The sequence below is a fragment of the Gracilinanus agilis genome, chromosome 2 (assembly GCF_016433145.1).
Source record: "Gracilinanus agilis isolate LMUSP501 chromosome 2, AgileGrace, whole genome shotgun sequence".
NCBI classification, from domain to species: Eukaryota; Metazoa; Chordata; class Mammalia; order Didelphimorphia; family Didelphidae; genus Gracilinanus; species Gracilinanus agilis.
The window spans coordinates 51,284,014-51,349,278 of record NC_058131.1 but is presented as its reverse complement, the minus strand read 5'-3'; the positions used below and the strand labels follow the sequence as shown (position 1 = coordinate 51,349,278).

Sequence of the window (65,265 nt, the reverse complement as noted above, 5' to 3'; positions counted from 1 at the left end):
TCTCTCTCTCTCTCTCTCTCTCTCTCTCTCTCTCTCTCTCTCTCTCTCTCTCTCTCTCTCTCTCTCTCCTCCCCTCTCTCTTTCTTCTCTGTCTCGGTCTCTCTCCTTTTCTCTCTCGGTTTCTCTCTCTCTCTCTGTCTCTGTCTTTTCTCCTCTCCTCTCTTCTCTCTCTCCCCTCTCTCTCTTCTCTCTCTCTTCTCTCTGTGTCTGTTTATCTGTCTGTCTGTCTTCTCTCTCTTATCTGTCTGTCTGTCTCTCCCCTCTGTCTCTGTTTCTTTCTATGTCTCCCTCTGTCTCTGTCTGTCACACACACACACACACACACACACACACACACACACACACACACACACACACACACACACCCTCCTCCTGTCCAGCTTAGACCTTTGAATGTTAGCCCCAGTCCACCTACTCAGACTCCAAACCTTGTTCCAGTCCTCAGTCTGGTTCCAGCTCCCTGGTCGCTGCACTGCCCTGCTGACCTGGCTGCCAGGGTCTCCTACTCTTTCCTGGTCTGGCTTGACCATGACATAATGTTGCTAATATTAAGATACTGTGGGGACAGTCACAAGAGTGATTATTTTTGGACTTAGGACTTTTATTCCAAGAGAATTTCCAGGATGAAATCTAGAATTTATGATTAAAAAAGAAAGAGGTCTTGGGTTTATTTCTATAGAGGGCATTGTAGGGTAGAAAGTGTAAAGAGCAAAAGGGAGGCTAAAGACCTGGGTTCAGATTATACCTCTCTTTTTGAAAATCTCTGGAACCCTGGGAAAGTCACTTTATTATATATATTTTTTGAAGCCCTTGCCTTCTGTCTTAGAATCAACAAATGTTCCAAAGTAGAAAAGTGGTAAGAGCTAGGCAATGGGGGTTAAGTGACTTGCCCCGCTAGGAAGAGTCTGAGATCACATTTGAACCCAGGACCTCCCATCTCCAGACCTGGCTCTCAATTTACTGAGCTACCCAGCTGCCCCCAGAAAGTCACTTTATAAGATTCAGTCTCCATCTTCTCATTTGTAAAATGGAGGTATGGGATTTACATGATCACTGCCTACCTAATAAGGATTTTTGAAGTGCTATTAAATGTGGATTGTTTTTATTTTAGAGGGGCACGTGGGAAAAAATGAGAGTAAAAAAATGTTGAGAAAAGCCTCAGGCTAAGAAATCATCATTTGTCTTTAAGTTATGGTTTTTAAATGTGACATTGAAAAATGAAATGACACTAGATAGTATCCCATGCAGTCAGGTATTAAGACAGATAATGCTGAGAGAATGAAGAATACTTGTAAAAATGTCTGTGGATGATGTCCTGGGAGCAATTGTTCAAATTTAAAAAATGCCAAAATCATGAGATAATGAAGGGGATTTGAGAGGGAAACTGGAATTATAGATTGGTTTGGGACTTGGATTAAGGAGGACCTGAGTTCAAATCCTACCTTTTTTACATGTGTGTGTGTGTGTGTGTGAGACCAGGATCAAGTCCCTCACCTTCTCTGAGCCTCAGCTTCCTCATCTGGAAAATAGGGATACGATACCAATAGAATCAACCTCATAACTTGTTGTGAGGATCAAGTAAGACAGTTCAGGGAAAGAGCTTTGCAAGCCTTAAAGTGTTGCATAAATGTCAGCTCTTATTAATAACAGGAATGCATTTTTATTTCTTTTGATCTTTACAATATCCCTAGGAGGTAGGTTATCATTATTGCTATCCTCATTCTGTAAATGAAGAAACTGAGGCTGATAAGTGCCCGAGGCAAGATAAACTCAGGTACTCCTCACTCAAAGTCTAGTATATATTATATAAGTATATATATACATATACGCATTATATATAAATGTGTGCATGCGTGGGTATATATTATATATAATATGGTTATGTACGATTTTATATATTATTATATATTTACACACACACACACCACCTAGTTATGCTTGAGTTTCCCTGGGAAGTGTTAGAATGACTGGATCCTCCCAAAAGTTACTCTCTGTATCATAGCTATTGTGAAAACCAGAATGAATCATTGTGCTAAGATTCCAATGCAAGGGGCAGCTAGGATCCAAGCCTGGAGAGGGAGGTCTTGGGTTTAAATCTGGCCTCAGGCACTTCCTACTTGAATGACCCTGGGCAAGTCACTTGACTCCCATTGCCTAGCCCTTACCAATCTTCTGCCTGGAGCCAATACTTAGTATTGATTCTAAGACAGAAGGTAAGAATTTTTTTTTTTAAGATCCCCATGCAAAGACAATCTATGACCAAAAAAAAATATTAGAACCAATGGGCTCAGGTAACACTTTTTTTAAGTCATTAAGATCTTTGGTTCTGATTTTAGATAAAACCAGATGAGTCAATTCTTGCCTGAATAGGAATCAGCACCACTATTCTCTGACTTCATAAAAGTCAAGAATATCTCATGGCTTTCTCAAAGCCTGAATGTTTCACAAGAACTTTCTGGTATAGACAACACATCGCCTTCAGAAAGGCCCTGGATTTCAAATAAGTGGGCCTTGGTGTAAGTCTAGACTCTGCTATGTCCTTTGATAAATCACTTGACCTGCTTAAATTAAGCCTCCTTCCTCTCCTTCCTCTCTCTTTCTTTTCTTTTCTTTTCTTTTCTTTTCTTTTCTTTTCTTTTCTTTTCTTTTCTTTTCTTTTCTTTCTTTCTTTCTTTCTTTCTTTCTTTCTTTCTTTCTTTCTTTCTTTCTTTCTTTCTTTCTTTCTTTCTTTCTTTCTCCTCTTCTTCTTCTTCCTCCTCCTCTTCTTCTCCTCCTTCTCCTTCTCCTTCTCCTTCTTCTCCTCCTCCTCCTCTTCCTCCTCCTCCTCCTCCTCCTCCTCCTATCTATGGCTTAGTAGATCATCTTCATTACTTGTTATTGAGGGTGGGATAGGAAAATTTACCACCTAGTGACCAATCTTTGGGTAATAAACCTTTCCACACTTAGCTGGTCCTCAGACAACAGATATGCAGTCATCACTGGGCCTCTAATCAAAGCTTTTCCAATTTGGTGAGGACCTGCTATAACATGTGCCCTACTGGCATAACCCATGAGATTGGGGATTTAGTGGAGAGTTATTATTATTGTTGAACTTTATTATAAGTATAAAGATTTTAGTTCTTATTAAGAGAAATGTGAATCAAAATGGCCCTGAGGTTTCACCCCATACCTAACAAATAGGGAAGATGACCTGTTAGGGTCCGTTTTTGGGTGAGCCAAAGGAAACAAGACAGACGATGCAAGATACACAGAGAGCAGAGCTTTATTAAACTACACACATTCACACGTGGGGGAGAGACTGGAAAGAATGGTCTCCCCCCTGAATAGGTTCGCAACACCCTTTATATAGTTCATAGCAAACTTAGAGCAAAGGTGTTTATCACTCAAAGGGCATGGTCCACAGGCCTAGAGACAGGAGATCCTAGGTTCAAACCCGGCCTCAGCCACTTCCCAGCTGTGTGACCCTGGGCAAGTCACTTGACCCCCATTGCCCACCCTTACCACTCTTCCACCTATGAGACAATACACCGAAGTACAAGGGTTTAAAAAAAAAAAAAGGGCATGGTCCATCGGCTCGCGCAGGGGCCTGTTGGGTGGGTTGTGTACAAGGTCTTATCTAGGATACACACTTCAGCTTGGTAGGGGTCTTATCTAAAAATACACACAGGCCTATAGATTTGGGCAAGGGTCAGTTTGGCCATCCACTACATTCCACACTTTTTTTTTTTTCAGTCTAGGGGTCAGGGGGAATCGCCTGGTGCTGGCGCTGAAGAACTAGTACCTGTATGGTATTTAGGCGGTTCTTCACAAATCTAACTAGGGCATTTAGGATGCAGGGTCCAAAGGTCAGAAGGAGGATTACAATAGCCAAGGGTCCTAGCAAAGACGGGACCAGGGGGAGGTTGGGAACAGGTTGGCAAACCAGGGGTTATAGCTGTCATGGTCTTTCTTCCTTTGTTCGAGATCCCTTCGGAGCTGGTCAAGGGTGTCCCTAATGATACTGGAATGGTTGGCATAAAAGCAACATTCTTCTCCTAGGGCTGCACAGAGTCCCCCCTCTTTAAGGAAGAGCAAGTCTAAGCCTCTTCTATTCTGCAGGATCACTTCAGCTCGGGAGTTGTGGGATTTCTCTAAGTACCTCAGAGTGGTTTCGAGTTTCTCGAGGTCCTAGTTCACGGCCTCCTTAAGGTGTCTCAGGCCCTGCGTTTGAGTGGTGAGGGCGGTTATTCCAGGGCTGCCCCCAGAAGGGCGGCAATGGTTAATGCAATGGTTCCAGGCTCCCTCTTTTCCCTAAGGATCCAAGGTCTTTCCCACAAGGCCATGAAGGCTGGATGTGACCGCACAGTAACTCGCGGGGTGACAGCTACTAAGTGGCAAATCTCCCTGGGCCCTGCCGAGGAGATGCAAGGTTGCAGCCCTGTCACTGAGCACAAGAACCGGGTCCCGTTGGGAGAGGTCACATACTTAGTACCTGTAGTGCCATTGAAGGTAGCGATGTTATTGCAGTTCGGGGCTTGTTTCGCCCATGTCTCAACCTCAGCAGTCGAAATTGCAGAGGAATTCCCGAGGATGCAAGTACCCTTGACTCCCACTAGGGGAACAGTCAGGCCCATACCTGTCTCGGTCCAATTGCAAGGCAATTGTTGGACGTCGTGGGTGGTAGAGAGGGTGCCATTGATAGCAAAAGCTTCAAGGGAAGGGGGCGATGCCACGAGGCACAGCCAGCAGCTGGTGGTCAGATTAGGGGCGGAGGAGTTGAGTGTTGCAAAGGCCGCCTCTAGCAGGCATTAAGTGTTCAGGTGTAGGAATGCTTGGTCTGGGGGCTGCAGGTCTGGGGGCTGCAGCTGTCATAGCTCCGGCGGTTGCAGTGGGGGTTGGGACACTAGCTGGATTGTTAACAGTCGGAGCAAGAGTTGTCGTGGTCTTAGGCTTGGGCAGCGGCTGAGGTTTCTAGGGTCAGGGCTTCAGGGCGTGGTTGGGCCCCACGAGTATTGCAGGGGCGGTCACCATTGGTAACTTTTGGATGCAAAAGAAATCTCCTTCATCCGCTCCTGACATATACTGCCTAATTCCCCAAGTCCTACCGGATAGCCATCCGACGTCTTCGGGCCGTAGTACCGTGAGGTTGAGGTTCTGGCCATTGCTATGTCTTTTCATTTGCAAATATCGATCGGGTTCCTGTGTCTGCCAGTCAGTGGCCAGGGTTTCACAACCCCAGGAGGAACAATAGTACTGGCCAGGTGAGTTACAGTACAGCTTCCCGGGGTTCGAAGACAGGCAGGCATAGTATTGTCGGGTCCTGGGGTCACAGTCAGTCCCTGTTCGAGTATAGCAGTCTGCACTGGCGCGTTGAGCCGTGTCACAGCGACAGGGGGAGGTATTGGCCAAGTCGCAGGGATACACGATAAAGAAGGGAGACCCTGCGGTGCTCGTCTCTTTCACGGGTCGTGTAGACTGTCCGCTGGTTAATATCCATTTCCATGGCTGGTGCGGGCTACTGCCGGCAAGTGGTGCGGGTAAACTTCGCGGAATCCAGGGCAGTGAAGGGGCATTGGTTGGGGAAAAGGCTTTGGCTGAGGTAGGAACCTCAGGGGTCAAGGTGGTGTTGGCGGCAGTCGTGGTGGTTAGGATGGCACCATCGCTGGTGCTGGTTACTGGTTCTGTGACATAGTCGGCTGGAGTGGGCGTCGTCGATGTGCTCAGGGTCGTCGTGGGTGGGGAACAAGTTGAAGAGCCAGGGATGAGTTCAAGAGTGTTACCTCTCGCACACCACAAAAAGGGAGTCCCAGCGCACAGACCGCTGTTCAGTACCACCATTGCCAAAAGGATGGGGGTAAGGGGCTGGGAGTGGTTAGCCATTAAGGTTTGCTTAATGTCAGCTTCAAGGGGTTGTTCGGATGGGCCTTAACTTCCCACCCTGGGTTTGGAGCTGTGGCTAGCCTGACGTGAGAATGATGGATCCAGGAGCCAATGCCGTCCACCTTTACTGCGGATGGAGTGGTCAGCAGGACGACGTATGGCCCTTTCCACCTGGGTTGCAAGGTTTCCTTCCCGTGTCTCTTAGCCCAGACCCAGTCACCCGGCTTGAATTGGTGAGGCTCGTGGGGTGGTGGTTGAAACCCGGCTTGAAGACGTGGCCACAATTCAGCATGCACCTGGGAAAGAGAAAGAACAAAATCTCGCAGATGGGGGGGGGTGTGTTTTTTCGGTGGAAGGAAAGGATGATAGAATAGGGGATAAGGAGCCATAAAGGATCTCATAGGGGGTAAGGGATAGCTGGCCCGGGGTATTTCGGGCTTTAAAAAGAGCGAGGGGAAGGAGGGTCACCCAGTCCTTGCCAGTCTCCAGGGTGAGTTTAGTAAGAAACTCTTTTAGGGTCCAATTCATCCTCTCTACCTGACCTGAACTCTGAGGTTTGTATTCGCAATGGTGCTTCCAAGTTACCCCTAGGCCCTTTACCAGCAGCTGGACAGTGTGGCTAATGAAGGCTGGTCCATTATCCGACCCCAAGGAGGTGGGGAGGCCATAGCGAGGGATGATGTCTTCCAGGAGATGTTTGACTGCTACCTGTGCTGTTTCAGCCTTGGTAGGAAAGGCTTCTGGCCATCCCATGAACGTGTCCACCATAACCAGAAGGTACCGGAACCCAAATTTACCCGGCTTTACCTCAGTGAAGTCGAGTTCCCAGTGTTCACAGGGTCTGGTTCCCCTTAACCGGGCCCCCAGGGCGGGGGTGGGGTTGGCTGGCCGCACTGCTTGGCAGGTAGTGCATTTGCGGGTGAGTTCCTCAAGAAAGGAGGTCATGCCCCAGAATCGAATCCGCCCCTTCCGTAGAATCTCCCGAAGTTTGTCGGCGCCAAGGTGGGTAAGATGGTGGAGGTGAGTAGCCAGCAGACAGCCTGCCACATGGGGCAGGAGTATGTTGCCCTGGCGGTCTTGGAAAACTGCCTCGTAGCCGGCTAAGGGCTCACCTTCCTGTTTAGTGACCCATACTCGGTCTTCTTCCGAGTATTGGGGTGGCTCTGAGGGAGGGGCTGGGAGCAGGAGGCCTTGGGGTGGGTATGCAAGGGTAAGCACCCGTGGGCCAGGCTTGTGAGTTGCTGCTTCCCAAGCCGCTTCATCTGCCCACCTATTCCCCAGTGCTGGGTGGGCTAGGTGGGCAATTGGCTTTCCCGTGGAATCTAACATGCAGGGAGGCAAATGCGTAGCGGCTGTCTGTATCCCTTCTGATGGCCTGGTGTGTGGATAACGGCCACCAGGTGGGGTTCCCAGACCGCATCCAGGAGCCCCTGAATATGTTCTAGGTGGGCAATTGGCTTCCCCATGGAGGTTATGTATCCCCGCTCACGGTAGATGGGAGCATGAATATGCAGGGAGGCAAATGCGTAGCGGCTGTCTGTATAGATATTCACTCACTTCCCTTTTGCCACCCTAAGGGCTGCTTCCAGAGTAAGCAATTCAGCCTGCTGGGCTGAGGTTCCTTCAGGAAGTTGGGCTGCCCAAACAATGGAACCTGAATGGTCAACTACTGCTGCTCCTGCTGCTCTGGGCCCCGAGGGGGTGATGAAACTGCTACCATTAGTGAAGTAGATGAGGTCCGGGTTTGGGATGGGGGTGTCCTTGAGGTCAGGTCTTGCTGAGGTGGCTTCCACTAAAATGTCCTGACAAGAGTGGGATGCTGTTGGGTCCCCTATAGGGAGCAGGGTGGCAGGATTGAGGGCTGAGATCACCTTAAAAGTGAGTCGCAGTTCATTGAGGAGCAGGGACTGATAGTGTGTCAGCCTAGAGTGTGAGAGCCATCTGACTGGTGGTTGCCGAAGGACACTTTCAATGGCGTGAGAGGTGGCAATGGTCAGTGCTTGGCCATGGGTGAGCTTGTCTGCATCCTTGACTAAGAGAGCTACAGCGGCAATAATGTGGAGGCATGCTGGCCACCCTGCTGCCACAGGGTCCATCCTTTTGGACAAATATGCCACTGGCCTGTCCCAGGGTCCCAACTTTTGGGTGAGGACTCCCTTTGCTACTCCATGTTTTTCATCCATGAAGAGCAAAAATGCCTTTTCGGGATCAGGCAGGGCCAAGGCCAGGGCTCTCAGCAAGGAGGTGCGCAGTTCCTGAAAGGCCAAGTCCATGTCTGTTGTCCATGACCAAGCCTTGGACTCCCTAGCCCCTAAATAGAGGGGCTTCGCGATTTCAGCAAAATTAGGGATCCACAACCGACAGTAGCCCACCGTTCTGAGAAACTCTCGGACCTGCCTAGGTGATGATGGGGTAGGGATTGTCAAGACGGTCTGGGTCATGGCCTTAGTGAGCCATCGAAAACCCTCTTTCAAGCGATAGCCTAGAAATATTACCTCCGTGCGGGCAATGCGTGCTTTCTTCGTGCTGATGTGATACCCCGATTCCTGAAGGCAGGTCAGAAGTGCTCGAGTAGCATCTTTACAGGAATCTTCGGAGGGGGAGGCGATGAGGAGGTCGTTGATGTACTGCAGGAGGGTCACTTCAGGACGTGCAGCGCGGAACTCCTCCAGATCCCGAGCCAGAGCATCGCTGAAGAGGGTCGGGCTAAGTTTCAGTCCCTGGGGGAGTCTAGTCCAGGTTAGTTGGGAGACAGTCGGGGACCCAGGGCTGTGCCACTCAAAGGCAAAGATGGGTTGGCTAATGGGTGCAAGCGGGAGGGTAAAGAAAGCGTCCTTCAAGTCCAAAGAGGTGTACCATATAAGGAAAGGATGGAGATTGCTAAGCAGTGTGCAAGGATTGGGGACTGTGGGATGGATGTCCTCGATCCTTTTGTTCACCTCCCTCAGGTCTTGGACCTGCTGATAGTCATTCGACCCAGGTTTCTTTACCGGTAAGAGGGGAGTGTTCCAAGGTGATTTGCATGGAACCAGGATTCTGGCCTTCAGAAGGCAGTCGATATAGGGTTGGATCCCTCTCCTGGCCGCTAGGGGCACTGGGTATTGTCTGACCCAGATGGGTGTGGCCCTGGACTTGAGGGGGATCACGACTGGGGCTTGGTGGATTGCCAAGCCAACCCCCGAAAGCTCTGCCCACACCCCGGGTGAGCCACCACTGAAGGCTTAACATGTTGGCGGGAATGGGGTCGGAGAACAATTGGTGCTCATCCTGAAGGCTCACTGTGAGCACGGTGAGAGGAATCCCTTCAGCATTAGTCACGGCCACTGAGTCTTGGTGAAACTGTATGCAAGCGCCTAATTTATGCAAAAGATCTCTACCCAGGAGAGGGGCAGGGCTATCAGGAATGACCAGGAAGGAGTGGGAGACCGCGTGGGTCCCAAGATTCACAGTTTGTTTAGTGGTCCAGGGGTATTTGCGAGAACCCGCCACTCCCTGGACCACGGAAAATTTGGAGGAAGTCTTGCCCAGGGGATGTTGGAGGACTGAGTGTTCTGCCCCCGTGTCCACCAGCAGGGAAATGGGAGTCCCCTCGATGCAAGCTGTTACCCAGGCCTCAGGGAGGGGGGCTGAGACTCGTCACCCTCAATCCCTTTCGGCAAAGGTTAGGGTCTGTCGTCCTGGGCGGCTAGCCATCAGGGGTGGGGGAGGAAATCTCCTCCTGGGTCCGCGAGAGGGCGCCCTGTGGGGGCAATCCCTCTGCCAATGGCCTGGGCGCTCGCAGTCAAAACAAGTGCCCCTGGGTTGGGGATCCAGCTCTGATTGCCCTGGCTGCCAATGAAGGGCTGCAGCTAGAATACGAGTGGTCTCTTGTTGAGCTTTAAGCATCTGTCTTTGGGCCTTTTCTTCCTGAAAGCGTTGTTCTGAACGCATCCTGACATCCCGTTCCTCAGCCTCTTTCTGTCTCTGATCCTGCCTGATAAGGTCCTCCTGTCTCAGGCGTTCCACCCGCTCCTCAGGAGTCTCCCTTGTGTTATAGACCTTCTCTGCTACCTTCAGAAGTTCCTCTAGGGACTGTGCCGTAAATGCATCCACCCTCTGCAGCTTTTTACGGATGTCTGGTGCCGCTTGATTGACAAATGCTAGTAGGACTGCCATCTGACTGGCAGGAGTTGCGGGGTCCATGGGGGAATAAATTCGGAAGGCATTCTGTAGCCGTTCTAGAAAGGCTGCAGGAGTTTCCTCAGGGCCCTGTCTAACTGCCCCAATTTTGGTCAAATTAGTGGGCTTCCAAGCTGCTGCATGGAGGCCTGCTAGGAGAGTCTGGCGATAGGACTGAAGATGCTCCCTACCTTGCTCCATCGAGAAGTCCCAATCCGGGCGATTCGTGGGAAACACAGCTTCCAAGCGAGCGGGATCAGCCGTGGGGCGGCCATCGTCACTTAGAATCATTTTCCGCCCTTCTGCGAGAATGCGGTCACGCTCTTCACTAGTCAAGAGTGTGCGGAGTTGCTGCTGACAGTTGTCCCAAGTTGGGAGTATGAGTGAGAAAAATGGATTCCAGAAGGTCAATGAGCTTCTGTGGTTGCTCAGAAAAAGGGGGGTTTTGGTGTTTCCAATTGTATAAATCAGAGGAGGTGAACGGCCAGTATTGATGAACCATTGGCCCACCAGGGACCATGGGTCCCACGGTCTGGACAGGGAGGGCCACTGTGGAGGAAGGTAACTGGCCCTCTTCGGAAGTGAGAGGGCTGTGGCCCCTTGTCGGATGGGCCAGGGGAGGTGAAGGTAAAACAGGGGGAACTGCCTGGGCAGGAGGTGCTGCCTGGGCTTCCCCCGGTAGGGGAGGATATATGGGAGCTGGGGGGGTTTTAAGGGGGAGGTAAGGGAAGGTCCAGCAGAGATTCCTCCGGGGCTGGGAGGACTGGCGGTGCTGAGGGGTTGGGCTGTCCCTTGCTCTCAGATGGGTCCCAGGCTGCTTTGTCTAGGGCAAGGGCGAGGATTCGCGCCGAGTCGGTGTATGACTTGAGCCATGGGGGAGGGTCCTGAGCCAGGGATTGCCAGGTAAAAATGTAGGGAATCTGGTCTGTATGCCCCTTGGTTCTAGGGGCCAAAACCGCTGTGTGGACTGCTGAGATGACCGCACGATCCCAGGTTCCCTCATAAGGCCATCCAACCCCAAAGGTGGGCCATTCCGCGTTACAAAGGGCTTGGAGTTTCCCTTTGCAGACCTCCAGCCCTAGGTCTGCTACGCGGGACTTGAAATCCCCAAAGTGTTGGAGAACCAGGTCGATAGGGTAGCTAGGAGAGTTACCCATTTCTCTTGTGGTAGGGTGGCCAAGAAGATAGAGAGAAGAATGAGAGAGGAAAGAAAGATCAAGAAGAAGAGACCGCGTAGTGTCAAAAAAATTCTGTGGGGAGCAACCTCTGGTTGAGCCTTCTGAAGGGAACGGGGAGCCCCAAAAGGCCAGGGCCAGCCAGGCCAGAGGTCCCTCATCCACTCAGGACTGAGTAAGGCGTCCCTCAGTCAGCCCTCAGTGTCTAATCTTACAAACCCACAATTTCTCAAGAGTACTCAAACCTCTTTCTACTTCAGCGGTTTCAGCGCTTTTCCGCCCGCAGGACTCGAACCTGCGCACCACAGGACTTGAACCTGTAGTCTCACGCGGCTTCCACCCGCAGAAAAACTCCTGCGCACTCCTGGCCGGCAGGTGGGGTCAACTCAAGAGGACTCGAACCTCTTTACCCCCAAGACCCTTTGGCCAGGGAGCAAAGGAAGCAACTCGCGATTCACGGGACTCGAACCCATGACACAGCTAAATTTGGCCAGAACCCAACCTGAACAGGAAGGGGGGAAGGGGAGGAGGGGTAGGGAAAAGGTATAGCCACTCACTTCCCCAATTTCTCAGCTGGCCTCCTCTCGAGGAGCAGAACCGTGATACTTACAGGTCCACACTCAGAAACAGGTCAAGGGAAACAGCCAGCGTCAACCACCCCCTCTCAGGTTAGGTATACACCTCTTGCCAGAGGTGGACCACGATGCTTAGGTATAGGCGGGCCGTATAATCCCCAGCCAGGCGGACGCCCTGCTACCCATCTGCACAGCGTAGGCTGTTTTTCCTTGCCGTCAAGGCACCCAGTCACTCAGCAGACACACATCCAGTCACATAGGTAATCCTCACCTCCAGATACCGGTTCCAGAATTTCAGCCAATCGAGTTCCCAGGCTCACTCAGGGTGGCTTCCACTCTCCGTCTGCTGTTCCTAGGGCGTATTCCCAAGCGGACGAGCCCCCATATGTTAGGGTTCGTTTTGGGGTGAGCCAAAGGAAACAAGACAGACGATGCAAGATACACAGAGAGCAGAGCTTTATTAAGCTACACACATTCACACGTGGGGGAGAGACTGGAAAGAATGGTGTCCCCCCTGAATAGGTTCGCTACACTCTTTATATAGTTCATAGCAAACTTAGAGCAAAGGTGTTTATCACTCAAAGGGCATGGTCCATCGGCTCTCGCAGGGGCCTGTTGGGTGGGTTGTGTACAAGGTCTTATCTAGGATACACACTTCAGCTTGCTAGGGGTCTTATCTAAAATACACACAGGCCTATAGATTTGGGCAAGGGTCAGTTTAGCCATCTACTACAGACCAAAGATGTTGGAGGGATAGTGGAAATGTTGGAGGGATTGTGAAAATACATGTAAACTGATATACATTGTTGGTAGATCTGTGAATTGGTAAAAACCATTCTGGAATGTTTTTTATAATTTGGAAATATTAAAAGAAAATGGCTAAAATATCTGTAAAGCACTTAACACAGTGTCTGGCCCATAATAGACACTTGACAAATATTTATTCTCTTCCTTTCTTCCTAGGGAATAGGATATTTATATACTACCAGGCATAATAACCCCAAGAAATTCAGTGGCAAAAAGTAATGTCCCCTCCACATCAAAATATTTCCAGCAGTACTGCTGGTGGTAGCAAAGAACTAGAAACAAAGAAGATGACTATTACTTGGGGAAATGGCCATGCAAATGGTGGTACAGGAATGTAATAGAATCTTACCGTGCTATAACAAGAGATAACCATGATGAATACAGAGATGTGTGGAAAGACAAATCAACTGATGCAAAGTGAAGTGAGCCAAATCATGAAAACAATCTATACAATGACTACAACAGTGTAAGTGGAAAGAGCAGTAACAAAACAATAATGAAAACAAATGTTGACACTATAAGGACCAAGCCTGGACCCAAAGAAAAGACATAAGAAAACACTTCCTTTTGCTCCTTTATAGAAATAGGGAGCCACAGGTGCTGAACACTGCATGTAACATCAGATGATTTTTGGATGTGCCAATTAGTTTGTTGAACTTTCTTTTTTTCCCTTTATTCTAAGGGATGGCTTTCTGGGCAGCAGTAAAGGTATATAGTGGGAAATGTAGGTGATATAAAATAAAAGGAATTAATAAATTTTATTAAAACATAATCACCTATTGAGATGAGATCCAGTAGTTAGAATTCTGCACATCATAAGAGTGCTATAAACTTACATAACAAATCTCCATGCTACAAATAAAGACTTCAAAATATCATTGGGAACTACCAACAAATTACAGAAACTGGTGCATTATCATCAAACAAACTGTGATCCACAATCACTCAGGTATAACATTATTCTAAGAATTCTTAAGAATGAATTTTTAAATAGATGTCACCCTTCAAAGTGCATAATCTCCAAGACACATGGAATTAAAAGCATTCAAAATTTTAAAGTCTTGAAGAAGAAATCAAATACTTGTGGTAACAGGATGAGGTATACAATATCCCCATCATTCTATCTTCTACTGAAGCTAGCCCTAGGATGAACACAGAGTTTAATATTTTTATTCAACTATAAAAAGCAGTTATTTTTTTACAGTCTACAGAACATTAAAAATAAAGGAGTAAATAACAAAATAGTGACTTGTCCTGGGATTTTTTTCTATCCAAATTCCATTGAATAAAATGAGAAGTGTTTATTATTTTAATTCTTATTATTGCTATTATTATTAATAATCATTCAATGAATCTGGGATTATATAAAGTATTGAGGTAGAAATCTGCAATAATGAGAAACTGAGGCAGCAAAGTTCAGAGTATGACCAATTTGTTAGCAAAGCTTGCAATTGCCAATAAAATGGGATTCTTGATTCCTCAATAACCAAGGGTACTATGGAGGATTAACTGAACTTTCTTATAGTCACCAAAAAGAAACTGAGGCAAATTATAAAATCTTGAGGAACGTGGGTGTTTTATTGATTTCTGATTGGTTGGCATAGAGAATGATAACTACAAGTTGTATCAGTTTACCACAAGGTGGGATGACATATCATAAGTATCTTGAATAAGGACAAGAATTGGGAAATTGTAGCTCTGGGAATGAGAAACTAGAATCTTTAAGTAGTAACACTCCATTTCTCTGGTTGATTAGGCATTACAAAACTTTATTGATTAATAAGCTATTGACTACATCAGTATCTTAGCTTATCTTCATGTGGAAAATTTCTAAGTTAATATAAGGTCAAAATGAGGAATTAGCTCATGTTAAAAGAGGAACTTGGACTCACACTGAAAGAAGAGAAGGTCTTACAAAACAGTGGGCTTAGCTTCACAAGAATGGGGAAGTTAAATTTCAAGAGCTCACAAATACAGGGTAGTTTAAGTTTAATAAATCATAGCAGACCTAAGCAAAAATCAGTCAGATTCTATTAATTAAGCATAATTCCAGACTGGTATTTCTCAATTCCCCCCTTTGATCCTTGAGAAACTCTTTTAGAACATCTGAGAAATTATAAAAAATTTCTCACTAGTTAAAGGTTTCTAGGATCAATTATACTATAGAACTGGTCTGATTTTTTGAAGGAAAGAGATAGACCTACCTAAGATTAGAGTCAGCTTTCCAATTTCCAAAGAAAGATTCTTAGTTGCCATGACTAAAGCAAAAACACCAAATGACTACATTTCTTGAACTGGGACTTGGCCTTCATTTAGAGCAACATCTAATGCTCTTCTCAGACTGATGTTTTTTACAATTTTATCCTCTAAGGGCTATACCAGTCTCAGAACATTTCTCTAGGTGACATAGCAGGCAATGTTTTTTATTGATTCTATTAATTATATAATCATTTCCAAATGTAACACACAAGAGGCGGCACTCCTTTAAAGTCACTCTTCTAGAAAAGACCTTACAGCTACCATAGGTAATGGATCCATAATGCTAATTGGAAGCTAAGTGTCCACAAACCAGGCAGATCAGGTGACACTGAGACCTGGGTGGCTGGTAGTTCAACTGCAAGGTTCACAGGTAAAATGGAGGTGCTGCATTACTGGAAGCAATGACCAGTTAGGAAAGAACCATGTTTTGTGGTTGGAAATCTTTGGAAGTGTCCTCAAATAGAGATTTTTTTTCTAGGAAACAAAATTCAACTCTAAGCATACTAAACAGATCAAATAGATGTCTAGCAGAAATTAAATCTAATAAATGTGAACCATGACAAAAGTTAGAATGAAACAACTTTGTGGCAAGATGAAAATACTCTAATAAAGTTGAAAGGCTGAGTTAATCATTCTTCAGAATGCCAACTCATCATATTAAAGTTCCTGCCAGATCTCAAGTGACCAGAATATTTTTAGGAATTAATTTTGAGCATGCCTAAGTGCAGAAGTTACTACATAGCTGAATATAAAGTAGAAAGATAATTATAAGAAACAAGATAATGAGCTCCCATTTAATTATAGTAGACAAAAATCTCCCACCCACCCAGAAAACCAGGAGAATAGCCAAGAAAACCAGGAAGAAGGCTATTACCAGTCACAACTATGTGTTCCATGTGTCTCTACTGCTATTTGGTGAGCTTCAGGCATAATTCTTGGAATTCATTGATATCGGTGACAAAATCTCCTGATTTACTAATGTAAGAGCAATAGGATTGATTAATAATAGCACATGATCCTCTCTCTGCAGCAATAAGAAAGGCTCATACTAAATTGTGTTGTAACACCACTTCTGCATGAGAATCAACTTCAACTTAAAAGGAGATGATAACCCTGGATGTTTTGGCCAAAGCATGGCTTGTGTCTTGGGCTAGCTTTTCAATTTCAGGAGATATATGACTGAAACTATTTAAGTCCAATTATGAGAGTAGGTTCCACAAAATTCTCTTCATGGCTAGACTATTATACCCAATTCTCTACATTCTTTTTTGCCCCAAGTGAGCCTCTTCTTCTTTCTCTAAGCCACCATATCCTTGATTACTAGAAGTTTTCTTTCCAATTAAACCTACAGAATGATTAAAAATAGATACAAGGGATAGGTAGTCCTGCATGCTTCATATCATCCTGGAGAAAGGTATGCAAAAGCTTCTCTTGCACAAATGAAAAACTGGTCTGGGGCCACCAATCCCCATAGCATTTCTAAAAAGATTTTTGACATGTTCCAATAGGTATGCTGTTATTATAAGAAGGAGTTACAAAAGTATAGTTTCAAAGTGAGCTATTAGTGCCAATGAAAACTCTAGTCTTGGTGCAAATGAATAATTCAGCTCTATTTCTGTCAGGATGTAGCAGAGTATAGTTACATTGTACTGGGCTTCTTAAGTATTTAGATTTATTGTGGGTGCTTGTTTATTAATCCAAATAGGGAAAGTTGACAAAGGCATTCTAGTTTTGTAAAAAGATTCATTGATTTCAAATGTGGTGAGGATTTGGGAGTCCTTAAACTCCTTAACTATTATATATACTGGTTTGTAAAATTAGTTGGCTCATAATTGCTACTCTTGATTTTATAATTAGCAAAGAGGAATGGAGCAAAAGACATGTGAAATTAAGTGAATTGTCACAGTTTCACAGCAAAAAGAGTACTTGTGGTCATTCACAAACCAGACACAATCCATTAAAGTAGTGACCACATTTCACCTTAAATAGTACAATCTTGGAAGAATTACAAACATATCAAGCTATTTCCCAATTGACAAATGGTCAAAGGGCACAAATAAGCAGTTTTCACAAGATGAAGTCAAAACTATCAATAAGCACATGAAAAAGTGTTCTAAACCTCTCTTGATTAGAGAAATGCAAACTGAAACTATTCTAAGGTACCACCTTACTTATACCTAGTAGACTGGCCAATATGGCAGCAAAGGAAAGTGATGAATGTTGGAGGGGATGTGGCAAAAATTGGGACACTAATACATTGCTGGTGGAGTTGTGAATTGGTCCAACCGTTCTGGAGGGCAATTTGGAATATGCACAAAGGGCTTTTTTTTTAAACCCTTAACTTCTGTGTATTGACTTATAGGTGGAAGATTGGTAAGGGTAGGCAATGGGGGTCAAGTGACTTGCCCAGGGTCACACAGCTGGGAAGTGTCTGAGGCCAGATTTGAACCTAGGCTCTCCTGTCTCTAGGCCTAACTCTCAATCCACTGAGCTACTATAATGCAAGGTGGCTAACAGAAACTTTTTGCTTCTGTAATTTCTAATGGTCACAAAAAGCTAAACATCTTAGAATCTTCAGAAAGTCAGTTAGGACTTGAAGCTATCAATAGAGGTGAAGTTCCAGTGGATGGGGCTTTTGCCTTCTGGCTTTCGCTGTAGCTGGAGGCTTTTGCTTTGGCTTAGCCTGTTAGCTGCGGCCTTTCAGCTTGGCTTTGCTTCAGCCTTGGCCTGTGCTTATTCGTCTTGGGGAAATTTAAACCTATCTCATTTCTCTGGACCCCTCCCTGATCTCTCCAACTACATTCCCTACCCTTCCCCTGAATTTCCTTTGAGCCCTGGGTGGAAGGAAGGGCTTGGTGATTGAACATTGTGGGTTTTAGTTTCTATAGACAAGTAGAGTATCCTCAAATAAGTTACCCCTAGTTTTAGTGATTTAATAAGGACTTTACTTAAAAGGCAGTCAAATCTCCTGACTGGGAGAGCCGTACTCTCTCTGTCTAAACTTCTCCGTGACCCATCCCCCATCATCCCCCCTCTCCCTATAGCAGTTAGAAAATCCTGAACCTCTTTCCCTCTGACTAACCTGAGATTAATAAATCCCCTTGTTACCTACTCAAAGCTTCTGGTGAATCATTGTATTGAAAATTGAGGCAAGGGCTAAAGCGGGAAGGCATAATTTTTTTTTTTTTATTTCTTGAGAGAACTGGGGGCATCCATCTTGGCAGGAAGTACCTTCCCGAGACTTCCTCCAGCCATCAGTTTGACTGGCAGGGAGGGGCCCTCTCGACTCCTCCCTCAAGAGACTTTAGAAACTAACAAGAGAAACCCTCCAGCCAAAACCTAAACATTACTTCCTGGCCCTAGTTTCCTCCCTGGATTCTCTGTCTCAAGCCTCTGGGAATAAACCTGTTTGAGCTGCCTCTCCTACATACCCCATTTCCTTTATCTCCTACATACCTTCCCATACCTTCATTCCTCCTCCAATCACCTTATATTCACCTAATAGCCCCTTTATCCTTCCTCACACCCAAATTGCCTCCTTGACCCACTCAGATTACATTACGTATCTCTTGATAACACTACCCAGCTGCCCCCCACAAAGGTCTTTAAAAGAATGCCTGTCCTTTGATCCAACCATACCACCAAGAATCACAGACAGAGGTCATAAGGGTGAGTTGACTATTATGAGATGATATAAAGAAACAAAATTAAGGGATGAAAAAGAGGGATGTACTGGGAGAAAAGGGAAGGGAAATGTAAAATGGAGTAAATTAACTCACATAAAAGAAAAAAACTTTTACAATGGATGGAAATAAGTGGGATGGAAAATAACTTGAACCTTACTCTCATCAGAGTTGACTAACAGAGAAAATAACATACATATTCAGTGTGTATAGAAATCTAGCTTTCCCTACAGTGAAGTAGGAGGGAAAGGTAATAATAGTTAGACGGAAGGGTGAATTGGAGGAGGCAATGGTCAGAAGCAAAATACTTTTGAGGAGAGGCATGGTGAAAGGAGAGGGAGGAAGGGGGAGAGGGAGGGAGGTAGGGAGGGAGGGAGAGAGAGAGAGNAATGGCTTTGGATATTAATATTTGAGACTTGGCTTAATTCTCTTGTAACATAAGTACTGGGCTGCTAGGTTCACAAAAGCCTTATTGCTAAATCAAATTTGATCTTTAGAGGACCATCATAGACTCAGAGATGGAAGAGAAATCAAGCAATGACATGCAAGTAAATATTTAACAATAAAGCTCTCTACAAAAAAAAAATAGGAGGAACAGAGTCAATATGGTGGCTTAGGAACATCAAAAGCCAAAACCTCTGACCATACTCCTATACCAATCTTGAAAAAGTACTTCAAAAGAAGACCAAAATTCAAACCCAACAACAACACTGAGCCACAGAACTCTCCTGCTGAACACAACTTGAAAAGTAGGTAGGGAGGGAGGGAGAGAGAGAGAGAGAGAGAGAGAGAGAGAGAGAGAGAGAGAGAGAGAGAGAGAGAGAGAGAGAAGGATAAACCAGGGGGGAAAGGACAGAGAAAAATACATCTCATCTTATTATGGGAGGAAATGGACAGCAAAACTATACTAGTGAAAGACCTCAACTTTCCCTTCTCAGAACTAGATAAACCTAATAAAAAAAATAAACAAGAAAGAAATTAAAGAGATGATTAGAATTGTAGAAAAAGTTAGATATGACAGACCTCTGGAGAAATTTGATGGGAATAGAAAATGAATATACCTTTTTTCTAAGTGGTATATAGCACCTACACAAAAATTGACCATGTTTTAGGGAATAAAACTTTACAACCAAATGCAGAAAAATAGAAATATTAAGTGCATTCTTTTCAGGCCATGATGCATTAAAAATTACATTTTATAAAAAAGGACTGTAGAAACATAGATTAAAAATTAATTTGAAACTAAATAATCTAATCCCAAAGAATGAGTGGGTCAAATAATGAATCACAGAAACAATAAATAATTTCATTAAAAAGCATGAGAACAATGAGACAACATATCAATTTATGGGATGCATCTAAAACAATACTTAGGGGAGAATTCACATCTCTAAACACTTGTGTCATTAAAAAAGAGAGAGCAAATTAATGTATTGGGCATATATCTAAAAATAATTTAAAAAGAACAAATTAAAAATCACAATTAAAAACCAAATTGGAAATCCCAAAAATCAAAGGAGAGATGAATAAAACTGAAAGTAAGGAAAATAGTAAACTAATAAGTAAAACTAAGAGCTGATTTTATGACAAAAAACAAGAGATGGATAGACCACTGGTTAATATTTTTTAAAAAGCAGAAAGAAAACCAAATTGCCAATATCAAAAATGGAAAGAGTGAATTAATCACCACTGAAGGGGAAAATTAATGCAATTATTAGAAACTATTTTGCCCAGTTTATGCCAATAAATCTGACAAGCTAAATGAAACGAATAAATATTTACAAAAATACAAATGCCCAGATTAGTAGAAAAAGAAATAAAATTCTCAAATACACCCCTCTTAGAAAAAGAAAATGAATAAGCCATCAATTAGCACCCTAAGAAAAAAAACCCAGGACTAAATGGATTTACAAATCAATTCTACAAAACACTGAAAGTATAATTAATTTAAATTCTACATAAACTATTTGGAAAATTAGGCAAAGAAAAAGTCCTAACCAAATTCTTTTTTTTTAAGACCCAAATGTGGTGCTGTTATCTAAAAGAAGAAGAACAAAAACAGAGAAAGAAAACTATAGACCAATTTCCTGAATGAATATCGATGAAAATTTTTAAATAAAATACTAACAAGGAATTACAACAATATATCACAAACATCATACCCTTATGACCAGGTGGAAATTTTGCCAGGAACAAAGAACTGGTTTAGTATTAGGAAAATGTCTGCATAATTGATCATACCCATAAGAAAAACAGCAGAAACCAAAGGATTCTCTCAATAGATTCAGTAAATTTTTTGACAAAATACAACATTCATTCTTAATAAAACTGTAGAAGGAATAGTAATTTAAAAAATCTAGCTTTTCTTAAAATGATAACAAGTAGTATTTATCTAAAACCATTAGGAAATATCTGTAATGTGAATTAGCTAGAAGTCTTTCCAATAAGATCAAGGGTGAAGCAAGAATACCCATCATCACCATTATCGTTCAATATTGTATTAGAAATTCTAACTGTAGCAATAAGAGAAGAAAAATAAATTGAACGCATTAGAATAGGCAACCAGGAAACAAAATTATTATTCTTTGCAGATGATATGTTGGTTTATGTGGCAAATCCTAGAGAATCAACTAAAAAACTAGTTGGAGTAATTAACAACTTTAGCAAAGTTCTAGGATATAAAATAAACCTACATAAGTCATTAGCATTTCTCTATGTTACTAACAAAGTCCAATAGCAAAAGATAGAAAGAGAAAGTCCATTTAAAATAACCATGGACAATATAAAATATATGGGAATCTACTGGTCAAGACAAACCTGTAGGAACACCAATATAAAATAGTTTTCACACAAAGTCAAATCTGAACAGTTGGAAAAATATTAATTGCCTATGCATGGGCTGTGCCAATATAATAAAAATGACAGTTCTCAATTAATTTACTTATTCAGTGCCATACAAAACTAGAAAAAAAATGTTATAGAGTTAGGAAAAATAATAAAATTAATTTGGAAGAACAAAAGGTCAAGAACATCAAGGGAATCAACGAACAAAAATGTGAAAGAAAATAGTCTCATTATAGCAGATCTCAAACTATATTACCACATAGTAATGATGAAAATGATCTCGTCCTGGCTAAGAAATAGAGTGGAGGATCAATGGAATAGATTGAGTTCATGATACACATTAGGTAATGACCATAGTAATGTAGTGTTTGCTAAACCCAAAGATCCAAACTCTTGGGAGAAGAACTCACTATTTGACAAAAACTGTTGGGAAAACTACACAGCACTTTGGCAGAAATTAAGTATAGACCAACATTCACATCATATACCAAGGTAAGGTCAAAATAGGCATATGATTTAGACATAAAGGATGATACCTTAAATAGATGATGGGAATATGGAATAGTTTACCTATCAGATCTACTGACAAGGGAAGGATTTATGACCAAACAAGAAAGAGAGAACATTAAAGGATATCAAATAGATTATTGTGATTATATTAAAGTTTAAAAGTTTTGCACAAACAAAATGAATACCACCAAGATTAGAAGGGAAGCAGAAAGCTGGGGGAAGGGGGAATTCACCACTTTCTCTGATAAAGGCCTCATTTCTTAGATATATAGAGAACTGAGTCAAATTTATAAGAATACGAGTCATTCCACAATTGATAGTCAAGGGATATGAATGAGCAGTTTTCAGATGAAGAAATCAAAGCTATCTATAATCATATGAAAAAATGCTCTAAATCACTATTGGTTGGAGAAATGCAAATTAAAGCAACCCTGACGTACTATCTCACACTTAGCAGATTGGTTAATATGACAGAAAAGAAAAATAATAAATGTCAGAGGAGGATATGGGAAAGTTGGGACACTAATACACCAGTAGTGAACTGAACCCATAACTAATCCAATAATTCTGGGGAGCAATTTAGAACTATGCCAAGGGCTATAAAGTTGTTCATACCCTTTGATCCAGTAATCCCACTACTAGGTCTGTATCCCAAAGAAATTAAAAAAGGAAAAAAGACCTCTATGTATGAAAATATTTATAGCAGCTCTTTTTGAAGTGGCAAAGAATTGGAAATTGAGGGGATGCCCATTAGTTGGGAAATGCCTGGATAAGTTGTGAAATATGCTTGTGATGGAATTCTATTGTGCTATAAGAAATGATCAGGATGCTTTCTGAAAAACCTGAAAAGACTTACATAGACTGATACAAAGTGAAATAAGCAGAACCAGGAGAACATTATACACAGTAACAGCAATATCTTGTGATGATCAGCTGTGAATGACAACTATTTTCAGCAATACAAATCTGAAGGACTTATGATGAAAAAAATGCTATCCACTCCCAGAGAAAGAACTGATGGAGTCTAAATGCCTATTGAACATTATACTATTTTTATCTTATTTTTTGTGCTTTTTTTGAGGCAGGTGTCTGTATTTTCTTTCATCACATTACTAATATGGAAATATGTTTTGCATGACTATACATCTATAACCTATATCAGATTGCTTGCCTTCTCAATAAGGGGGAGGGGAAGGAGAGAGGGAGAAAATTTGGAACTTAAAAAATTTAAAAACAAATATTTAAAATTATTTTTATAGATAGCAGGAAATATATATATATACATATGTGTGTATATACATATATATATATATATATATGCTTTTTGACTTGTCTCATTATATTGACTAGTTTTCCTCTTTTCTGATGATTTACCTCCTTGATGTTTTCTTATATGTCATTTACATGGTATTACAAATTACATGGTAATTTGCTACAATCTACTTATACTCATCCTTTATTTTTTCAATTTATACTTATAAAAATATGATAATGCTAATAATAGCAGCAATAGTAATTTTGTTGATCCCTGATGCAAAGAAATTCACATATTCCTTCCAAGTCAAGTTGTTTCAAATAATTTTTGTTATTTCAGTTGGTTTTGAATGACTCTTCCTGTTTTCCAGGTTTGGGTTGAGCTAATGGTCATAATACCCAAACAGGCAAGCCCCAAATGGTTACTTTCTTTATATGGGTTGGGACCCAATTCCAGTCACACATAGACCATTGTTGCTCATTCTTCTCTATATTTACTTCTGAACCCATAAGGAAATAAGATCTTGTCCATTCTTTGTCGAGTTGAATCAACAGGGGTGGAGAAGAGTTCTTATGTATTTTATTCTAACTTGGGGACTTAATACTCCAGCTGTGCATATATACACATCCTCTGGTCTGAGAGCAGACACTATGGCATTGTATGAGGCGACAGCCAGGTAGCAAGTTCTGGTGCTTAGATATTCCAACAGGTGGCATGCACTGGATTGGGTGCCAAGCACATAGCTGGTCATTTCCCTGTTGTAGGTGGCAGTAACCTTTATTCTTGGAGATCAAGTGGATTTCAGCTAAACCTACTTCCTTAGAATCTCCTAATCCTGATGAAACTGTACTAACCTGTCTGAGGAAATTCATATTTTAAGAACTAATGGCACTGGAGTTCCTTGAATTCTTGAATTTTATGATTCCATATTTTTAGCCTTTCCAAAGAGAACCGGATTTGGAATTTATCTGAATTTATCATAAATATATTTTATTTTACTAATTACATGTAATAAAATAAATGTAAATAAGACATGCAATAATAAATAAAAATAATAAGTTTTCCAAAGTTATATGATCCAAATTGTCTCTTCTCCTTCTTCCCAGAGCTGGCAAGCAACTTGATCTGAATTATACATGTATTATCATGCAAAACATATTTCCATATTTTTCACTTTTATATAAAGCCAAAACCTCCAGATAAAAACCCATATAAACTAAAGTGAAATATTGTGTGCTTTGATCTGCATTCCAAGAACTCCTGAGTTTAAACGTTGGCTTTACCACTTTCTATCAGTGTGACCTTGGGGGAAAAGCCACTTCATTTCTTTGGGCTTTCATTTCCCCATCTGTAAAAAGGAAGGGGGTTGACTAAATGACCACTGTAGTCTCCCTCTGCAAAAAACCTTTGGATCTCATTTAGAGCTTCTGGTGATATTTCATTTTACAGAGGTGACCTGTGATCATGGTTTCTTTGTGCCTCTGCCCTCTCCTTTCATCCTTTCTTCTTCCTCTGTCCCCATCCCCCTTTGTTTCCAATTTCCCCTGCACTTCTCTTGTTTGCAGTCAACTAGAGATTGTATGTTGTCTCTCCCATGAGTCTGTGAGCTTCCAAAGGGTATGGGTTGTTTCTGCCTTTCTTGATGTCCCTAACACTTGGTACAGTGCCTAGCACATAGTAGGCACTTGATACAATAATTTCCAGGCATGGTGAGCACAAGAAAGATGCTGAATAGAAACAGCTTCATATCAACTCCATGTGCAGGGCAAAGCCCATTTCTTAGAGGAGGCAACTGAGACTAAGAGAAAAGTATTGATTCTCTAACAATCCCATGGATAGACCTAAGCTTCACACTTGCACCTTCTAATTACAAATCCAGTGTATGTTCTACATTGAAGTCTCTCAGACCAATATAGAAAGAATATTGGGCTGGAGTCAGAAGCCCTAGATTTCTGGCTCCCCTGCTAGCTGTTGCTGAAGCTCCTCTGGAGGGGAAGAGCAAGAAGATCCAGACTATTTGGAGAGAGATGTTCCAGGAGGAAAGAGACAAGCCAATGTTTGTTTTCCAGTACTGCCTAGTGAGGAGACACAACCTCTTTGGGCTCTACTTTCCTCATCTATAAAATGGACAGGATCATTTGTCCTTTCTAACTTTAAAGTCCTAAGATCCTTGAATTGCTACCCTTCATCCTTCCTGCTTGCGAATAGCCTGTCTAGTCTATTTAAGGAGGAAGGTCCCAAGTATTTCTTGTAATGCCCCTGTGCTCTGCCTCCCCAATCCCAGACTCTGTACTGTTTGTTTAAACCAAACATTCATGAACTCAGTGTGTGTTGGGAGAAGCAATGTACCATGTGCCAAAAGGCCTTGGTTCCAGTCTCAAGTTTTAGACTCTGCCTCTACTTCATTTTCAGAGTATGGCCTTAGGCAAGTCACTTCCCCTTCTATGGATCTCGGTTTCTTCATCTGTAGAATGGGGGCTTGCATTAGATGATTCCAAACTAGGGTAACTTCCAATGGTTGATTTTACAATTTATTCAAGGTCATGCAGCAAGTTAAAAATGTTTCTGGGATGTCTTCTCTCTGCCCCCTTCCCTTGGAATCCTTCATTTCCTTCCTTCCCTCATTTCAACCACCATATGAAGTCTTTCCTGATATTAGTTCCTTCTCTTCTCTCTCAAAAAAAAAATGAAGTGTTTATTTTGTGTAAATTTTGTCCCTGGACAGCTAACCTTGGAATTAGGGAGACTGACTGGGTCAAGTCTCCCCTATGACCTATATACTAGTTGTGGGACCCCAAGCCAACACTTGGTCTCTCCATACTAGGAGACAACTCTCTCTAGGAGGGCAACTCTCACTGGGATTATTAGCCTGAGCTCCAGTCAACTTGTTTTAGAAAATATTTTGAGGGGAGCAGCTAGGCAGCTCAGTGGATTGAGAGCCAGGCCTAGAAATGGGAGGTCCTGGGTTCAAATCTGACATCAGACACTTCTTAGTTGTTTGACCCTGGGCAAGTCATTTAACTCCCATTGCCTAGCTCTTAGGGCTCTTCTGCTTTGGAACCACAGAGTGTTGCTTCTAAGACAGAAGGTAGGAGTTTAAAAAAAAACACAACATTTTTATAACTGTATTTCCATGTAATTGGTTTCCTTAGTATCTTATGTGTTTTATTTTATGCCTTTAAAAACAGCACTCTGAGAAAGGGTTCATGGGCTTCACTAGACTGCTGCCAGAGGGGTTTAGAACCCCCCTGCTAAGACTATAATTTCCAGAGAAGGTAAGGCTTTGTAAGGGAAGAGGGAACATCTTACACGGGTTTGGTCAAACAATGGATCCATTCTATAGGTAAGTATAGTCTCCCTGGATAGACTGTAAGCATCTTGAAAGCAGGGATTTTAGAATCAATCTCAATCTCTCTCTCTCTCTCTCTCTCTCTCTCTCTCTCTCTCTCTCTCTCTCTCTCTCTCTNCTCTCTCTCTCTCTCTCTCTCTCTCTCTCTCTCTCTCTCTCTCTCTCACCCCCCTTGACACAAAGAAGGGGCTTAATAATTGCGAACTGATGATTGGCTGCTGATCTGCGGGACTAGATGGCACTGGAAGTCCCTTCCAACCCCAAGTCCTTTGGATCTTCTAGATCCTCCTCTCCTCCTTGCCCTTTCCCGAGCCTTCCTGCTCAGCTCCGCTGCCCATCATGGGAGTTGGCCACGGGCTCATTTCTTCCAACCGGAAGCACAATGAGGAAAAAAAAAGGCGCAAGTAATGTTGGCAGTTTGGCCATGGGGACATACATACATGAATGGACAGATAGACAGATAGATAGATAGATAGATAGATAGATAGATAGATAGATAGATAGATAGATAGATGGAGGGAGGGAGGGAGGCCATCCCCCTCCCCCGCCCTCCAGCGCCCAGCTTCCTCATTCCTGTCAGCTTTGTTTGCTGTGGGAAAGGAGATTAGGCAGACGGTAGGGCCAGCTCCAAGATAAAGCAAGTCTAAGTGTAGGATGGGCGGCTGCGGCGGGAGGCAGGCAGGGTGCCCAGTGGGGGAGGCCAAATCTGGAGGGGAAAGGAGAGATAGCTTGGGAAGGGAGCACCAGGCCAAGAGCAGAACCGGGAAAGAGATAAGCAACTCTGCCCAGGACAGCCCGGCCCCGTCCACACCCTTCCAGCCTCCCCGCAACCATCCTGGAGAGGAAACCAAGCAGTTTGAAGCCGGCGGTGACAATGGATGGCCAGGGGAGAGGATGCCCTAATGAGTTTCTGTCAGTCACCGGGACACATGATTGATGGTTCTGTGGGAGCCACCTGAGCTCCAGGGATTAAATGCACATGTTATGTCAATTAAAAAAAGGTAGGGGGGAGGGAGAAGAATTTTTTTAAAGGGACAGTGTTTCTTCTCATCTCAGCGATTATGCCAACATCTTCAAATCTTCCCAAGAATGAATGAATGAACCAATCCATCAATCAACCAAGAATTCATTCCAAAGAATCATAATAACCCAGAGCTGGAAGGGACCCCAGAGATCAGAGGTGGATTTTGTGGGTAGTGATACCGCTGGAGACTAGACCTGTGATTGCGATGGTCCAACTCTTGATCAGAAACATTAATCACCTACTCCTATATTAATCTTTCCTGCTAGTATAACCAACACCCCTTGGACAAAAATGGCTCTACTAATGATTCCAGAAGAGACTGGCGTCCCCAAACAGCTATAACTGAGATTTATAGAGTTTTGTCATTTGCAAAGTACTCTACATTCTCTCATTACAGCCTCATAACAACCCTGGGAAGTGGGTGCTGTTTTTGTCCCCATTTTGGAGATGAGGAAACTGAGGTTCAGAGAAAATCAATGATCAATCCATAGTCACAAAGTTGTCACAGTCAGGCTTTGAACCCAACTCTCCAAATGAAGAACTCTCCCTTACATCTGAAGATATGGAAGCAGTTGAAGATTTCTCAGATAGTCCTCAGAGGGGATAGTTCTCCTTTAAGAGCTTTTCCTTCTTTTTTTTTTTTCTAACTGAAAATATGTGGTTTTTCTGTATGCCTAGTGCTAAGCACCGTGCCTAGCAAATGCATGTAGGTGCTTAATAAATGTTTGTTGATGGACTCTTTTTTTCTTTTTTTTAAACCCTTCCCTTCCATCTTAGAATAATTGGGTCTGAACTCCAGGGAGCATGTCTAGTGTCCAAGGGTGGGCCCTTAAGTCTATCAAGAAGAGGTTTAAGGATAGGATTTCCAATGCCCTCCTTTCACCCAGAGTCCTGGGTCTGAAAGGATTTTGGAGATCACTGAGTGCCAGCAGCTCAGCACCTTTTTCCTGCTTTTGCTACAGTATAGGATCTTTGCTTCTCTCTTCTGGATCCATTGTATCACTTTAAGAGTAACAACATGCTTTCCTTTCACTAGCATTGTGACTACCCTCACTCAGATTCAGACAGTGATTTGTCCAAGTTCTCCCAGCTAGTTCCATTAAAGATAACTCTCAAGCCCTTTGGCTTCAAGTTCAGAGTTCTGACCACATCCTTGAAGGCCAGGGAGGTGCTTCTGCTACACAGCTTTCTTTTCAGCAGGTTGCCTAACAGCAGCTCCTGTCACCTTTCCTCATGGATCACATTTTCTAAACTGTTAAACTAGGGAGCCTGCCTTTGTCTCGTCTGAGGCAGTCAGTGGGTGACTCAGAGCTGGCTGCAGTGCTATCTTCATGCCTTTCTTAGTGGGGATGCAATTTCAGATGCCCTGGCCATTGCATTGATTTATTTTGCCTGACCAAACTTATTCTTCATGAAGATGCAGAACTTCTCTTTGTGTGTCTACTGGGGAGAAGCACTTGGTGGCTATAATAAGGGCAAGGACTAGACCCAAGACTACATTGGTGTACATCATACCTGAGGAATAGAGCGCTCCTGACCAGTGAGGACCATCCCATCTCTAATTTACAATGGGAGAGTTATGTAGGCACTGACACCTGGCCAGGGTTCCACAGTTAGTATGAGTCACACTGGGGACATGAGGGCAAGAAGACCTGGCTTCAAGATCAATTTTCTATCTACTTTACCATGCTGGTTCTGGAAGGAAGGAAGGAAGGATGGATGGATGGATGGATGGATGGATGGATGGATGGATGGATGGATGGAAGGAAGGAAGGTTGAAAGGAAGAAGGTTGAAAGGAAGGGAGGAAGGAAGGTTGAAAGGAAGGGAGGAAGGAAGGAAAGGAGGGAAGGAAGGAAGGAAGGAAGGAGAAAGGGAGACAAGAAGGAAGGGAGAAAGGAAGGAAAGGAGAGAGGGAGAAAGGAAAGGAGGAAAGAAGAAGGGAGACAAGAAGGAAAGGAGAAAGGAAGGAAGGAAGGGAGGGAGGGAGGAGGGAAGGAAGGGAAGGAGGGAGGGAGAGGGAGAAAAGAAGGAAGGGAAGAAGGAAGGAAGGAAGGAAGATGTAAGAAATCACAGAAAGGAAGAAAGTAAGGCTGGCACCTTCTCAGCAACTTATAGTCTTAATTGAGTTTCCTAGAGCTCTAAGAGGTTAAGTGACTTGCTCAAGGTCAAAAACCTTTATGTGACAGAGGCAGAACTTGAATGGAGATCTTTCTAACTCTAAAGCAGATCCAAATGCTTCTCATTTAGTGTGTGTATACACATACATATACATATATAACTATGTACGAATGTGTATGTGTGTGTGTATATGTAGATCCACATACATAGCTATATACATGTATATATGCACACAAAAGGAAGCTCAGTAGATTAAAATGGCCACTTTGTTATTACCATTAAATATAATATTTGTTTGTTGTTGCTGTTGTTCAGCTGTTTTCAGTCGTGTCTGACTCTATGTGACCCCATTTGGAGTTTTCTTGGCAAAGACAGTGGAGTTATTTGCCATTTTCTTCTCCATCTCATTTAATCTACACTTTAAAAAAGCAAACTATTAGCAGAAGCTCATGGAGACACATAGAATCAGTTTTGTTCTTTGTATATTCAAATGTTTATGATGGTTAAATTAATAACATACAAAGGACACTTAAATTTAAAAAGAGGAGCTAGCACAAGGCAAAGGCTAACCAGCTCTGCTTTCTTATTTCAAATTTGTACTCACATATCCTGGTGATAGATAGTCCTAGGTAGCCTACAGGCACCCAGAGTTAGACAAAGGCTCCCTGGGTAACTTTGGATGGATGGTAAGAAAGTATTCCTAATGTGGGAGGCTATGCATGCCCATCCCCATCTCCAACCCTCAACAAATCATAAGCTCCTTGAGAGCAGGGACCATTTTGGTTTTGTCTTTGTGTTCCCAGCACCTGACATATAAGTGTTTAATCAATGTTTGTTGAATTAATTGCCTGCTCCACAATCTTGCTGTGCTAAAAGCCCATGTTTCTCTCTCTCTCTCTCTCTCTCTCTCTCTCTCTCTCTCTCTCTCTCTCTCTCTCTCTCTCTCCCCGTCTCCGCCCCCTTGCTTTCCATCTTAAAATCAGTGCTGTGTATTGGTTCCAAGTGTTAGGGTCCAAGTGGGTGGACACCAAAGGAGCACACAAGACAATGCAATCAAGGCAAGAGAAAGCTTTATTGCCAGTGCGTGCTGGGGGAACTCAGCAAGGAGAATTCCGTCCCAGGGGGGGTCCGAGTGAGGCTTATATAGGTCCATGGCAGGGTTGCAAAACAGGATAAGGGCTGAGGGCAGCTGCTGTTGATATCTCCCCTGCACTGTAGCTCCTGAAGTTTTCAGATAGGACATTCTGCAGTTTGCTGGCTGATGGTTATCTACCAGGGGCATGGGGTTCTGGGTGCGGGCTAATTGTCACCCCACCCTACATTCCCCACTTTTGTTTGGTCATCACACTGAGGAATCTTCCTCAGGGCCATGTAGTCGCAATGTTTGGGGCTGACCGTCCCTAAGGGCTGGTAGTGCTGCCGCAGGACCATGAGTTGGACAGTGTTTATTCGGTCCTTAATAAACTGGAGCAGTTGGTTGAACAGGTAAGGCCAGCAATAGGAAGATAATTGAGAGGGGGCCTAACAGAGTGAAGATCAGGGTGGTAAGCCAGGGGGACTGAGTGAAGAACTGCGGGTACCAGGAGGCGGTTTCAGACTGCTCCTTGTGGCGTCTCTTGAGGTTATTCCTAAGTTCGGCAGTTGAGTCCCTGGCTATCCCGGTGTGGTAGGCATAGAAGCAGCATTCTTCCTTAAGGGCAGTGCAGAGGCCTCCCTCCTTGAGGAAGAGCAGGTTGAGGCCTCTTTGGTTTTGTAGGACGACCTCAGAGAGGGATGTGAGGGATTTCTTGAGGGCCTCAAGGGACTGCTCCACTTGGTGGAGGTCCTCATCGACGGCCATGTGTAGAGATTGCATGGCGGCCTGGTGAGTCACCAGAGAGGCAATCCCACTCCCTAGCCCTGTTAGACCAAATATGGAGGCTAAGGTGATAGCTAAGAGGGAACCTCCCAGGCTGCCAGGAACTGCTTGTTGGTGTGGTACAGGATTCAGGGCAGGCCTGTAACCAGAAGACAGTACTCGTTCATCTTATTAAGGGTGGCAACTGACACACAGGGGGTGAGCCCTGTCACTGAGCAGGCCCGCCGGGTTCCCGGAGGGGGGATAAGGAAGGTGGCACCACTGGGCACAGGGGTCAAGAAAATGGATTCTACCAAGTCAATGAGTTTCTGGGGTTGCTCTGAAAAAGGTGGGTTTTGGTGTTTCCAGTTATAAAGATCACTGGAGGTGAAGGGCCAGTACTGGTGGACTAGGGGCCCACTGGGGACCATAGGGCCGACCATGCGCACTGGGAGGACAGTGGTTGATGAGGGGGCCTCATGGCCGAAGACAGGTAGGTCATGCTGATCCCAACCCCGAGTGTGGTGAGCAGGGGGAGAGGGGAAGTCTGCCGGAGGGGCTGCCAGCACCACCTTGTTACCCTCAGCTTGTGGGGACAATGGAGGGTAAAGGGAGGATGGAAACCCTGGTGCATAGGGTGGAGGGGGCACAGGGGGGGTTTGGAGGGGTGTCATCTAGGGTAGGCAAAACAGGGGGCTTGGGTGAGGCTGAAACCTTATTGGGGCTGGGGCTGGGACTTGGGGGCTGGGCAACCAGGACCTGAGTGGGAGTGACTATTCCCTTGCTCACATTGGACCCTTCCATAATCGGACGGAGCCAGGGTGGTGGGTCCAAGGCTAAATCCTGCCAAGTCAGAATATACGGCATCTGGTCTGGATGCCCCTCCGGGCCGGGGAGTAGAATGCGGGCCCGGATGGCAGAAATGATAGATTTTTGCCATGTCCTACCCTGGGGCCACCCAACCCCAAAGATGGGCCATTCTAAATTACAGAAAGTTTGCAATTTCCCTTTCTTCACCATCAATCCCAAAGCATGGTCACGGGTTTTGAAGTCGGAATAATGACTTAGGACCAAGGGGGAGGGGGGGCAACTGACTTTGGCCCAAGTTTGACCAGTCAAAGAGGTGTCCACAAAGGCTAACACCAAAGACAGACACAAAACAAAACGAAAAACAAAAGATTCTCTTTGAGGATCCAAACAAGGGTTGGATCGGGAATGGAGCCCACTCAGGGCTCCACCCTGTCTTCCCTGGTGTCCTCCCAAATATAACTAGTGTCCTTCCTTCTGCCCGCGGTGCATCTACCATAGGACTTCCCGGAACCCAGTTCCACCATGGATTCAAACCCTAGTTTTCCTCCCCTTTAGGGGTTCTACTTCTTCCCTAAAGATTTGGGGGAACTCACCAAAGGGCCTCCAACCCCTTGAAGTTACATATCCCGTGTTCCTATATCCCCCATCTCCAAGGTTCCCAACGACTTCCTTCCCTCCCTTATACTCAACTCGCTTCCTGGTTTTCCCCACCTGCCTCCTCGCGGAGGATCCAGGAACTGCAGTACTAATCGGTCCACTCTCAGAAACAGGCGGAAATTCGGACGCAGAGCTGTGGGACAGTGTCCCTCACCCCAGAACGGGATAGGCCTCAGAGCTTGGCATAGAATGTCTCTGTATAATCCGCGAGGCACAGAATCTCCCGTCCACTTAGCCGTATGCTCAGCAAGAGTCCTCTTTTCCCCATCAACCACACACACCATACACCATGCATAGACATGCACTGCTCACCTCTGGAAGTTGCCACAAAACCTAGGAGAGGACTTTTTCTGTCTCGGTGGTCCTCAGGGGGTCACACTCCATCCCAGACGAGCCCCCATATGTTAGGGTCCGAGTGGGTGGCCGCCAAAGGAGCACACAAGACAATGCAATCAAGGCAAGAGAAAGCTTTATTGCCAGTGTGTGCTAGGGGAACTCAGCAAGGAGAATTCCGTCCCAGGGGGGGTCCGAGTGAGGCTTATATAGGTCCATGGCAGGGTTGCAAAACAGGATAAGGGCTGAGGGCAGCTGCTGTTGATATCTCCCCTGCACTGTAGCTCCTGAAGTTTTCAGATAGGACATTCTGCAGTTTGCTGGCTGATGGTTATCTACCAGGGGCATGGGGTTCTGGGTGCGGGCTAATTGTTGCCCCTCCCTACACAAGGCAGAGGAGTGGTAAGGGCTAGGCAATGTGGGTCAAGTGACTTGCCGAGGGTCACGCAACTAGGAAGTATTTGAGGCCATATTTGAACCCAGGATTTCCCATCTCTAGTCCTGGGTCCACAGTCATTTAGTTATTCCACCCCCACCCATGCCCAGCTAAATTCTAATGGAGGCTGGTGTGGAGGCCCAATATAGTGTCTATGTTATAATTACATGGTCCATATAGTTGCATGAGTGGATTAGAATATGGGAGGGAATCACCCATGTTCTAATTTAAATGGACTTTATTGGGCTAAGAGTATGAGCCATCCAAGGACAGGGGCTTTGCCCTCTCTCTAACCTGGGCCTCACACTCCAGGAAGCCAAGGGAAGAGGCAGGTATACTGTGGGCAATGATGCAAATTGATGATGATGATGATGATGATGCCTGGGTCTGGTTTCACTGGCATCATTCTGGCCCAGCAGGAAATGCCAGCAGTTATTATTAGCAAATAGAGACTGGCTGTGAGTTGTGAATGTCTGCTCAGTCAGAGCATAAGTCTAGGTGGGACTGAGCTCCTCATTAGTGGCAAGGAAGACACAGGCAGCAAACCTGCCTAGAAGAAGTATCATAGGTTTGGGACAGAGGAAAGAGCCCTGAATGGATTTCACCTTACAGGATGTGGTTTTGAATCCTGCCCCTAACTTAGTATTTGTTTGATTTCCCTTGGGTAAGATATTTAACTTTTTGGGGTCTCAGTTCCCTCATTTCTGAAAGGAGGAGGTTAAAACTGGATGGCTTCTGAGGTCCTTTGCAGTCCCGATTCTATAATCTCACCCAGTCTTGTATCTATGATCTTACAGTTTAATAGTTAAAGCATGGGGCTAATAGTCTAGGGGAAAGCACTTTAGATCTAGAATCCAGCAGACCTCATTTCAAGCCACGTCCCCACAGCAAATCAGTGTCTCTGGGTCTCTGTTTCCCTCTCCATAACATGAGAGGTTGGATGAGATAACCTTTAAGGCCCTTATGATGCTTAAAATTTTTCATTCAGATTCTTGTTTTAGGGTGGGGTTGGGGGTGGGTGGAGTAAACATTTTTGAGACCTAGCCAGCTGTCTTACAAATTTATGCTATGGGCCAGAAGTAAACCAATGTGAAAGTAGGGATGATTCAGTGAAATCTCATCACCACTATTGGAAATATGATTTAAGGCACATGTTTTAGTGGTGATAGGTCAATATTCTTTACTCCTTTTCCTCCTTCTCTTCCTTCTCCCCTACCTCCCTCTCTCCTTCTCCTTTCCTCTCCTTTTCTTCCTTTTCTTCCTTTCTTTTTCTCTTCCTCCCTTTCTTCCATCCATCCTTCCTCCGTCACTTCAACCTTCCCTTCCTCTTTCTTTCCCTTCTTTTCTTCCTTTCTTCCTCTCTTCCTCCCTCCCTCCTTCCTTCCTTCCTTCCTTCTTTTCTATAGATGTGGATAGCATTCTTTCTCATAAATCCCTTGGGGTTGTCCTGGATCATTGCATTGCTATTAGCAGCTGTCTATTACATTTGATCATCTCACAATATTTCAGTTTCTGTATACAATGTTCTCCTGGTTCTGTTCGTTTCACTCCGCATCAGTTCGTGTAGGTCCTTTCAGTTCTTATAGAAATCAAGCAATTCACCATTCCTTATAGCACAATAGTATTCCATCACCATCATATACCATAATTTGTTCATTTCATTCCCCAGTTGAGGGACACACCTTCATTTTCCAAAAATGATAAACTCCTTAGCAGTGCAAAGGATCTTAGAGATCATTTAGTCCCATCCCCATTTTCCAGATGGAGAAATGGAGACTCAGAAGGGGAGGTAACTTGCCCTTAGTCACATTTCAAGCTAGTAATCCAGAATATATCCAGCAGAACAGTGAGGGTAGCATGCGCCCTGATTCTGCCTGAACATTTCCTTTACTATACCCCTAACCCAGTCAGCACAGGGGGAAGGTGAAGGGTAGTTCTCAAAGTAGGACTCCTTCTCCCATTTGATGACATTCCTTGGATGCTCCTTGAGTGCAGGGACCATGACTCATATCCTACAATGCATGTAACAGAACCACCAAATGGGTAAATTGTTGACTGAAAGGATGAATTTGAATCAGACCCACCCTAACAACTTCAAAATGTCCACATGGAGTCAACATCAATAGTACATTCAGGTCAGGATTCTAATTTTGGCAGGAGCATCATGGGATGGATGTATTATGCCTTTTCTGTTGTCTGTCTAAAAGTTAGAGACAGGTTCCCTTGATTAATGCTTATCCATCGTAGGTCAGGGCCCTTCTAGAAGCAAGGTTTTAATTCAGAAAGTAAATCCCAGCATTTAAAGATTACCAGTGCTGGAAGGAACCATGGAGACCATCTAATACCACTTTTCCATTGTCCAAAGACACACAGCTAGGAAATAGTCCTGCTAAGGACATGAACCATCCAGAAAAGAAGTCGACTTGGCAAGTTTTATTAGGCATTGCCTATGTTCCAGGCTCTGTGTAGAGGCTGGGTAAGACAGTCCTTGCCTGCAAGAAACTTCTGTTCTATTGGAGGAGGCAATATAGACATATAATAGGCATACACAAAGCGTAGAAAGCAGATAGGAGATTACATTCAAACATGGGTTGGACTGTAATCTCCCTCATTAGAATTTAAGCTCTTTGTGAGTAGGAATAGTTTCCTTCATCGTATTTATGCCCCAGTATCCAGCATGACTCCTGGCACAAAGTGGACACTATACGAATGTTGGTTGGTTGATTATATAATTGATGGAGAGAAAGACACTAGCAGCTTCAGAATGACCTCATGCAGAATGACCTGAGCCTTGAGAGAACCTAGGAATCCTGGCTGCCAGTGCACTGCCATGGCTACCAGTATGCCAAATGAGAGTCATTTTAGGCATGGGGCAGGGAGATATTTGGGGATGGGTGTGGACATTCAGCACTCTCCACTGATACTGAGTATGTGACACATTCTCCATGGCCAGCCTGGCTGCAGGCTAACTTTATTATCCAAGATCTAGATTTAGGACAGCGAATAAAATACTAATCTGGTATAGTGAATGGAATACTATACTTGGCATTGAGAGGACCTGGATTCAAATCTTGCCTCTTGATAGGTACTAGCAGTGTGACATGGTCAAATCATTAACCTTTCTGAACTTCAGACAACCTATCAATGTGGCTTCCATAGTCACAAAGCCAAAAGAATCTTAATCTCTTGATAACAGGCTTAAATACTGCCCCTTACTGCTGGGGAGGGAAGGGAAGAAGCAGGTAGACCTCTCTAGAGATGGATTTTTTTTTCACTATTAATAAAGAGTATGAGGACTTCATTTGAAATTCATGGTTAGGGATTCAAGATTCAAGTTTATGACACTGATTTGCTCCATTATATGAGAAAGGCAACCATCCCACTACCTCCAAAGCAAGGGACTGCTTAAAGAGAACATTTGAGTCCATTTGCTATTGTTGCTCAGTAGTTTCATGTCCAACTCTTCATGACTCCATTCACGGCTCATTTTACAGATGAGGAATCTGAGGGTGGAATGACTTGCTCAGGGCCCCACATCTACTGTTTGAGGCTAGATTTGAACTCAGGAACATAAGACTTCCTGACCCTAGAAAGCACAAAGCTTAGAAGAAACATAATTCCATTCTCAAAAGAGCTTCCAGTCTAGTAGGATTTAGAGACTTAAAAAGGACCCTAGATATCAGCTGCCCAACCCTCTCATGCTAGAGAGGAAGAATCTGAGGCTTTGTTTTCAGTCATTGCAGTTGTGTCCTACACTTTGCAACCCCATTTGGGGTCTTCTTGATAGAAATACTGGATTGGTTTACCATTTCTTTCTCTAGCTCATTCTACAGTTGAGGAAACTGAAGTAAACAAGGTTAAGTGACTTGCCTAGGGTCACATGGTTGTTGCCTAGGGCCAAATTTGAACTCAGATCTTTTTTACTCTACTCAAGGCCTGGTGCTCTAATAAGCTACCTAGCTGACTTTATCTATTCCCATGGATTTTGTCCATAGAGTTTTCTTGGAAAAGATATTAGAGTGGTCTGCCATTTCTCTCTTCAATGTATTCCTGTTTTACAGATGATGAAACTGAGGCAAAGAGGAGTTAAGTAATTTGCCCAGGGCCACACAGCTAATAAGTGTCTACAGAGACTAGATTTGAACTTCTACCTTCCTGAATCTAAGCTCAGTGCTCTTAGAGGGAAATTAGCTTGCCTTGGCTCACTTAGGGGATCAGAAAAGTCTGAACCTGTATCTGACTCCAAATCCAGCCTCTTTCCACAACAGAAGGAAAAACATAGCAGTGCAGTGAGCAAAAGAGACGGGATTTTGTAGGCAAGAAGACCTTGCCCTTTCCTGCTTACATAGCTTCAGGCAAGTCACTAGGCTTCTCTAAGCCTCAGTTTTCCTATCTGTTAAATAATCAAATTGGACCAAAAGACATCTAAGGTTTCTACTAGCTCTAATGTAGAATCTCATTGACCTAAAAGCAGTGGGGGTTGGATAGTCTAAGGAGAGAGAGAAAGAGACAGACAGAGACAGAGACAGAGACAGAGAGACAGACACAGAGACAGAGAGAGAAAGAGCAATAAGAGCACTAAGATAGGACAGAGTATGGATAGGAGAGCTGGAGATAAGGCTGGAAAGGAAAGGTCCTGCTAGATTATAGAAGGCCCTGAATGCCAAGCCAAGGAATCTGAACTGAGTTTGGTAGGCAATGGGGAACAGAAGGACTTTGCATGAGGGATGTGATCAGATCTGTGAACAAGATCATTGACTGTATAGGTCATTGACATAATCCAATGCCATCATCAGGATAACTGAAGTCAGCAAGGAAAATGACTTGTTTGAAGTTACATACACAGGATTTGAACCCAAGTCCTCTGACTCTGAATTAAGTGCCCCCTTGCTCCCCAACCAACAACATATGAAAGATGAATTGGGGGTGCCTGTGGGAAGGGGAGGCCACTGGATTTGACCTTTGGGCTCTTAGAGAGCTCCCATCCACAGAGCCCTCCTGTCCTAAGTCCCAGACGAAAAGTAAACAGCTCTGCCTGTCTCAGAGTCCTCCAAAAGGAGCCTGACCTTTGACTTTGGCCTTTCACAGGGGGAGAGCTGGACCCACAGCAGCTGCCAGGTCATCTGCCTCCAGTCCCAGATGGCCTTGTGCTCTGGGTCTAGGGGGCAAGATGGAGAGGAAACCGGAGGACACCAGCCTCCAAGAGGGCAAAGAGGCTCCCTGGGGGAGTGTGTTGAACTGGACACGGAAGTTTCTTGATTGGTGAGTTCTGCTGGCTCATCTGCCTCTGACTGGTTAGCTTAAACCCATCTGTTCGACAAGGGTGGTCCCAGGCTCAGCCTCCTGGGAAACTCTTTGGTTTGATACGGGCCACCCGGTGGAAACCTCTTTCCCTGGATAGATGGGAAAAGCAGGTGGCCGCTGGGAGTAGCTGCACGTTTTTCTCCCTCTTGTTGTGAAATGCACCCAAGTCACAGCTGTCTCTACTAGGTCACCGAGGGGAAGCAGAGAACACAACTCTCTGTCTGCCACCTTCTCAGGGTAGCCCCAACCCAGGCTGGAAAGGAAACACCTGATGATTTCAGTTTCCGACAGGAAGTCGCCTGCTCCTATCTTCCCTAGCCTGCTGGGCAGAGATGAGTGCCTGCTGCTAACTCCTCCTACTCCCACAAGATAATCATCTCTGATAATTATATCTGGTGGCAGCTAGCCCTGAGTGTGTTGGGGAGATCCAGAGCACATTCGAGTTAGTCTAAACTCTTCATTTTACCTGCAGGGCAAGTGAGGTCCAAGGAGAATAGATGTGGCCAAACCCACATAGCCAAGTGGCAAGAACTGGTACTGGAAGCAAAGTTTTCTCACTCTTAGGGGTTTCTACAAACGGCAGGCTTGAAGATATCTTAGGGATTAGCTGGTCTAACCTCTTCCTTTTACAGAGAAGGAAACTGAGGCCTCAAAAGAAAGATACTTCTGCATGATCAAGGGAGTATATATGTCTTAAGTATACTAGAGATGGATATACTTCATTGATGACTGTCTATGGGTCTGTCTGTCCTCTCTTCCTTTCTCTTTCTCTCTCTCTCTCTCTCTCTCTCTCTCTCTCTCTCTCTCCCCCTCCCTCTCCCTTTTCCTCTCCCTCTCCCTCTCCCCCTTCTGTCCCTTTCTCCTTCCATCTCTTTCCCCCCCTCCCTCTCTGTCTCTGACTCCCCTCCCCAAACTGTCTCTCTCGTCTCTCTTCTCTGTCTTTCCCCCAACCTTCCTTTTTCTTTCTATCATAATATAATAATGTGTAAGACATGCTTCTTAAGGTCGGTAAGAGTCAAGTAGAGATACTAGACTTTTAGGTCTAAATCTATGACTACGTTTTTTGTTTTTTAACCTTTACCTTCTGTCTTAGAATCAATATTGTGTATCAGTTCCAAGGCAGAAGATCAGTAAGGGCTAGGCAATGGGGGTTAAATGACTTGCCCAGGGTCACCCAGCTAAGAAGTATCTGAGGCCAGATTTAAACCTAGGACTTCCCATGTCTAAGCCTGGTTCCCTATTCACTAAACCACTTAGCTGCCACAAAAACTACTTTTATAAAATGTTGCCAAAGTCCTCCATCAGGGATTCATTCTCTCTGTTTCTCTGTCTCTGTCTCCATTTCTGACTCTGTCTCTCTTTGTCTCTCTGTTTCTGTCTCTATCTCTCTGTCTCTCTCCCCCAGTTTCCAGATTTGAACTTAGGTCTTCCTAATTCCATGCCTGACACTCTATCCACTGTGATACCAGCTGCCCCTAGAGTATCTCTAAACCTCTTAAGGTCACAAGATCATGGCAATTAGACCTGGGAATAATCTTAGGGATCCTTAGGCATTCTTCTCTGTTCCTTCTCTGCCTGCCTCATGTCTCTTCCCATTCCAGTTCATCTTCCACTCAAAACTGTCACCTCCCCCACTTACTAAACTCCATTGGCTCCCTATTTCCTCCAGGATCAAACATAAAATCTTCTCTGTGGCATTTAAAGCTCTTCAGAACCTGGTCTCCTCCTTCCAGTTTTCTTATACTTGATTTTCCCCTCATGCACTATGATATAGCTACACACTGGCCTTTACACTGTTGTTCATGCATATTTTATTTCCCATCCCCAAGCCTTTGCAGTGGCTGCTCCCTATGCCTAGAATGCCCTCCTTCACTTCCTAGCTTCCCTAACTTCTTTCAGTATTCAACTCAAATTTTACCTTTTGCAAGAGGCCTTTCTGGTCCCCCAGAACCAGTGGTTCCTTAAACAGCAAAAACAAAAACAAAAACTAACCAAACAAACAACCTTATCTTCTGTCTTAGTATCAATTCTAAAACAGAAGAGCAGTAAGGGCTGGGCAATTGGGGTTGTGACTTGCCCAGGGTCACATAGCTAGGAAGTGTCTGAGGCCACATTTGAACCCAGGACCTCCCCAGTTCCAACCATGATACTCTATCTACTATACAAGCATCTTCATTATAGCTTCCCTTAGCCATGGCTGTGATTGCCTTCCCTTTGAGACTCCCTCCCATGTTTGCATGGTACAGATCTTGTAGGCACATGTTTGTTGGTATATTGTCTTCCCCTAAGAAAGTGAGCTCTTTGGTAGTAGGATTTTGAGTTCTGTTCTCTTCCTTTCCTTTCCTTTCCTTTCCTTTCCTTTCCTTTCCTTTCCTTTCCTTTCCTTTCCCTTCCCTTCCCTTCCCTTCTCTTTTCTTTCCATTTCTTTTCTATTCTTTTCTTTTCCCTGAAAGCTTAGCACAGTGTCCAGGATGTAGTAAGCACTTAAATGCTTGTTGACTGATTGACCTGAGAAAGAAGGCATTTCTAACATTCGGAATGCCCAGGGTGACCCAACTAGTAAGTGTCTGAAGCCAGATTTGAACTCAAGATAATGCACCTTCCTGATTCCAATTCTGGTACTACTCTCTCCACTGTGCCGCCTAGCTGTCCCTAATGACCTTGTAAGATGGGTGCTATTGTTATCCCCATTTTAAAGATGAGGAAACTGAGGCTGACAGAGAAGTCAGTGACTTGGCCAGGGTCATCCAATCAATAGGTATCTGAGATGGGATTTAAACCTGGGTCTTCCTTATTCCAAAGCCAATTCTCTTTACACTAATGCATGTTGCCTCCTAGGGGAAGATAGCACCTACATCACAAGCTTTTTCTTAGTAAGTGAGATACATTATATAAAAGTTCAGAGGATATACTCTGAGCCACAGAGTATATCCTCTGAACTTGGACTGTAGTCTATGAGTTACAATATGATAAGGGATTTATTGACCCAGAAAGGAAACTCTTAGGCAAAAAAAAGTCCATTTTTAAATCTCTCCTTAGGAAAAGGAAAGCGTCATTCCAAACTCTGCCACCACCTTTCATCCTACCCCCAGTGCCCCTCTGTCTGTCTTTATTCGTGGGTCCAAGTTTCTGATCTCAGCCTTTAAGAATCTATAATCTCTACATGCTCCCTATCCTGCTTTCTCCTACATGGATCCATCCAGGTTACCCCGGTGCTCAGAAACCTTAAGTAACACCCTTCTGACTCCTGAAAAAAGTTCCCCTAAAATTTGGCTGCCATTGCAGACCCTTCACAATCTGGCATTACCCAACTTATCAAATTTTGAGGTATATAGTAAGCATTTAATTGTTGCTTTTTATAATTCATTCATTCATTCCTGGAGAAAAAAAACCAATGGATTTGGAGTCAAAAGACCTGAGTTTATTAGCTATACAATGCAGGCAAATCATTTAACCTCAACAGCTCACATTTCTTCCTACATAAAATGAGAGAGTTGGAATAGATGACCCATAGGGTCAGTTCCAGCTCAAATGCTATGATCCTACAATCTTTGACTACTCTCCTCCCTTCCCCCAACCTTGCCCACACTATTAGACTGAAGTGAAACTGGCCTTTCTTACTTCATGTATAATCTCATATCCCTGGAATATTTGCCTGTTCAATTCCTACTGTGAAGATAGGATTAACTCTCCCCTTGCCTATTTTTAAATTAATCAACAAAAACTGAAAACACCTCTACTTAACACTAAGTAGGGGGTGCAGCTGGGTAGCTCAGTGGATTGAGAGCCAGGCCTAGAGACGGGAGGTCCTAGGTTCAAATCCAGCCTCAGACACTTCCCAGCTGTGTGACCCTGGGCAAGTCACTTGACCCCCATTGCCCACCCTTACCAATCTTCCACCTAGGAGCCAATACACAGAAGTTAAGGGTTTAAAAAAAACACTAAGTAGGGGAGGTCCACAAGCCACTTGTTAAAAGGGGGTATCAACTCCAGAAGCGACTGACCACCCCTTGAGCAGTGCTAAGCAAATTTAAAGACTGCAATTGGCTCCCATAAAGTGGATGAAGGGACAGGAAGTGACTGGAAAAAGGACTATAAAAGTCCTAAACTTCTTGTCCAAGGGGGTCTTCGACCTGAATTTTTTGCTTGGAGGATCTTGGACTGGGACTGAGGCTTGGAGCTACGACTTGGGACTTCAACCCGGGACTCTGGATCTAAGACTGCTTCTGGTAAGATGCTCCTGGATCTTCTCCTTTGGAGCTTCGGCTTGGGTGAGGTAGAAGCTGACCCTCCTTTCCTGGCTTCTGGAGAGATTAGTTCCAGAAAGGCCTCCCCTTCTTGGAGGAGGCGGGGTAGATTGAACCCTTATTTAATTCACCACCAAGTCCTCCAGCTGAGGGGTTAAAAAACCCTGCCTGGGTTGAGCCGGGAAGGGAGCAACATTTAGGGTGATAGGCTAGACTTCTTACTCTACCCTTTTTTACATTTCTCTACATTCACTCTTTCCACCTCTTTGTAAATAAAGCTTCTGAAGGTCAATTTGACTTGAGCTATAATATTTTTAAATTGGCGACCACAGTATTATCTTAGAATTCTCATGTATTTAGTCAAACCCTTAATTTTAATTCCTTACACTACCCATCCTTTAAAGTGCCCCTCCTTCACGCTCATTTTCCCAATTATTAACAATCTTCTTCCTTGGACCTCAGCTAGCATTTTGTTTTGTAAAACAAAATGTGACATTTATGTCATATTATTATTTATTTTATTTTTTTATGTCATATTATATTCTCTGGTAATTTGTGTGTGGGTTATAGCTCCCATACAGATTGTAAGCTCTTTGAGGGTAGGGACCAGTGTTTTAACCTCCTCTGTGTGTCTCCCCCTGCACTTTGTATAGGGGCTCTATACCTAGCAAGAACTTAATAAATATTTCTCGAATGAATGAACAAGAATAGTCTTTGTGATGCTTCCCCCACCTCTTACCTAACTACTCAGAAATACCTTGCCATGTGTCTTATGTGAATCTGATCAAAGCAAAAAGTACCTGGGAAATTGTTTGCAATGATTAGTCCTTTAGTCTGATTTTGCCCCCTTGTTTCCTGGGAATTACCCTTATCCTTTCTGATGTTTCTTAGGAAGGGAGTCTCTCAGCTACTCTCCTGAGTTTCCAGTTACCTCATGGTTAATTCCTTTCATAAAGGAATTGGTCAACAGAGACCTTGGACTGGTCAGGGAGCCAAAAAAGGAGACAATTTGGATAAGTGTAGGCTAAATTCCTGTAGGATTTTAGATTTTCTATATAGAATAAGACAGATTGATTTAAAAAAAAGCAGAAGCTGTAGAGTTTGGGGAAGCATCTTAGAGGCCCAGACAGAACTAGGTGGGACTCTAAAAGTTCTCCCTCTGTCTCTCTCTGTCTCTCTGTCTCTGTCTCTGTGTCTGTCTGTCTGTCTCTCTCCCTTCCTTTTGATCTCTGGCTGTTTGACCTGGTAGTCATTTCCCTAAAGTCAAGTCTCAGTTTACTTCTCTGTAAAATTAGAGAGTTATGTGAGACAACTTATTTCCATATAATTAATTATTTTTGTGCACCTATACATTTTCTTTTATTCATTTCACAAAAACACTCTGAAAAGGGTTCACCAAATTGTCAAAAGAGGTCCACAAAATAAACTGGAGGAATTCCATGTGAACTGGAAAGACCTCCAGGAATTGATGCAGAGCAAAAAGAGCAGAGCCAGAAGAACATTATACACAGAGACCAATACACAGTGGTAAAATAGAATGTAATGGACTTCTGTACTAGCAGCAATGCAATGACCCAGGACAATTCTGAGGGATTTATGGAAAAGAAAGCTACCCACATTCAGAGGAAGAACTACAAGAGAGGAAACACAGAAGAAAAGCAAATGCTTGAACACATGGGCTGAGGAGGACATGACTGGGGATGTAGACTCGAAACGACCACACCAATGCAACTATCAACAATTTGGAAATAGGTCTTAATCAATGACACATGTTAAAACCAGTGGAAATGTGCATTGGCCAGGGGCGGGGGGAGGGTGAGGGGTGAAGAGGAGAGTAGGAGCATGAATCATGTAACCATGTTAACTTTTCTAAAAAATGAATGTTAATAAATGTTTAAAAAACAGAGGTCCACAATACCAAAAACATTAAGAACCCTTGCACTGGATGTTGCCTGAAGTTTCTCCTAATGCTAACATTCTAGGGGTCTATAATTTCCCAAGGGAGCCCACTGATGGCAAAAGTTCTGATTTTCAAAAAAGGGAAGAGAATAGAGCCTGCCACATAGGTTTCACTGTAGTCTGACTAGAGCAGAGTTAAAGGAGGACTCCTAACTCCTTATTCCTGGATACTCTAAAGGCCTCTCAACACAGCCCATTGTTGTGTTAACTTAGACCAGTTGTAGAGAAAAATCCTAGAAGAGAGTTGTCAAAGATTTTTCCAGTTCAAGTGCCCAAAGGCAAATTCAAGCTGTGTTTGAGGCTCCCCCACCCCAGTTACCTGAGAAAGTGGAGGAAGTGCTTGCTTTGGGCAGCTGGACAGAGGGGAGAGGCATGCAGAAAATGTCCTAAGGCACTGAGAAGAGGGGGAACTGAGCAGCTCCCCCAGTGCCAGCTGGGCACGTGTCCCAATATTTCACCAATGCTGTCCTAGAATATTTTATTGTTAGGAAGGCTAAAAAAGGAAATAGTGAACACAAGTTGCCAGCACAGCTTCAGTAAGAACAGACCAAGGTTGCAGCTAGGGGACTTAGTGGCTAGAAAGCCAGGCCTAGAGATGGGAGATCCTGGGTTCAAATCTGACCTCAGACACTTTCTAGCTGTGTGACCCTCAGCAAGACACTTGATCCCATTGCCTACCCCTTATCGCTATTCTGTCATGGAATCATTGCACAATATTGATTCTAAGATGGAAGATAAGGATTTTTTTTTAAAGAACAGATCACATCAGGCTAATTTTATCTTCTTTTTCAATAGATAGAGTAATAGTTTTGAGAGGGTTCACCTAGATTTTGGTCTGGTGAAGTGTCTCCTGCTATTCATAGGGAAAATATGGAGAGATGTGAACCAGATGGAAGTCCTAGCAGAGGGATTCAGTACTGGTCATGTGGACAGATCCCCAGAGTGGTTTATCAGTGTTGGAGAAAGAGACCAGGGGACAGTCCTCTGCTGTTTCCCCTTTATATCTGGGTCTTGAATAAAGGGTGATGGGAATGCTTATCAAGTGTGCAAGTGTCACCAAGCTGGGAAGGGAGGGTCAGTACATGAGATGGGAGAGTCAAGATCCAGAAAGATCTTGACAGGCTACATAGAACACTGGCTCAGCTGAAATAAGATGAAGCTGTTTATCTGGAAAAAATAATTGCAAACTCCATAGGAGTTATCAGTGTGATATGGCAAGCAAGTAAGTTAGCCCAGTATTGGGAGGCAGGGCATTCAAGCAGAAAGAGTTAGAAGTCATGCTGTATTCTATCATAGTCAGAGCACAGGGGAGTGTTGTGTTTAATCCTGGGGCTATACATATAGCCCCAGGATTTAAAAAAAAATATATATATATGTATATATATATACCCTTATCTTCTGTCCTAAAACCAAAACTGTGTATTGGTTTCAAAGCAGAAGAGTGGTAAGGGCTAGGCAATGGGGATTAAGTGAATTGCTCAGGATCACATAGCTAGGAAGTGTCTGAGGCCAGATTTGAACCCAGGACCTCCCATCTCCATCCATTAAGCCACCCAGCTGCCCCCCGATCATATTATTATTTAAGAAGGACATTTAGTACTGGAGAAAACCCAGAAGAGGGCAACCAGACTGGTGAAGGGTCTTGAGTTGGTGGCCTGTGGGGATTATTTGAAGGATTTAAAGCTATTTAGACTAGAGAAGAGAAGACTGCAGGGGAACATGATATTTGTCTTAGAGTTCTGAAAGGTTACCCCTTAGAAGAGGGATTGGACTTTTTCCTCAGGTGGCAGAGATCATAAATAAAAGCAATGGGAAATGGCAAGGGGGAAGCTTTAAGCTTAACATAAGTTAAAACTTCCTGATACCTGGAGCTATTCAAAAGGAGAATGAGATGCCTCAGGAAGGGAACAAGCATTTATTAAATGTTTACTGTGTGCCAGGTACAGCGCTGAGCACTTTACACAACAATCCTTCGAGATAAGTGCTGTTATTATCCCCATTTTACAAATGAGGAAATTGAAGTAGACAGAGATAATGTGACTTGTTCAGGACCACACAACTAGTAAATGTCAAAGGTAGGATTTGAACTTAGGCAATCCTGTTCCAATCCTGATGCTCCATCTACTACGCCACTGAAGTGTCTCAGTCTCTTTCACTGAACATAAAGGAAATGATTTTTTAGGAGTGGCTAGATAGACTAGAAGAACTTGAAGGTCTCTTCCAGCTCTGAATTTTGGGCCTAAAGTTAAGGGAAAAAGTATACAGGGAATAATCAACACAATCAGATCATGCTTCCCTTCTATGAATCATCTCTTCTCCATACTTAACTAGAAGCCGTAGCATCTTCCCTAATTAATGTCCCTGGCCTCAGTTTCCCCCTTTGTAAAATGGAAGGGGTGGTATTTATAGTTGATATTTTCTGACATCCATTCTTGCAGAAGTCCATCTGGGGTCAATCCTTTCCTCCTATTCATCCTCCCTGAAGATGGGGGACAGCTGAGGTGATGTCCTGCTCCAGGATGCTGTGATTTCCACATCTGGTCTTTGAGGACATCTCCCAAGTGGAACCTTAAGCCCATTCCGTGAGAGCCTGCCCCTCTTGGCTGGTAGCTGAGGGGGATTGGGATGGAGGAAGGACTTTCAGGGGACCAGATATGTCTGTGTCCTCACTGGTGTCTGTGTCCGACACACTGTGACCTCCAGTTCCACCTGAGGACCAACTGGGTGCCTCACAGGGAGCCTCAGTAGTGCAGGCAGGAAGCAGAGGCATATTCCTGGGGGAACTCCTTTCCTGCATCCCTGGCAGCTCTTGGCCTGGGAGAGGCTACTTAGTGAAGCTTTTGATTCTTCTCTGCTAATCCACCCCAAGCCTCCCGTCTTCCTGGCTCCATAACACTTACACTTGGGCAGGCCAGGCTGCCTAAAAGGTATGATTTTAGGGCCCCATCCAGAAAAATACTCCCCCCTCCCCCAGTGACTGGGCTGATGCTTGAAATTCCTCTCCGAGGTTACAGAGACTTTCCTTCCACAGCTCAAGAGAAGGTTCATCCTGCAAATCCCTCCAGGGAGAGGGAGCAAAGGGCTGAGAGGCACAGATGGGCAGAAATGAGTGATGGAGAGCAGATCCTTTCCTGAACACACATTTCGATAGATTGGGTGGAGGGGGGGCAGGAATCCCTGAAAGAAGGGAGACTCATAGGACACAAAAAGAGGGGACTGGCAGCTGCAGTGAGAACATCAACAAATCCCCCTGGGCAAGGATGGAATGACGCCCATTGTAGGCTATGGCCTCTCACAGGAGCCAGATAGAATGATTTTAGAAATGGTCAAGACCCTCTCCTCTTGTTCCAGGTAGGAAATTGGACCAGTGGCTAAACCTGGAATCAGGACCCCAAATGGGCCCTGATCCTCCTACACAGAAAAGAAGTTCTCCTTTTGGTCTCTGTGGTGGCATGACTTTTGATACTGCACACAACACTGAGGGTGCGTACTGACCTTCATCAGGCATTCAGGGAGAACCAGCTATTTCCTGGGCTCTGGAAACCATCTCAAGGATGAGGCAGCACCCTTCTAAGAGGGCCACCCTGCCTCGGCGCTTTTCTTCCCAACGGAAATGTCCTCTTCCCACAGGAATTCAGAGAGAGGAGAATCTGGGGAGAAGGCTAGGTTTGGGAGGGAGGCAACCTGGTTTGGAAATTTGCCTCTTGTACTTCATGGGAACATAGATTTAGAACTGGAAAGGACTTCAGAGATCAAGTTCAAACCCTCCATTCCACAGATGGGGCCATGGAGGCCCAGAGACATTAAGGACTTGCACAACACTAGTAACACTAGTCAAGAGTCATAACTTTACTAGTCATAACACTAGTAAACGGCATAGACAGGATTTGGACCCAAGTCTGCTTGATTCTGATCTTCCATCCACTACATCATTTCACCAGAAGTAAGACACTTAACTCCACCTACTCTGTAAATACCTCAATTGTACCTAGCTGTCCACATGCTCTTTCCCCCATTAGAATGTAAGCTCCTTGAGGTCAGACACTGCTTTCATTTGGGATTTTTCATTTGTTTGGATACCTAATATCATCCCCGACGGGTCCACATATGTGTATTCATCCATACACATACATGTATGTGTGTATACATACACAAGTACATATCTAAGTATATGTGTATATATAAAAATATACCACACTTCATATATGTAAACATATATATTTTTTTTAATTCACCTCCTCATAGACTTATTGTGAGAATCAAATGAGAAAATGAACCTATGGAGGGAAAGAACATGAATCATGGAACCATGGAAAAATATTCTAAATCTAAAATAAATTTTTTCAAAAAGAAATCTAGAAGCTCTTTGTAAGCATTAAAGTCCCATACACACTAGCTCTCATTCTTATGAAGCACTTAAATGCTTGTTAACTGAGTAATGATCTTTGCATCATCTATCTCCCCCACCTATTTCTGGCCTCTTGCCCCTCAGAGGAGTCTAGAAATGGGAGTCATTCTTGGTCCTGGTCCCACCTGCTGCCTTCACCCTCTTCCTCCCTTCCTCCCTTCTTCCAGGAAGCATTCTTTTCTCCAAGCGTTCCAGGCAACAATGAACTGATCTCTCCCAGGCCTGCTGGCCTCCCCAGACTTATCTCATACCCTGCATTCTGGAGTTTAGCATTTTATCATTAACTGTCGAGTATTGTTTTCTAATCATTTCCCATGTCTGTCTTGTTCCCCAACTAGATTATTAACTCCTCCCTTTCCCACCCACCCCTGCCCCCAGCACACTAGACCTTGTGTAGATGTCCTAACCCCCTTGGATCCTTTCTGGAGAGCCCTAACTAGGTAGCCAGACTAGGTCTGGCATGAGGTCCTGGCATGAGTCCAGAGTGGTGCTTAACACATAGTAGGTGCTTACTAAGACTTCCTGAAAGAAATCAGAAATTCTTTCCATTTGATTTAAAATACTAACAGAGAGTCCAGCTCCATTATTTTATAACTAAGGAAACTAAGGTTGATGGGGGTTAAGTGACTTGCACAGGGTCACCAAGCTAATCAGTATCTGAGGTAGGCTGGGAACTCAAGTGTCCTGACTCTAAACCTAGCACTCTATCCATTCTGCTGCCTAGTTGCCTCTTTTCCTCTGTTGTTAAGGGTCTCCTAACTTGAAAGTCCCCAGATTCTGAGCAGAAGACTAAGAGGGCCTGACTCTGGTATAGTTTGGAAACTGGTGGTATGGGTTCTCTAGGGGAGGACTTGGTTTGCAGTGCTAGTTAATGGGGATAGAGTCCTCAGCTTCCTGAGTTCAAATCTGGCCTCAGACACTTGCAAGCCATGTGAACCTGGGCAAGTTGCTTAACCCGCTGGCCTCAGTTTCCTCATCTGTAAAATGATCTGGAGAAGGAAATGGCCAAGCACTCCAATATCTTTCCCAAGAAAACCCCAAATGAGGTTAAAGAGAGAGAGAGAGAGAGAGTAGTACACAATTGAAACACAACTGCACAAGCTGATTGTAGACTGGCTCCTTTTTCATATAGGGCTCTGATTAGAGAGATAGCTGCCTTCTGAGTTCTTTTTCTGTTCTGAAATATTGTGAGTCCCTAAGAATTAGGCTTAGGGCTAGCCACGGAAAGAAAGCTGCAGTGCTAGGTGAAAGCCAGTTTGGCAGGGACTGTGAATGTCCAAAATAAGGTGGAGGAAGAGAAAACAGAACCCAGAGAATGGGGGTTGAGGAGAAGGGACAGCCAAGGGACTGCTGGGCATGCCTTCCACTGAAGGAAGGCATGCCCAGCAGTCCTTCCTCAACTTTCCATGAAACTGGGTTAGGATCCTAGGATTATAGAACTGAGGCTGGAAGGGACCTTAGAAGTGGCCCAAGCCAACTCTCTCATTTTAGAGCGGAAGAAAGGGAGACCCAAAGAAGCTATGATTTGAACCCAGATCTCCCAGGTCCTAAATTATTTCTAAATGCTTGCAGAGCAGAGAAGGACTGGGGAGCCCACAGAGGACTTGGATGGAGTCCAGAAGAGCTTGAATGGAGAATGGGTGTAGGGAAGGCCTCTACAATTCCTGTCGGCTCTTCCCTTCTTCTTCCAGGTCCTGTAGACACCCCCCACAACACCTCTTCCATTAGGCTTCTCTTCCTCACTCTCACTTCACCTGATGGGTACTGCCAGGGCTGGAATTGCTCAGCATCAGGCACTAGCTGGGGCCTGTTCTGGTGCTCTCAGATAGAGATGGGGCTGGAGAGAGATGGCTTTCCTTCTCCACAGCCAGGAACCTCTGCGTCCTTGCTGATCCTCCCGTGAGCTCCAGGGCCAGGCCCCCCCAGCTCCGGGGTTCAAATACCGAGTTCGGCTCAGATCTTCCCAGGAGCTGGTCTGCTGGCAGCCCCATGCTCTCTTTTCAATTTCGTGTGAAAGGGAAGCGCTCCCCCCCGCCCCTCAGCCCCCACCGCCCCCCTCCTGCCTGCCTAGGTTTTCCAGCTCTGTAATTCAATGCGGAATGCACGACGGAGATAAGGGGCTTGGTGCGCACCAGTGGGCTGGGAAAGACGGCTCACCCGCTCCCGAGTTATCGCTCAGCGCAGCTGCCTCCGCTGAGGTGACATCTGTTCTACAGGAAGGCCTTCTCGCTGCTGCTCTCTCCTCTCTCGCCTTTTTTCCATCCTCTTTTCTCCCGTTGCCCCAGCTCTTCCTTTCTCTTCACATTCTCTTTCTCTCTTTTATTTCTCCTTCTCTTTTTATCTCCACCTCTTTTCTTTCCTCTCTCCTCCTCCTCTCTTCCTTTTCCCCTGCCTCTCTCCCTCTCTGTGCCTCTGCCTCTCTATGTCTTGTGTTTGCCTCTCATTCCATCTGTCCCTCCCTCTCTCTGCCTCTCTTTGTCTGTCTCTCGGTGGTGCTGTCTCCCTGTCTGTCTTTGCCTCTGTGTTGTGTTTCTGACTCTTCATCTCATTGTCTATCTCTCCCTTTCTCTGTCTCTCCCTGTCTCCCTCTCTGTCTCATTTGGTCGTTCCCTCTCCCTGCCACTCTTTGTCTCTGTCTCTCGTGTTGCTATTTCCCTGACTGTCTCTGTCTCATCTCTTGTGTTTCTGTCTCTTCATCTCATCATCTATCTTTCCCTCTCTGCCTCTTTGTCTCTGTCTATCTCATTCTGTCTCTCCCTCTCCCTGCCTCTCTTTGTCTCTGTCTCTGTGTGTCTGTTTCTCTGTCTCTGTTTCTGTCTCATTCTGTCTCTGCCTGTCTTCCCCCCATCATCTCCACCCTCACTTTTTCAAGAGATTCTTCCTCGAAGGCCTCTGCCACCTTTTCGGAGAAGAGTCCCGTGTTGGCTGCTAGCTGTTAGCAGGGCCTTGGGGGCTGAAGTAGGGGCTGTTGTTCGGACCCCCACTTCCCCCACCTCCCCATGGAGGGGAGGCCAGAGAAGTGGGGAGGAAGGGAGAGCTGGGGACCCGTTCTGTTTCCCGGCTCAGCCCGGGTCACATCCTTGCACAGGAAGCCGGGCCCAGGGTGGGGCATCAGGATCTTGGGGGTCCTGGGCCTGGCCCCGACCATCGGACCGTGTGACCAGAGGCCGGAGGCTTAACCCTGGGCGCCGCCGCTTCCTCGGCCTCCTGCGCCACCCAGATAGCGCTGGCCCGTCGCCCCTGAGGATGGGGCCGGGATCTCGCGGCCAGACGGGCCACTTTGAACCTTCTTCCTGCCCGGGCGTCGAGCAGCCCGTGTTGTTCCAGCGGGAAGCCGGCTGAGCAGGAGGCTGGGGCTCCGGGCTCGGGAAGCGGAAGGGCCTCTGTTCTATTCCTGGCCCCACCCCTGACACATGTTGGACAACCTTGGCCGAGTCATCTAACAACTCTGTGCCCTTACGGAGAGAGGACGGCCGGACACACTCCCCAACCCCCAGCCTCCCAGCCCCTTCCCAGAGTCCCCCACAGTAATGAATCAGTGTACACAAACCCCTGTCCTTATTGAAAACTGCGGGCCACTCACCGAAAGCCCAGAGCTAAACACCTCAAGGAGGACGGGTTTTCTAAGCCAATCAGGCCAGCTCCCGCCCCCTTTGCATATACCCAGGTGGACCCTATCCTCCGCCTGCCCTCCCCCTCACCCAGGTGAGCTTCCGATGCTAGGACCCACAGGCTGCACCCAGAGGGATGGGGAATGGGGAATGGGGAATGGGGAATGGGGAATGGGGGAAGGGGGAAGGGAGGCTCTTCAGAGCAGCGGATGTACTAATTAAGGTGAGAAGCCATGAGGTCTGGGCTCTGGGTTTCCTGAACCACGGCCACTCTGGGAATCCAAGCTCCTAGAAATGGCTTCCCTTCCTGCACCAAACCTTTCTTCTAGTTACCTCCTCTTTGACCTTCTACTGACACAACTGAGAGGCTGCAGTGTCAGAGAATGGGCTCTGGCACAGAACACAAAGAATAGCTACCCGCTGGCTGGCTGGCTTCCAAGATCTGATTGGGCAGGGTCACCGTCAATCGGCAGAAAGCCTGCCCTCTTCTCTTTTCATGATAAAAAGGAATTTCATGCTGAAAGGACTTTCAGAGGGAAAGAAATTGTGAACCCAAGGCCAGCCGGAGAATGTTCAAGAACGGGGATTGGGGGTAGCTAGGTGGATTGAGAGCCAGCTCTAGAGACAGGGCTCGAATAGGACCCCAGATACTTCCTAGCTGTGTGACCTTGGGCAAGTCACTTAACCCCATTGCCTAGCCCTTACCACTTTTCTATCTTGGAACCAATGCACAGTATTGAATCAAAGATGGAAGGTAAGGATTAAAAAAAAAATGGGAGTCACCATGCCATTAATTATACATTTAATCAGCTAGCAGGTACTGAGTGCCTACTGTGGGTCAGAATCCAAGCTAGGTGAAATACCCCTGCCCTTGAGGAATTTCTATTCTATCAGGGGAGACATACATCTAAATATGGATGAGATATTTTCTTTATTGGATTAGATCTGTGATTTAATTTATATATGGAACTCTCAACAGGGAAACTTTCCTTCTCAATGCAGATTGGCATGTGTGCTGTGCCTTATCTAGTCTTAGAGTTAGTTGGAACACTGAACTTGTCATCTGTCCATGCTCACACAGCTAGTCAATGGCAGGACTTGATCTCAGGTCTCCCTGACTCTAAGGCCAGTCATTTTAAGAGAGAGCACCAGGCTCTAGGAAGATTGAGGGAAAATCTCATGAATGAGGTTCTAACCAAGCTATGCTTTGGACTTTGAAGGAAATGAAGATTTCTGAAAGGTAGAGGTGGGGAGGAAGGGCATTCCAGCTGTGCCAAGGTCGAGATAGAAGATGGGATAGCATGTGTGTGTTGGCGGCTACAAAGAGGCCAATTTGGCTGAACCACAGAAGAGCTGAGAGAAAGGTCACCTGGAGCCAGGTAAGAAAGGAAAGACTCTCCTAGAGACAGCAGGGGCATATTAGAGCTTCTTGAGGAAAGGAGTGACTGTGTTTTAGGCATATCATTTTGGGAGACTGGACTGGAGAGGGAAGAGACTAAAGTCCAGGAGATCAGTCAGGAGGTGAGTCCCATAGCTGAGGTAGGAAGTATTGAGGGCTTGAACCAGAACCGGTAGAGAGAAGGGGGCTGGTGTGAGAGAGGTTGTAAGGAGGGAAAATAAATAAGACTTTGAAACTGCATAGTTGTGTGGGGTGAGTGGAAGTAAGGAGTCTAGGGTGCCGCTGAGATTGGGCTGCTGGGTGCTTTGGGTCATCCAGGATCCGCCATCCAGGATGACTCCATGAAAGGGATGTCATTGAGGAAGTTTGTATTAAGATGAAGTTGGAACTGGATGGCTTTTAAGGTCCCATCTGAAGACACGATTAGTTGAGGTTTAAGGTTCCTTCCAGGCAGTTAGTTGCCGGGCAGTTGCTGGGCTTAGAGTCAGAAAGACCTGAGTTCAAATCTAGTCTCACACACTTACTGGATGTGTGCCTGACTCTGGGCAAGTAATGAAGAGTCAGATATGACTCAACAACAACAACAAAGTTTCCCTCCAACTCTCAAGCCTCTAGTGGAGAGAGTGCTGGACTTTGAGGTCAGGAAGACCTGAGTTCAAATCCCACCTCTGATTTAGCTGTATAACCCTGGGAAAAAAGTCATTTAATCTTGTTCTCAGTTTCCTTCTCTATAAAACAACAACAACAATAATAGCACTAGCTCACAGGACTCTCGAGAGGATCAAGGGAGATCATTTATGGGAATTGCTTTACAAACCTTAAAGGTATTTGTTGTTGAATCTTTTAAGTCCTATCAGACTTTTCAGGACCCCATTTGGGGTTTTCTTGGCAGAGATCCTGGAGTGGTTCATCATTTCCTTCTCCAGCTTATTTTACAGATGAGGAAACAGAGGCCAGTAAGGTTACGTGACTTGCCCAGGGTCACCCAGCTAGTTAGCATCTGAGATCCGATTTGAACTCCAGAAGAAGAGTCTTCCTGACTCCAGGCCCAGGGCTTTATCGGTTGTACCACCTAGCTGCCCAGAGGGCTATTTAAGTACTAGTTATTCTTCTTACTGTTATTGTTATTGTTTTAATGACTTTTTTTTAAAGGTTCCTGCAGGCAGTAGCCACCCTGTGTGACCTTGTTCAGCTTCTGCATTGCTCCCCCCCTCTAGGACACACTCAGCCCCTCCCAGGGAGGGTCAGCTCTAGGTTGCCCCCCCTTTCCCTCCCAAAGTCTCTCTAAGTAGGCCATTTGCCAGCATGGCTGCGTTGCTGGGGTGGAAGTGATGCATCCGGCTATTTAATGATGGGAATTTAATTAGCTCTTGCTGTAGTTCCACCACCTCTCATCCCCAAGGGGAGAAAAAAACCTGAAAAAAATCAATAGGAATGAACAAAAGTCAATCCAGCATGGCTTGCTGGTGCGCTCTCATAGAAGCATATTTGTAATAACAAAGCCCCTTTTCTCCAGCCTTCTACAAGAGCCCTCTCCTGTTTCTGAGATGGGGAAACTGAGGCTCAGTGAAATGGGCTGGGGACTTGCCCCAAGGTCATCGAGCCAGGAAAGGGTCAGCAATGGCCTTGGACTCCCCAAAAGGCAGAGTAGTAGAGTGGATAGAGGGGTGCCTGTGAAGCCCAGAAAACCTGGCCATGACCAATAGAAGCTATGGCAGCCAGGCTAAGCGGTGTTGGCACCTCCCCGAGCCTCTCAGTTGAAGAGAAGGTGCCAAGCCCAGTAGGTGGGGGGAGTTTCCTCCCTTGCCAGTTCCCCATGCTAATGACATCCCCAAGCCAATCCCCAGGCCTCCTGACTCCCCGTCCTGTCCTCCTGTCACACTGCCTCTCCCTAATAAGGATGACTGGTGCTAGGTTTGCAAAGGGTTTTACATACATTATCTCATTTGAGCCTCCAACCTCCAGGTATCATTATCCTCATTTTACAGATAATGAGATTGAGTCTGAAAGAGGCTAAGTGATTTTCTGCTGCTCCCACAGGTAGTCACTGAGTAAGGGGAGGCAGGATTTGACCCCACTTCTGCCCCAGGGCACCTCGCTGGCTCAGTGGATAGAGCACTGGGCTTGGGATGAAGAAGACTCTTCTGCCTGAGTTCTGGTACTTACTAGCTGTGTGACCCTGGACAATCACTTCCCCCTGTTTGCCTCAGTTTCCTCATCTGTAAAATGAGCCAGAGGATGAAATGATACACTACTCTGGCATATTTGCCAAGAAGACTCCAAATGAGATCACGAAGAGTTGTACACTGGGGCAACTAGCTGGCTCAGGAGACAGAGTGCCAGGCCTGGAGATGGGAAGTCCTAGATTCAAATGTGATCTTGGACCTTCCTAAATGGGTGACTCTGGGCAAGTCATTTAACCCCAATTCCCAAGCCCTTTCTGCACTTCTGCCTTGAAACTAATATGTAATATTGATAAGGTAAAGGTTTTAAAAAGCAAACAAACCCCAAACCCCAAAGAGTTGTACCCCATTAAAACAACATAACAATTTCTACCAGCTCCCTTATGCCACCTTGCCTCTTCTTTATGGGTAGCTTTAACAGATAAAATGTGCTTTTTTTTTCTGACACATGCTTGACTCCCTTCCATCCTCTACAATTAAATGTGGATGCTACCAGATGTTCAGGGAGCAAATTTTAAGCCCCTAAACTTGAGTTTCTGGAGAACCTTCCATGCTCCCAAGTATGCAGGGCACAGTGAGGAAAAACTCAACTGTCAGGCTAGAGATGTGGGGCTCAATCCTATCTCTCCAGTCATGGGACCTTGGGAAAACTACTTGCCCTTCAAGACCTTAGTTTCCTTCTCTATAAAATGACAACTCTCTCCCTCTCCCTCTTCCTTTCCCTCTCCTTCTCCTTCTTCACCCTCTCCCTCTCCTTCTCCCTATCCTTCTCCTTCTCCCTATCCTTCTCCTTCTCCCTCTCCCTGTTGCTGTCTCTCTCTATCGCTCTGTCTCTGTCTCTATCTCTGGCTATCATATGGGAGAGGAAGTCGATTTATTCTAGGGCTCTTGAGAAAGAACTAAAACCAATGAAGAAGGGCAACTTGGTCAATTCCAGGGAGGCAGATTTGAGTATCATTTAATGATGAGGAAGAGCTTTCTAACAGCTTACCATGAAATAAGATGCATTGTGAGATACTGCGCTCACCATTATTGGAATTGTTCAACTAGAACAGGGGTTCTTATCCTGAGATTTATGGGCTTAAAATTTTTTTTAACTCTTATCTTCTGTCTTAGAATTGATACTAAGTATCAGTTCTAAGGTAGAAAAATGGTATGGGTTAGGCAATTGGAATTAAGTGACTTACCCAAGGTCATACAGTCAGGCAGTATTTGAGGCCATATTTGAGCCCAGGACCTCCCATCTGCAGGCCTGACTGTCTATCCCCCGAGTCACCCAGCTGCCCCGTGGACTTGTTTTTAAAAGTATTTTAATAACTATCTTTTATTGTGATTAGTTTCTTTTGTAGTTTATGCATTTAAAAATATGATTCTGCAGGATGATTTCAGAAAGAGCTCAAAAGACCTATACAAACTGATGCAGAGGGAAGTAAGCAGAACCAGAAGAACAGTAACTGCAATATTGTGGGATGATCAACTGTGATAGATGTAACTACTCTTAGCGATACAGTGATCCAGGACAGTTCTGAAGGATTTATGACAAAGAATGCTCTCCCCTTTCAGAGAAAGAATTGCTGGAGTCAGATGCAGATCAAAGCAGGTGATTTTCCACTTTAATGTATTTAGGTTTTTATTTTGGGATTTTGGTTTTACATGAGTATTTTCTTCTAAAAATGAACAATATGGAAAGATGTTTTGCGTGATAATACATGTATTACCCAGATCAAATTGCTTACCTTCTCTGGGAAGGGGGAGGAAAGAGAAGGAAGAAAACAATTTGGATCTTATAACTTCAAAAAACTTATTGTGGATGAATTGTTATTGCATGAAATTGTTAAAATATCTTTATGCACACAAATTTTAAAATAATAAAAACATGATCCTGAGAAGGAATTTATAGACTTCACCAGATTGTCAAAGGGGGCCAGGACACAAAGAAAAGCTTAAGAATTGCTGGGCCAAACACTGCTCGGCCATCTCTTAGGCTTATGGATAGGGTATTCTGCAGGAAGTAGGAGATTATCTCAGATGATATTAAGGTCCGTCTACCCTAAGATTTTAGGATTCTCTAGTAAAATGTTGCCCCCTCCTAGAGTTATTTGTAGTTTAAAATAGGCTGTCAGTTCCAAAATTACTATGTGGAATTACAGAGTGTGGGGGATATTTGGGATGACCATTATCCTCCTATCAAATTACATCTTCCTACATGAATGTCCCCATCCCTAGGCTCAAAATGTCAGAAAAGTCTTCTTCTCCTTACTTTCCTTCTTCCCTATAATCAATCAGTCTCGAAAAATTGTTGATGCCTCCTTTGAGTTGGTCTTTTGATTTGCCTTCTCTCTTCTAGTCCCACTCCCACCCCTTGAGATTGGGTCTATGTTACCTCACATCTGGATCAATGCCACTGACTGTAGGCCACCGTGTGACTTTGTTGGGCACTTTATTACCTCTTCCTATTTTGCCACCCTCCCTTTTACATCTTACCTAATCGACCTCCCAGCCCCCACACTTTCCTCTTTTTCCAATCCATCTTGTACACCACCATGTTCATTCTGATACTCCCTTGCTCAAGAACCCACACATTGACTATGACAACTCCTGTTCCAAGAATCAGAATATATATAACCCCAGAAGAAATCCTTGCACACAACATAGAAACTTTCCCGGGATTAACCCCACCTCTTCAATTTCTTTCTGAGCCATTATTGTCTCCTCCAGGATCCAATCCACCAACAAAGAATGGTTCCTGGGTCCTGGCTGGGATCTATGGCTCTGAGAGTTTCATACCTGGATTAGGCAAGTAGCAAGAACCTAGAGGGGAATGATAATGATAATAACCCCAATAATAATAACAATAACAATCCTGGGAGAACCATGAGAGGCAGAGCAGGAGTGGATCCTGTGAAATCCAGTAGGCGGAAGAGTATGAAAAGTAGGCTTTCCTGCCTCCCTCCTACTCTCTTCACACTTAACCACAGCTTCTCTGCTCCATCTTAATGGAAACCCCAGTTTCCCCACAGAAGGCTAAAGGCAGGAAATTGGACGGCAGCTGCTTGGCACAGTGGAGGTGGTCCTGCATTTTTGGACTTTGTTTTCAGAGATTCATGAAACCATACTATGGTCAGACTGTCTTCCTTTGTGCCCTCATTTGGACTCACCCTCTCTAGAGGATAATCAGGTATTTTCCTTATGGATTAAGGATGCTTTCACACAGCTGAGGGGGCTCAGGGGACAATTGGAGTAAGCAGTGGTTTCTCATTGCTGAGGAACCCCTGGAAACTCTGTCCAGTACCCACACCCAGAGATAGACGGAAGCTCCTCCAGGGCAGGGACCTTGTTCCTAGTACCTAGTAGATGTCTACTGATTGCTTGTTGATTGAGATTAAGGCTTGGCATTCTGAACAGTGTCCTGGCTTGCTTTGTAGGACCCATCCCCTCCTGGCAGGTCCCACAGCCTTTTGGGCTCAGACATCATCATGAAGCTCGTCTTCCCTTCCCTTCCCCTGTCATCCATGGGAGTCTGGATAGGCTGGTAACCAGCATTGATACAGCCCTTTAAATTTACAAATGAATTTACACATTTACCTAGATAAATTATTGCACCTGAGCCTCACAACAGCACCAGAAAGCTTATATTACATATAAAAGGTATCATCCCCATTGTACAGATGAGGAAGAGAGACATCGATGCATGGTATATAGTATGGAGGGCTGACCTCAGAGATGGAAGGTCCTGCCTTTGACACTTATTGGCTGTGTGACTCTGGACAACTTCTCTGGGCCACCAGTAGACTACACTGCAGAGTGGTCATAGGGGGGAATCTCTAAACGGGTTACTCCGTGGGTCACTGGGAAAATCTCTCACTAGCCCTTTTCTCCTAGTGACTGAAAGGCATGAACATATAGGAGAAGCAGCTCCGATCTTGGAGCTGGGAGGATTGAACTTGAATCTTGGTTCTAACACTGGACAGATGACCCGCTGGGGAAGATACTCAGTCGCTCTGAGCCATAGTTTTCTCATCTGTGTGAGAAAGACGTAATAAGGATTAGATGACCGAGCTCACAGAGTGGTTGGGTGGAAAACATTTTGTAAACCTTCAAGCCCTATTGAAAGGTGAGCTAGGATTTTTGTTACTTTATTATTATTACTATTATTATTGTTACTTTATTATTGAATCCAAGACTTCTGCCTCTTGAGATACTTCCTCTCTGCCATGAGAGGCTGCCATGAGAGGGTGGAGCTGGCTTTACTCTCCAGGATTGTGCTTCTCATTTCACGATGGGGAGATTCTTCCTCTTCAAACCCCAGGTTCCTCTAATGCGAGGGTTCTTAACCTCCTTTTAATGTCCCTAGACTCCTTTTGGGGAAGCTCAGGGATCCCTTCTCAGAATAATGGTTGAAAATGCATAAAATGGGGACACTTCTTAGCTGTGTGACCCTGGGCAAATCACTTAACTCCAACTGCCTAGCTCTTGCTGTTCTTAGGTCTTAGAACTGATACTAAGACAGAAGGTTAAGGGCTCAAAAATAAACAAATAAAGAAATAAATAAGTAAACAAACAAACAAATAAATAAAGTAAAATGTAGAAAATAGAGACATTTCCTAGCTGTGTGACCCTGGGCAAGTCACTTAACTCCAACTGCCTAGCCCTTGCTGTCCTTATGTCTTGGAATTGATACTTAAGGCTTAAAAATAAATAAACAAAAGGCATAAAATAATGACAAAGAAAACCAAAATATGTTTTTATATAAACACCTATATGCAGATATATTCATACACGTGTATGTATTGGTGCATATAAGTATATACATATGTTATATAGCCATTTCAGTCATGTGCTACTCTTTGTGATCCCATTTGGGATTTTCTTGGAAAAAATACTGGAGTGGATTGCCATTTCCTTCTCTAGTTCATTTATAGATGAGGAAACTGAGGCAGGCAGAGTTAAATGACTTGCCCAGGGTCACACAGAGATTTGAACTCGGGTCTTCTTGACTCCAGCCCAGCACTCTCTTCACAGCACCATCTACCTGCCATATCTACCTTTACAGATACAGACATGTAAATATATATGTATATATATGTATGTATGTGAATTATGGATTATATATGTGTGCAGATATGTATAGATATGTAGTCAGTTCTGCCACAACTATGTATTCCTTAAAGTCATCAACTATTCAAAATACAACAAAGCCAAAGGACTTATGGGGAAAATGGGGTTAGGGTCACAACATTCAAACACTTTCTCAGTGGCAAATTAAAGAAAAAAGAAATGAATCCAATAAAAATGGAAATGGAGCTTTATATATTGTTAGGAATATGACAATGAATAGCAGTGGTATCCCTGGCCTCGGGCTGCTGCTCCCCACTGTTGGGAAAGTTGCCTGGCTGGGTGAGAGGGAGGAACTGGGAAGGGGATGAGAAGGGGACCCAAAGCTTTTCTTGCCCCCAAAGATATACAGCTCTCTCAGAGCTTAGAGTCACTTGCCTTTGCAAGATGGAAAATCCACATAAAATTTTTTGGTGCTCCCTTCATACCAGAGAAGTCTGAATTTTTTCTTTTTCTTTTATGAGACACTTACACTAAAAGACATTGTGTATATGTATGGCATTAAAAGATATAATTTGTTGATATTATGCATTTCTGAGTTTTTAAACCTTTTCCGTATTGTCTGCTGGCTTTTGCGCATCATCTACAGCTTCCACAAACTCCTCCAAAATTGCCATTTAGTTTCTTATGCTGACCCACGTTATATTGAAATTGGGATGGGGAAAGTCGAAACGTGGAAGGGATACCTGTCTGATAAATGTGGTACTTTATCTTGACAGGCACCTGGTATTGGAAGTGGGCACTGGAACTTGAAACCTATTCGAAGCCGTCATGGACATGACACGGGGAACCCTCACCTTGGGATCTGGGTCACCAACAACACCAGCCACTACTCTATGAGAATTGTCCCATGACCAGGAATCAGAGACTGCTAGTATTGCCTCCTCTGTGAGATACCTCAGGGCCCACCCCCTGGATACCCCAAGCCCACAAAGGTGGTAAATAAGGATCATCTCCTTTGGCACATTTCCTTGTGTGGGTAGCTTGGGGATGATGAGGGTCAAAAGGGCTGAATAATCCACTGGTTTATGGAGGACCCATTTCTCTGTCCCTCAGTGTTATCACCCTCTCCCTACTCCCCAGTAACTCTCACACCATCCTGGGAAAAGGAAGACGACCACTTCAGTGCTTTTCCCTCAGTTGGAACTAGACGGCTCCTTTTTCTCACAGACCCTATGGCCAGCACATTCTGGCGGCAAGCCACCAGCAGCCACCCCACAACCCCACACCATGCATGCCCAGCCATTACCTTGCTGCAGTTTTCCTCCACTGCAAAATTGTATATAAACAAATAGAAAATTCACGTTATACTTGAACTATTCCTTGGTATGTCAGTCATATTGGAACAGATTTGTATTTTCTAAACAATTGTTAAGAGCAGAACCGTGTGTGTGTGTATATATATATATATGTATATAAACATATGTAATATAGAAACAGGCTAATGTTTCTGTGACTGCATATATGTACACACACACACACACACATACACAGAAGTTCACAAACTCCAGAATCCCTGATTTACTATAGCATCACCAACATTTCTCAATTCTACATTGGCTCCTTCTCCAGTTGGTGGATTACACAGATCTCTTCATCTTCCTCCACCTCCCTCTATCCATTTGCCTTTTGGCCATTTCTCTGTTTACTCCTCCATCTGCCTCTGGATTCTCTTTTCAGACTTACTTCATACTGTTCCCTTTCATACAAGCCAATCAAACAGTCCTACTGCCCAGCCATGGCGTATTCTCTTAAGTTGGGTCTGGAACTTCCTGCCTCCCCACCTCTGCCTTTTTTCATCCTTTTCTTTTCCCCAAGGTCCATTTCCTTCGGTTAAAATTTCAAGATCCTTCTCCCCCCACCCCTGTCCTGCCCAAGTGGGGTGTGGAGGCAAGGATCTTTCCCTTCCCAGGTTCCTCATAGCATTTTATTAGGACCTTTCCTTTGCCAGTGGAGTGTGGAAATTCTGGTTCTGATTCTTCCTAGTTGAGTGATTCTAAGCAGTGCTCTCAACTTCTAGGACCCTCAGTTTCTCTATCTGTAAAAATGAAGGGGGTTGGAGAATATGAAAATGTATTGCATGAAAGCACTAGTTTAACCTCTTTCAGTCTATTGCCTTGGGAAAGGGAGCAGGAAAGGGAGGGAAGGAAAGAATCTGAATTGCAAAAATGTCAGAAAACAATGATCAAAAATTGTTTCTAGATGTAATTTTTAAAAATTAAAAGTAGTTTTCAAAAATGAAGGGGGTTGGGCTAGATGATCTCTGAGGTTCCTTCCAGTTCTAAATCCATGATTTGACTTTAGATCATACTTATTTATGTATATGACATCCTCCCTGCCCCCATCCCCCTTTCATTAGACTGTAAGCTTCTTGAAGGCAGGATCTGAATCCTTTTGCATCTCTAGCACCTACCATAGCTTCTTGTACATGATAGAAACTTAAAAAAAAACACCTTTGCCTTCTATCTTAGAATCAATACTAAAGTATCAGTTCCAAGGCAGAAGAAGAGAGAAGCCTGGTAAGGGCTAGGCAATTGGGGTCAAGTGACTTGCCCAGGGTCACACATATAGGACATATCCGAGGTCACATTTGAACCCAGGACCTCCTTTCTCCAGGCCTGGCTGTCTTTCCACTGAGCCACCTAGTTGCCCCCACAGTAGAAACTTTTTTTTAAAACCCTTCCCTTCTGTCTTGGAGTGTACTGTGTATTGGCTCCAAGGCAGAAGAGTGGTAAGGGTAGGCAATGGGGGTCAAGTGACTTTTTCCAGATGGGTCATCTCTCTTTATCAGCATAAGTCAATAAAGTGGGATACTTTGGCCCTCAGTGGTACAATTCTAGTCAGAGTCCCAAGCTGTGGCCTATTCCCTTTTGGATCTAGCCATTTTTTGAGCACTCAGTAGCCCAGATGGAAGGAATCAAGCTTGATGCCTCTCAGTTGCAAACCTCTCATCCAACCTGGCTAAAATGTGATGATTTGGGGGCAGTTGGGTGGCTCAGTGGATTGAAAGCCAGGCCTAGAGACAGGAGGTCCTGGATTCAAATCTCACTTCAGATACTTCCCAGCTGTGTGATCTAGGGCAAGTCATTTTGCTCCTACTGCCTAGTCTTTACCATTTTTATCCTTTCAGACCACTGATTCTAAGACAGAAGGTAAAGGTTTAAAAAATAAAATTAAATATGGTGATTTTGGTTCCTATTCTACCCACATCCTCTTTTTCCAAAATAGGATTATGGACGTTGGGTTGCTAACATCCTCGTCCTTCAGGGTTCTCCTGTTTTGTATTGGAGATGCTCAGATACTGTTGTCCAAGGAAGAAGCTCCCTCTCTTCAGCTGAAAGGACAGAAG

At 44.5% G+C, this 65,265-nt stretch overlaps 1 protein-coding gene across 1 annotated transcript; it reads right to left on the bottom strand.

Moving 5' to 3' along the window:
• Nucleotides 1–5,858: 5,858 nt before the first annotated feature.
• On the bottom strand, nt 5,859–31,472 carry LOC123233239. The gene is given in 6 exon segments (XM_044659389.1): nt 5,859–6,192; nt 6,194–7,049; nt 7,187–9,063; nt 9,065–9,458; nt 9,717–10,549; nt 31,144–31,472. Coding segments are annotated over 6 exon segments (4,623 nt in total).
• Between the last annotated feature and the right edge of the window lie 33,793 nt (nt 31,473–65,265).